Raw genomic sequence first — 60,948 nt, forward strand, 5'->3', positions numbered from 1 at the left:
TATGAGTTAACATTGTACTGCAGCTGCCCAAAATGCCAATGCAGTTCTAGGCTGCATCAACAGAAGGATAGCATCAAAGGAAATGATAGTACCTCTTTATAGTTCACTAGTGAGATCACGGCTGGAATACTGTTCTGGTCACCACGATTCAAAAAAGATGCTGAGCCCTAGCAAGTGCAAAGAAAAGCAACAAACATGATAAAAGAGTCTATAGGCTAAATCACATGATAAACGACTAAAGGAACTAGATATGCTTAGCCTAATGAAGAGAAAGCTTAGGGGACACATGATAGCAATCTTCTAATACTTGAAGGGCTGTTATAGGGAAGAGGCCATTGATTTATTCTCCAGGACAAGAAGGAATGGAATCTCTCATCAGAGATTCAATAAATAAAGAGGAATTTTCTGACAGTAAAACAATCAGTGGAATGGCTTGCCCCCAGAATTGTATCATTGTTAGTTTTCAAGAAAAGTTTGGATAACCACTTGTCTGGTATGGTATAAGGACTTCTGTCTTGGGAGGGGGCTGCACTAAAATACCTCAAAGGTCCTTTCCAGTCTCATAATTTTATAATTATGAGCAGGGATGGTAGGAATCAAGACATCCTTCCACTTTTGTACTTAGAGCAGTGGTGGCGAACTTATGGCACAGGTGCCAGAGGCGGCACTCATAGCCCTCCCTGTGGGCACCCGCACCATGCCTCGGAGGTGGCAACTGTCCCTCTTCAACCAGCTGCCCCCTGCAGGTGTCCCTGCCCATGAGTGACATTGAGGTGACCACACCCACCTTGTCCACACCCACCCAATCTTCCATGACCACCACAGCCACAGCCACACCCACCCACACCCACCCACGCCCACCTGGCACCTAGTGATAAATAAGTGGGCTTTGGGTTGCAGTTTGGGCACTCAGTCTCTAAAAGGTTCACCGTCACTGACCTAGAGCAATCTTGCTGCCGTCACCCTATATAAAATCAGAGTTCCAATTTTTTTTCCCAGTTCTCTTTCCATTAAGCCCAGAAGGAAAGTTTCTGGTTTAATCTTTATGTTCACTTTAAGATTTTTCTCCATTAATATATGAATCCTACTCCAGTATTTCTTTGCTTTATCCCATGTCTACCATAAATGATACAAAGTCCCTTCTTTACATTTACATTTCCAACATTCATTTGAAATACTTTTATACATTCTAGAATCTAGATAACTTATCTGGTGTTAGATACCAGAGATACATCATTTTGTAAAAATTTTCTTTTAGGTTATAATTTAATGAGAATTTTAAGCCTTTTATCCATATATTCTCCCATTGTTCAAACATCACATTATACCCAAAATTCCTTATCCACTAGATCATACAGTGTTTTTCATGTTCATTTTCCAAATTCAATTTTAATAACATTTTATAGACTTTGGCAATTATATGATCATCACTACCAATTCATTTTACAAAACTTATGAAAGCAGTCTGTGAAGCTATCTGGAGGATCTCAACTTAAAATATTCCAGAAAAAGAACTTTTAATTATTTCTGACCTCAAATTACAAGAGATGTCTCTCATAATACTCCTCAGAAGCTTTTAAATATTCTTTCACTGATTTAGGAACAGATATTATTCTGAAACCAAAAAAGTGACACAGAAATAAAATAAAAATACAGCCATTACACAGGAATCCTTGATATATGTAACCTTTTAGAAAACACGCTATACCTGTCTGTACAACATTAATTTCACTATCTCCAATATATATTTAGTCTCAATTTTAATTATTTTTCTTTCTAATACCCAATAACTTTGTTTGTAAAGCAATTTCTAGAATTAGATGTCTTGGAAGACAGAAACTGCTTTCTGAACAAACAAATGAACAATACTGCCATATCACTGAAGAGAGATTTATTATATTAGTAACATTCCTGAAAACCAGCACACTCTCAATTTTTTCAGCACACATTCTACTTTATTTCTACCCTAAATCCAGTTTATAGTAAACATATTTGACTGCAAGTTAAACCCAGTTTTGGAGATTTAAATATCAGCCCCAATGTAAATTTGGCAGGTTTGTTGTATTTAGCCCCAAATTAAAAAAACCTCTGATGTGAACCATGTTTCAAAGCTACTTCAAACAAGGAAGAATCAAAGAGCAATACAGGTAAACCTTGAGTTATGAATGTAATGATGCCTGCCCATTCCATTCATATTCAAGGACTCATAGGAGTGAATCTCACACCTTGAACATGATCACTCCCTTTTGCCCATGCATTTGCTAATTAAATGTGTGGCTCGTTAAGTGTATATGAGATATCTCAAGGTGGGGAAGCCATGGGAGCCCTAGTGATGGAACAGGCCACCTGCTTCAGACCACCCAAGGCCTCCCCCAACACACTAAGATACCTCATTCTCCCCACAATTGCTTCCCCCCCTATCCTGTCATGCTGGGTCACTTATCTTGCAAAGATCTAGAGAGCTGTCTCCTCTCAAGCTGTCTCCTCTCCAGCCTCTCTGCTGCACAAGATCACAGTGCTGAGAAGCTTCAGCTTTTGGCACTCAAAGTATTTCCAAGCAGAGTGGACAATTTGAGGCAGTGAAATTATTGTGTAGTGGGTTCTGGACCACATGGCAGACAGCAGGCAGATGAGTACAGCATCAGCTCTTTATTGTGGGTAGTACTGAACTGAACAAAGGGGGTTACCTGTACCCCTTATTTACCTTGCCAGGTACACTCTCGGCCAATCTGTTCATCCGAATCTCCCACCGAAAGCTAACCAGCCAATACGGTAACGGTACAGCACCACCTGGTGGTATTTGCCGAGCTGTAGCTTAAACCCCATACATAACACCCCTTCCCCCTTAAAAGAACAAACAATATATCTAATTCAAAACATCATGCATAATATTTTCCTGTAGTTACAAACAAAGGTTAATGGCACCCCTGACTTGACTCTAGGCCTGTCCCCCATCAAGATTGAACATAATCTGTGAGATAAGCAGGTGGTCTGTGAGCTCTGGAAGACCGCCTCAGAGTTTGCCCTTCATCTGGGAAAGCAGAGTCAATGGTTGAGTCCTGGCTCAGAGTTCCTGGTTGACCCATTCCAGGGTCCGTCCTTGCAGCCATGCTGTCATGATAGTCCAGGGCCTGTTGTTGTAAGGACCGGCTCTCCTCCCATCCTGTTGTTATCAGTTGTTGGGGTTGATCGAACTGTGACTTTTCAGGAACTTGCTTTCTGATTTGATCTATGTGTAGGACAAGGGCCCAGTCCTGTCAACCACCACCCCTGGAATCCATGCATGTCCCGGTCCATAGTTCCATGCCCAAACCAGGTCATTGGTGAGAAGTTCTCTAGAGAGCTTGGGTTGCTCAGTCTCCGCCACCACTCTGTCGGGGTGTAACCTGTCCAATTTGGTGATGAGGCGCCGGCCCCAATGAAGTTCCGCTGGGCTCTTCCCCATGGCCGTGCAAGGTGTGGTGTGTTGTACTAACAGGAATTGTGCCAACCTTTGATGCCAGTCGCCACTGATGATGCGCCTCAATGCATCCTTGTTTGTTCATACCATGCGTTCTGCTACGGATGTTGGTCGACGGGTGGAAGGGCGCAGCTGTGACATGCCTAATCAAGTTGGCTCTGGTGAATGCCTGGAATTCAGCAGAGGTGAATTGAGGCCCATTGTCTGAGACCAATACGTCAGGGAGGCCATGTGTGGCAAAGAGCCCCCTGAGCACTTGGATAGTTTTCGCCGTAGTCATGCTATTGACTGGTATCACCTCTAGCCATTTGGAATGGCTGTCTACCACCACTAGGAACAGCTGGCCTTGGAAAGGACCAGCGTAATCAATGTGGACTCTGGACCAAGGGGTGTGTTCGGTCCTGTGGATGCTGCTTCGATAGAAGGGAATTGGAGGAAGATGCTCTTCTCCTCCTTCCCTAGTGACTTCAGCTAGTGATTTCAGCTAGTGATTTCAGCTCTGAGTGAAGCAGCATCCCACCTTCATCGCCACTATTGTGTAGTGGGTTCTGGACCGCATGGCAGACAGCAGGCAGATGAGTACAGCATCAGCTCTTTATTGTGGGTAGTACTGAACTGAACAAAGGGGGTTATCTGTACCCCTTATATACCTTGCCAGGTACGCTCTCAGCCAATCCGTTCATCCGAATCTCCCTCTGAAAGCTAACCAGCCAGTACGGTAGCGGTACAGCGCCACCTGGTGGTATTTGCCGAGCTGTAGCTTAAATCCCCCCCTTCATGGATTACTGCCTTGTCGTGGCGAAGGGGCTTGCGTAATTCAATGAAGCTATGAGCTATGCCGTGCAGGGCCACCCAAGACGGAAAGGTCATAGCAGAGAGTTCTGACAAAACGTGATCCACTGGAGAAGGAAATGGCAAACCACTCCAGTATCTTTGCCATGAAAACCCTATGGACAGTACCAAAAGGCAAAACGATATGACGCTGGAAGATGAGCCCCTCAGGTCGGAAGGCGTCCAATATGCTACTGGGGAAGAGCAGAGGGCTAGTACTAGTAGCGCCAGAAAGAATGAAGCGACTGGGCCAAAGCCGAAAGGACGCTCAGCTGTGGATATGTCTGGTGGTGAAAGGAAAGTCCGATGCTGTAAAGATTCTTTCTCCATAGGAACCTGGAATGTAAGATCCATGAATCAAGGAAAGCTGGACGTGGTCAAACAAGAGATGACAAGACTAGACATCGACATCTTAGGTATCAGCGAACTAAAATGGACAGGAATGGGTGAATTTAATTCAGAGGACCATCAGGTATACTACTGCGGGCAAGAATCCCTCAGAAGAAATAGAGTAGCCTTCATAGTCAATAAAAAAGTAGGAAAAGCAATACTGGGATATAACCCTCAAAATGACAGAATGATCTCAGTTCGAATCCAAGGCAAACCATTCAATATCACAGTAGTCCAAGTCTATGCCCCAACCACCAGTGCTGAAGAGGATGAAATTGACCGGTTCTATGAAGCCCTACAGCACCTTATAGAACTAACACCCAAAAATGATGTCCTTATCATCATGGGAGATTGGAATGCTAAAGTAGGAAGCCAAAAGATAACTGGAATAACAGGCAAGTTTGGCCTTGGAGTACAAAATGAAGCAGGGCACAGGCTGATAGAATTTTGTCAAGAGAATACGATGGTCATAGCAAACACTCTTTTCCAACAACCCAAGAGACGGCTTTACACATGGACATCACCAGACGGTCAACACAGAAATCAGATTGACTATATGCTCTGCAGCCAAAGATGGAGAAGCTCTATACAGTCAGTAAAAACAAGACCAGGAGCTGACTGTGGCTCAGACCATGAGCTTCTTGTTGCAAAGTTTAGGCTTAAATTAAAGAAAGTAGGGAAAAGCGCTAGGCCAGTCAGGTATGAATTAAATCATATCCCTGTTGAATATACAGTAGAGGTGACAAATAGATTTAAAGAATTAGATCTAATAGACAGAGTGCCTGAAGAACTATGGACAGAGGTTCGCAACATTGTACAACAGGTAGCAACCAAAACCATCCCAAAGAAAAAGAAATGCAAGAAAGCAAAATGGCTGTCTGAGGAAGCTTTGCAAATAGCTGAGGAAAGGAGGGAAGTGAAAGGCAAGGGAGAAAAAGAAAGATACGCCCAGTTAAATGCAGAATTCCAAAGAATAGCTAGAAGAGATAAGAATGCCTTCTTAAATGAACAATGCAAAGAAATAGAAGAAAACAATAGAATAGGGAGGACCAGAGATCTTTTCAAGAAAATTGGAGAGATGAAGGGAACGTTTCATGCAAAAATGGGCATGATAAAGGACCAAAATGGCAGGGACCTAACAGAGGCAGAAGAGATTAAGAAGAGGTGGCAAAATTACACAGAAGAACTATACAAGAATGAGCTTAATGTCCCTGATAATCACAGTGAGGTGGTCACTGACCTCGAGCCAGACATCCTAGAATGTGAAGTGAAGTGGGCCTTAGAAAAGCTGAGCAACAACAAAGCTAGTGGAGGTGACAGTATTCCAGCTGAGCTATTCAAAATCTTAAAAGACGATGCAGTAAAAGTGCTACACTCAATTTGCCAGCAAATTTGGAAAACTCAACAGTGGCCACAGGATTGGAAAAGATCAGTTTACATTCCAATTCCAAAGAAAGGCAGTGCCAAAGAATGTTCAAACTATCGCACCATTGCACTCATTTCTCATGCTAGTAAAGTTATGCTTAAAATTCTACAAGCTAGACTCCAGCAGTATGTGGATCGAGAATTACCAGAAGTACAGGCAGGATTTCGAAGAGGCAGAGGAACTAGAGATCAAATTGCTAACATACGCTGGATCATGGAGAAAGCTAGAGAGTTCCAGAAAAACATTTACTTCTGCTTCATTGACTATGCTAAAGCCTTTGATTGTGTAGATCATAACAAACTGTGGCAAGTCCTTAAAGAGATGGGTATACCAGACCATCTTATTTGTCTCTTGAGAAACCTATATGTGGGCCAAGAAGCAACAGTGAGAACTGGACACGGAACCACTGATTGGTTCAAAATTGGGAAAGGAGTCCGGCAAGGCTGTATACTGTCGCCTTGCCTATTTAACTTATATGCAGAGCACATCATGAGAAAGGCAGGGCTAGATGAATCAAAAGTTGGAATTAAGATTGCCGGAAGAAACATCAACAACCTAAGATATGCAGATGATACCACTCTAATGGCAGAAAGTGAAGAGGAACTAAAGAGCCTCTTGTTGCGAGTGAAGAAGGAGAGTGCAAAACTTGGGTTGAAACTAAACATTAAGAAAACCAAGATCATGGCATCTGGCCCTCTCAATTCCTGGCAAATAGATGGGGAAGAAATGGAGGTAGTGACAGATTTTTATTTTCCTGGGCTCCAAGATCACTGCAGATGGGGACTGTAGCCAAGAAATTAAAAGACGCTTGCTCCTGGGGAGGAAAGCCATGGCAAATCTAGACAGCACACTAAAAAGCAGAGACATCACCCTGTCAACAAAAGTGCGTATAGTCAAGGCTATGGTCTTCCCAGTTGCAATGTATGGCAGTGAAAGCTGGACCATAAGAAAGGCTGAGCGCCAAAGAATTGATGCCTTTGAACTATGGTGCTGGAGAAGACTCCTGCGAGTCCCTTGGACTGCAAGGCGATCAAACCGGTCAGTCCTAGAGGAGATCAACCCTGACTGCTCTTTAGAAGGCCAGATCCTGAAGCTAAAACTCAAATACTTTGGCCACCTAATGAGAAGGAAGGACTCACTGGAGAAGAGCCTAATGCTGGGAAAGATTGAGGGCAATAGAAGAAGGGGACGACAGAGAATGAGGTGGCTGGATGGAGTCACTGAAGCATTAGGCATGAGCTTAAATGGACTCCAGAAGATGGTAGAGGACAGGAAGGCCTGGAGGAACATTGTCCATAGGGTCGCGATGGGTCGGACACGACTTCGCAACTAACAACAACAACAAGCTTAAATCCCATACATAACAGAAATCACTGCTGCAAAGTATTCACTCAGCTTGCAAATACTTTGGGCGCTGAAATTGGAAGCTTCTCAGCGTTGAATATTGCATGACTTCAGTTGCAAGATTACAGTGCTGAGAAGCTTCCAGTCTCCATGCGTCTCCCCCCCGCCTCCATTTTCAACAGCAAAGGCCTTGACAAAAAGCCTTTGCAGCCGAAAACAGATCTCGGCACTGATGCGGATGTTGCTCCTGGCCTCCATTTTGGGAAGCAAATGCTTGTCCTCAAGGCCTTTGCAGCTGAAAAAGGAGCTTGCATTGACATGCACCTTGTCCCTGATCTCCTTTTTACTGGCAGAGGCCTTTCCTGAAGTCCTCTGCTGCCAAGAACGGAGCCCTAGGGTAATACGCGTGTTGCCCCCTGCCTCTTTTTCACCAGCAGAGGCCTTTCCTGAAGTCCTCTGCTGCCAAGAACGGAGCCCTAGGGTAATACGCGTGTTGCCCCCTGCCTCTTTTTCACCAGCAGAGGCCTTTTCTGAAGTCCTCTGCCGGCAAAAATGGAGGCTGGGGTGATGCACGTGTCAACCTGTGACTTTGTTCTCGGCGGCAGAGGCTTTTTAGGAAAGACGGCAAAAGGCTTTGCAAACAGAGGGAAGGCTTCGATGTTTCAGGCCTTCTCTCCATTTGCAAAGCTTTTTGCTGCAGATCTTGTCCAGGCCTCCCATTTGCAAACAACAGAGACCTAAAGTACCATGGGATCATGCAAGATCTCGCACTACTGATCTTGCATGATCTTGTGGTACTTTAGGCCTCCATTCTCTGTGAACACACCAAAAGCTGGAAGCAGTGAAACAGATCAAGAAAGCGAAAGCTCTCTAGATCTTCGCAAAGTGAGTATCCATAGGCCTAGTGCCTATGGAGACCTGGCACGGGGGGGAGGGAATAGCCAGGGTGAACATTGCAGTGCCTTTGCAGTCGTTTGTAAGGATTAATGACTGCTGTGCTCCTACAACATTTGCAATTTTGGAACTTTTTCGTAAACACTAGGGGGTGCCTAACTTCGAATGTTCACTAAGGGAACATTCGTAACTCAGGGATTACCAGCACTGAGATAAATGCTTGACTGTATCAAGACATTTACCTCTGGCAAGTTGAAATTCACACACTCCTTGTAAACTAGGAGTCTCAGACAGGAATTTGGGTGACAACCCTTGTTTATTAACTGCTTTCAGAAGTTTGTAGGCAAAGGGAAGCATTAATTAAATCTTGGAATCACATCTTACACAAAGTCATGGATTGTTGAGAAGACATAGAGGTATGATTTGTAAACTCCAACAGCTGAATTTGCAGATAATGTTAAATGTAAAACAAAGCAAATCACGTAATGTCTTTGCATAATGTGGGAAGCCAGCAACGTTTGCCATTTTATAATGTTGTCTCTGAATATCTACAAGGTGTGATCAGTTCTCACATAGAAAAAGTTTAGGGGATCTAAGGAACCATTTAATCTGCTTCTAGTATAGTATGCACAACCTGAACAACATGACAGGACTTAATATGTTGCTTGACTCTTTGATATAAATGAAAATAATGTGTGACTGAAAAGAAATTAGCCTTTCAATCTCATTCCTCCATTTTCTGTGAAATAAATCCTTTATTTAAGTACTTTTAACTCTATTCTATGGCATTTAAAGAAATTTATTCGGGGAAATGGGAATGTGTATTAAATGACCTACATCACAAAATTATTGTGTCCATGACTGAGTTGCACTTTGCAGAGTTTCAGACAAAAAATGCTACTTTGCAAATATTCAGCATTTCAACACCTTCAATAAAGCCAGATGCTTAAGAGTACACACATTCATGCCAATTTGGAAAAAATAATAATAAATGAATAGGAATGAGTGAGATTAGCATTCTAGACTTAGAACTGTCTAATATTTGCCCTGTTACCTAGAGTCTGGAACCAATTTGTTAGGTAACCAAGAAGTCAAAGTCAGTTTTGATACTGGGTACTAAGGAGAAAGCTGCTAAGTATCACTTTTCAAGGCACACTTTACTAAGAATGGTAATTTTATTTCATAATTAGCTGGTGACAAACATCACAAAATCCATCAGAGCAGAAGACTTTTTTATACACAATATCTGTTTCAGTTAGCTAGAAATCATTAAGTATCCTCATTGTCTTCTTTCACCAGCAGACATGTTTTATTTGACTTTTTTCTACCAACTGCTACAAAAACATTTGACAGATCATACAATGCATCTAAAATTAAGTATTGATCCCAGATTTCTGCTGCTGCAGGGTTTTATAATATTAAAGTCACTGGCACAGCTTCTACAGATTCCAATAGTAATATATCTTAACTAACATTTGCAGGCTACTATTCAAGCAAAAAAATGCAAGTAGAAAAATAGGGACCACTATGGTGGGAAGGTAACAGTGTTCCATGCGCCTTTGGCGTCTAGTCATGCTGGCCACATGAACATGGAGACATCCTTGGACAAGCGCTGGCTCTTCGGCTTTGAAACAGAGATGAGCACCGGCCCCTAGAGTTGGAAACGACTAGCACACATGTGCGGGGGAAACTTTACCTTTACTTTATTCAAGCAATATGGTTCATAAACCTAAACTGCCAAATCTTATTAGCATATACTACAGCAGGAGTATCAAACTGCCGGCCCACGGGCTGGACGTGTCATCTGGAAGCTGCGCTCACTCCATTGTTAGCAATGGCAAAACCGTCCTGATACGTTGCGCGACGTTATGTGATGTCGCAAGTTTGACATGTCTGTACTACAGCAATCTACAATCATAACTTAACATTGAAGCAAATACATACATGTTGAATACATGTAAATTCAGCCACATTAAATCCAACGTAAGCAATAAACAGTAAAATGATCGGTCTTCTCTATTCTAATGATAAATTCCCAATTTACTTTTTTTATTACAAGAAAAGGAGACCCAGTTAATAAAAATGCATTATAAATTAATTTAGAAACCTAAAATATTATTGAATATAACACTGTCTACCAAAACTAGGAACAAATGTTAATAGTTATGCTTCTTACAGAAATTAATTATACACTCTTGTAAAATGTAACTAACATGAAGCAAAGTAAGTGGCAAATACTAGGTGCGCAACCTGGAATGCATTAAGCCAGGGCTTTTCAATTAGTGGTACGTGTACCCTGGTGGTAGGTACTTCAGCACCTGGCAGGTGGTACGTGTACAACAGGTTGAAAAGCACTGTAAAAAAAAGTGTGAAAAAGGTGTAAAAGTCGATGCGCTGAAGTGGCAGCAGCACTACAGAGGCCTGGGGGAGAGTCAGCCAGAGCTGTGGTTTTGCCAGGGCTCTGCAAGGAGTCCAGGATCTGTACGTGCGGCTCCAGCTGATCGGCGCTTCCTGCAGCCTGAGAGGGTGGCTGGCAGCCACACGCGGTCTTCAGGTAGAGAATCAGCTGGAGCTGCAGTGTTGCTGGGGCTCTCCTGAGAGTCCAGGATTGGCATACTCAGCTCCAGCTGATCGGTGTGGGGAGGAGTGGGGAGAGAGGAGAGGGTATAAAAGGAGGAAGGGGGAAGAGAAGACAGGTTATAAAAGAAGGAGGGAGGAGAGGATATAAAAGGAGGAGAGGGAGAGGAGAGAATATAAAAGGAGTAAAATTGGTACTTTTTTCCTTTTTTACGGTTTGTAACATTTTATTAGATTATAGAAAAAAAATATAAAAATACAAAAGCAAATAGTAGGGCAGTGGGGAGGACAAAGGGAAAGAGAAGTAAGGTGGAGAAGGGAAAAAGAAAAGGCATTGACTTCTGACTTCCTCTGTTGCAGTAGAAGGAAGCATTAACATTGAAACTCAACTTTTTACTTTTCCATCATATAAACTAGCCATTTCTATAACAACAAATCAATCTAATCAGTAAAACCCAAAATTCTCCTGCCCTTTTTTTTTAGTCATCAAGTTTTTGACACCTTGCTACTCGAATATTGTCATGTCCTAAAAGTGGTACAATCTGTGAAAAGGTTGAAAAGCCCTGCATTAAGGCATAACAATACTTTTTGTAGTTTACTCCAACATTTTGGGTACCCTTTCTTTAACCTGCATATGTTTATTTCAGTGCTATTTGGATGTTTCCTGACACAAGTTTAAATACCAGTCATGTTTAAACTACTCAGATGAAACAGTTCAATTCTGGCATTATGCAATCATTTATGCCTTAAGAAGACAATCTAGTGATGCACTAGTTATCACCTACAAGGTAAAACGGCATGCTTTTACTGAAATATTAGTCACTTTGGCAGCATGTAATATTTTACTCAGTCATTTAGTATGCTTACAGGGGTTAAAAATGTAGGCCACTTAAGCATCTTTGTTGCCAACCATATATCAGTCTATAAAATCTTTATTTAGAAATATTACAAAAAAGCAAAGCATGCCTTACAGATACCAAGGAATATTAATCAGTGCTCCTAATGCAGTCTTTAGTGACTATGTTTTCTATTTTTTTCTTCAGTTGTTTCAAAGAATTTATGGGGGCAGAAATCTCACATAAATCAGTTACAATGAAGGCAAGGTTGACCCATTTCTCTACTGAACTCCAAAAATAAAGGTTTGCTCTTTATACAAAAAAAGAACAGGGAATTGGCAATAAAACAGCAAAGATGTAACAAAAAGTACTGTTTGCAGGAAATACACATATATCTTACACATTCCCTTTGTCTAAATATACAGACACAATTTTAACTTCATTCTAGGTTTATGTTCAAATATATATACATGCATACACCCCCACAAAAACATATACCCACACACAAACACAAGCACTATATATAGAGCAAAGAAGAGTTGGTTAAGCATAAAATTAAACTTTCGAGCCAGCCACTCTGCTGCATTTTAATTTTATTGCATAATGACTAAGGAATTAAATTCAGAACACAAGATGAAATAGTCAGTTCCACAAATTATCTAGCACAAGATGGGGGAAAAAGGTGTTTCTCACACAGAACTCTTCCAAATCTGCCTGATCCTTATAATCGCCCCTCTCTTTAAGTAGCAGAACTCTTTGTTTCAGAAAAAGAAAATAAGATGATGAGGACGCTTCTATAAAAAGAGAGAGACAGAGGAGGAAGAAGACAATTTCATGCAGCATACACTATATTATCCGGGGGGGCCAAAATCGAGAGCGCGAGATAAATTCTGCAGTCTTCCACTTCTCTACCACACCAGATTAATAATTAATTAATCAATCAATCTTTCATTCTCCATCCAGATTATTCCTCTCTTCTCTCTCTCTCTCTTTTCCCAGTCTCCCCCACCCTACCGCCACGATCCTCCCAGTTTCTTGAAAGCGGCTCCACCTTTCTTTGCGTAAACGACTTCCGGCCTAGAAGGGGACTTGTAATCTACCTTTTTGTCTTCCGTCTCGTCGCTTTTCCTTTTCTCTGGCTGTTGGGCACTGCCGCCGGCGCTTTCCCTCGCCTGCCCATCCTGCGGCGTCGGCGGTTGGCAGCCTCCTGACCCGACTCGCGCTTGAGGGATGGGCTCTGACGAACATGGAGAAACTCCTTTCACTTCCATCTCCTAACCCGTCGGGCGTCCAAACCAAGCAAGTAAAAAGACTTCACGCCACGCGTTTGCCTTATGAGTCCTTAATTCCCGCCTTAAAAAGAAAAGACACGACCGGCTCACATGTTTCTTTGCGCTGAGGGGACGGGGGCGGGCTGCCACTTCACGCGTTCATCCCCGCCCTCCAATCCTCAAGACTCCAGCGCGTGTAAAGCTCCTACTGAGCGAATGCTACTCAGTTCTGGACGCTGGAGATGCGCCTTGTCTTGGCAACCAGTTCTCTTCTTTCCCCTGCTTTCGCGGGGTGATGATTATGCGGGAGTCTCAAGTTTAGATAACCTTGACCATCTATGTTAATGCTTCTTCCGTGACTGCCGGCGCCTCCTTTAATATAGTTCAACTGGAACTGCCGGAACGGATTGCCACCCCGAGAATGCCAAGAAGTTAAGCCATAACCACCCCTGGATTTCCTAAGGATGTAGATACGACCTAGGGTACGTGGCAACGAAGCGGAGCAAAAGATTCTTGACCCGACCTGGCCTGCAGAAAAGAATCCGAAGCGATCGCCCGCGCCTTCTAGATACTACTCAACCCGCGTTCTGACTTGTGTGCGCGGGCGTTCTTTTTCTCTTCCTCTGCGCGACTGGAGCTCCCTCTCCAGACAATCATGGCGCGGGCAAAACCGGAGGGAAAGCGAGAGAGTGAAAGATTGGGTGCAGGAAAAAAAAAACACCTCGATACATTTAATAAGAAATCAGATCCTCCTTGGAACTTCAGATTAGTTGTTGAATTCTTGGGGACTGGCTTTAAATAGCAGGTTTCAACTCTGCAATGTGAAGTCAGGACTTTTTCTTTTGGATAAGTACAGAAAGTGTAACTAGTCTGGCCCTACCTATATAAGGAACTGAGTTTTCCCAAACCTATTGCCTCTTCAGCAAAGGTTGTGAGGAGGCTTGGAAAGAAGAAGCAGCTTTGGGAAGAAGCTGAAATTATAAGAAGGATAATTGTGAATGAAGAAAAATATAATTGTAATAATAATTTATGAAATCTATCATTTGAAGCAGGAGAAAATGATGATGTTGGTGAACAAATCTTTTATAATAAGGAGGTCTTTCTTCCTTACCCATGAAAATGTATATACATGTCCTGTGTACATTTTAAACAAAGAGCAAAAATTTTTCCTGGCAACTAACGAACCATATAACAAATAATATATTTAGTTCATCGTATACCTGAACTGAAACGTTTGGGAGGGTGACATGTTGTGAAATTCATAACATTTTAAAGCTTACTAAAAGTTATGTCCTTAATTGCATTACTGATTAGTATTACACTTTTTGCCTATAGTCACTAACCATTTGTTTACAAAGTTAATAAACAATCTAGCAGTTTGAAAACGTGAAAATGCAAGTAGATAAATAACTACTACTTTGGTGGGAAGGTAGCAGCATTCCTTGTGCCTTGGCATATAATCATGCCATCCACTTGATCATGGAAGAGTCTTCAGACTATGCTAGTTCCCTCAGGTAAGAAACAGAGATGAGCACTGTCCACTAGAGTTGAACATGACTGGACAGGGGAAATCTTTACCTTTCTACATTGGGTTTTAATGGGTAACAATGGGCCTAATCGCAAAATGATAAGGAATGGAATGGACCTGGAAGGGACCTTGGAGGTCTTCTAGTCCAACTCCCTGCTCGAGCAGGCAAACCTATACTATTTCAGACAAGCGATGGTCTAATCCAGTGGTGGCGAACCTTTTAGAGACCGAGTGCCCAAACTGCAACCCAAAGCCCACATTTATCGCTGGGTTCCAGGTGGGCGTGGCCCACTTGATGGGTGTGGCTGTGGTGGTCATGGAAGATTGAGTGGGCGTGGCCAAGGTGGGTGTGGTCACCTCAATGTTGCTTATGGTGAGGGACACCTGTGGGGGGGTGAGCAGGGTTGGGGGAGCTCCAGGAGGTCTCTGGCAGGTGGGGCGGTAGGCAGGAGACTCATCCTGTGGGGTGAGGCGAGGCAGGGTGGGGTGCCATTGCCATGTGGCAAGGCAAGGGCTGGATCAGCTGCTGCCTGACACCATCAGCCCTTGCACACAGAGGCCAACGAGCACACGGGGGCCAATGGTGTCCGTCAGTAGCCACAGCCTGCTGGCACCTCAACAGGTGCACTCTGGGGCTCTGCAGCCCGTCGCCAGCAGTTCAAAGAAGCCGCCTCCGAGATGGATGGATGGCTAACAGCTGAGGAGGTGATGCAGTGGGTCGTGCCTGGGAAAAGGAGAGCATGTGAGGCCAGGAGGGATGGGATGGGGGGGAGGGAAACCAGCTGTGCCGGGATGCATTCAGCCACGTGGGACCCCGGCAAATTAGCAGGTGGCTGGTTGAAGCGGAACAGTTGCCACCTCCGGGGCATGGCGTGGGTGCCCACAGAGAGGGCTCTGAGTGCCACCTCTGGCACCCGTGCCATAGGTTCGCCACCACTGGTCTAATCTCTTCTTAAAGACCTCCAGTGATGGAGCACCCATGATTTTTGAAGGAAGCTGTTCCATTGCTTAATTGTCCTCACTGTTAGGAAGTTTCTCCTTAATTCTTTTTTATCAGTTTCCAAACATTGTTTCTTGTCCTGCCATCTAGTGCTTTGGAGAATAATTTGACCCCCTCTTCTTTGTGGCAGCCCCTCAAATGCTTTGATGCCTTGCTAAATATATAAAAATCAGACCAAAATCTCTTACTACCTTAAATTAAAACACATCTGATCTTGGAGGTTGAAAACTTCATAGAATAAAAACCCTGATAAGGGACATATTCCATGGTATTTGAAGACAGCAGTGCAGCTTCTAGCTCTTCAGTGTCTGCTACTTGAGGCAATGACTCCCTCCATCATAGTAAAAAAAACACAGAGAGCCCATAAGATCAGAGAGGGGCAATTAATTTTCCCAACAGGCCACATGAGAAACTGGGACTATTTTGGAGGGCCACCCCCCCCACTCTACCTCCCCTGCCACCACCCCCTGCTACCACAAGTTGGATAAGTAAAGGTAAAGGTAAAGGTTCCCCCGCACATGCGTGCTAGTCGTTACCGACTCTAGGGGCCGGTGCTCATCTCCATTTCAAAGCCAAAGAGCCAGCGCTTGTCCGAGGACGTCTCCGTGGTCATGTGGCCGGCATGACTAGACGCCAAAGGCGCACGGAATGCTGTTACCTTCCCACCGGAGTGGTCCCTATTTTTCTACTTGCATTTTTACATGCTTTCGAACTGCTAGTTTGGCAGAAGCTGGGACGAGTAACAGGCGCTCACTCTGCTACACGGCACTCGAGATTCGACCCGCCAAACTGCCGACCTTCTGATCGACAAGCTCAGCGTCCTAACCCACTGAGCCAATTTGAAGACAGCAGTGCAGCTTCTAGCTCTTCAGTGTCTGCTACTTGAGGCAATGACTCCCTCCATCATAGTAAAAAAACACAGAGAGCCCATGAGATCAGAGAGGGGCAATTAATTTTCCCAACAGGCCACATGAGAAACTGGGACTATTGTGGAGGGCCACCCCCCCCCACTCTACCTCCCCTGCCACCACCCCCTGCTACCACAAGTTGGATAGGGACACTCAAAGGGCTGGATATTGCCCAAAGGCCAATAAATGCCCAGGTATGTACAAAACCAAAATATTTTCACTTTGAGGAAGTTGAAAAAACTGAGAATGATTCTAACAAGATCATCCAATATCATTAACAGTTCAGGGGAATTTGAAGTTGAATGTTTAACTCTTAGTCAAATGTGTGACCTAGGAGAAACAAGCTGGAAGACTTTTCTTTGTACTGGTCCAAACATTTGTGATTGCAAGAGCATGCAAGTGTTTTGTTTGGAGAAACCTCCTCAAGAGCCAAAGAGTACAACAGCAAACTAGCAATATTTTCCCCTGTTTGAAACCTATTTAATTCATGAATATTTAAGCCACTATTTTTTTGTCCTAGAAAAAGAAAGATGCAAAGATAGAACAGTTCCTTTAGAAAGTAATTTCCAAAAAAAGGTAGCTAAAATGACTGTTATCAGTTAAGCTTGAATAATTAAAATGTAATGAACTTCTAAGGGACATGGTGGCTCAGTGGGTTAGGACGCTGAGCTTGTCGATCAGATGGTCAGCAGTTTGGCGGGTCGAATCCCGAGTGCCGTGTAGCAGAGTGAGCGCCTGTTACTCGTCCCAGCTTCTGCCAACCTAGCAGTTCGAAAGCACGTAAAAAATGCAAGTAGAAAAATAGGGACCACTACGGCGGGAAGGTAACAGTGTTCCGTGCGCCTTTGGCGTCTAGGCATGCCAGCCACATGACCACGGAGACGTCCTCGGACAAATGCTGGCTCTTCGGCTTTGAAACGGAGATGAGCACTGGCCCCTAGAGTCGGAAACGACTAGCACACATGTGCGGGGGAACCTTTACCTTTACCTTTACCTTTAATGAACTTCTACCATACAAAATATAATTTTCCTACCCCTCAAAAAAGATAAAGCAGAGGATTATTATTTCATCAGATTTGGACAAATTCAGAAATGAATCTGGAAGTTTTAGATAAATTTAATACATACTCAATGTAGTATTCCTCTAAAGTGAACAAGTTTCAATTTTTAATTTGAACTCTTCTAAAGCACTATTAGATTTTTGGAAATTCACAGGCTCAGAAATACATGCAAGAAATTCTGAAAAACTGATATGTTTTCCCCAGATTTATTCAAAAGGGAAATAATAGAGAAATGTAATGTGTAAATCTACTGTTGATGAATAATTTTAATAGAACCTCAATCATATTTATTCCCTGAGGAATCTATAGTAATATATTGCATAATTATTCTAAAATTTAGTGTTTCTTCCCTCCCCCCCCCCCAGGGGCTGGTCCTTTGGCAGATAAAAAGAAGCACACAAATGATTTTCACAAATAAATGAGACAAAAAAAAACAATATAGTCTTTCTCAGCCTTTACCAAACTGGTGCTTTCCTGATTTATTGTTCTACAACTTTCATCCTCTTCAAACAGCATAGCCATTCCTGGACCAAGCTATCTTTCATATTTAAGAGAAACATTTTCTTAGAAGCCATGCTCAAGTTTAAAACTAAGCACATGAATTTATGACCTAAAAGAGAGCCAACATTTATCCAAGAAATCAGTGTCAACTTTTATATTGTGTCAAAGAATGTAGAAGCCTATTTTGACCTTTTACCACCCTTCGAACAATATAAATCAATGTATCTTTCTTACAGAGTCAAACTCCTTGGGGCCTAAATCAACATCATGGCTGTAAAATTCTGGAATAGCACTGCAAACAGATGGCTTTCTTGTGCACATTCTGATGTTACTGATAATTTCCTCTGTACTATCTATTTTAAAGCAGATGACACTGATATACTTTGGAAATTCCTCATCCGTCGATTTCTGCTTCTCCAAGGGACTTTGCACAAAAACACAAATATCTGGCAGTCTAGAGTTATCATCATGTTCAAACTCTTAGGCATACAGGCCTTTTGAGATTTTGATATCAGTTTGAAACATGTTTGCAAAGCCTCCACTACATTTTTAATAGTTATGATCTAAAACATTTCTATTGTACTATGCTTTTATATAGCCACAATTTTAACACAATAGTTCAAAGCCATAATTACATTACAGAGGCAGCTTAGCTAGCTCCACTCCTCTAGTTTAATGCTGTCAACAGATTAAAAAGTAGCAGCTGCTAATTCATCTGTTTCTAAATAAAAAAAAGGGATATCTTGCAGTTCCAGTACCTTGTGTGGTTCCCCAAGTCATTTCATTGATCTGCTCTTTGCTCTTTCCCCACTTGCCTGACCCTTCCTGACTTACTGCCAATTTCCTGAAAGGACCCAATCCTGAGGTCCAAATAATTCTATAGATGTCTCAGGAGCAAAGGCCCCTTCTTATGTAAAAGATGCCATTCACTCTAAGTGCGTTTGATGTACAGACAAACCCTTGGTGAGGGAGGGTGGTTCAAAGGCTTGGACTTTTCCTGACTGAATGGCACCACTTTGTTTTGTGCCCAAGAAAATAAATGGAGATATGGAGGAAGGTGGCAAGTGGCAGGCAAGGGAGAGATGTCTACCTGAAGCAACAGCTGCTGACATGTGAACAGTAAGACGTGTAATAGCCCTTATGCTCCATTCTCTCAGAAAAATCAGGTTCTTGAAGAAAAAAAAGCTTGTGTTACAGTAACTTCTATTGAAAGTGATATGTGTTTCTTTTTAAAAAGCTGATCACCTGCTGGCCTTCATTTACCCTTGTATGGTCTATCCATCCACTCCTGTCCATTTTGCTTGGCCTGTAGCTTCCTCACTGTGAAAAGAAAAGATCATGATCACACGCTCTTGCAGAAATAGGACCTTTCAAAACAACAACAACAACAACACCAAACCTGGCAGTAATCACAACAAGAGCCTTGTTAGAGCCTTGGTGGAGCAGTGGGCTAATGCCTCCTTAAGTAACACCAGCTGCCTGCAATTAGTGCAGGTTCGCATCCCACCAGGCTCAAGGTTGACTCAGCCTTCCATCCTTCCGAGGTAGGTAAAATGAGGACCCAGATTGTTGGGGGCAATAAGCTGACTTTGTAATAATGCCGCATGGGGGGTGTATGAAAGCCCTAATAAGCAGGCATATACATAGAATGAAGGCTACTGCTAAGCTTGTAAGCCGCCCTGAGTCTTCGGAGAAGGGCGGGATATAAATGGAATAAAAAATAAAAAAATAAAAAAATAAACAAGAGGGAATCAGGAAAGTCCAAGTGGGGGGGGGAGAGCAGGGGATTATAGATACCCACAGAGATTCATGGCGAATGGTGAAAGAAACAATATCACTATGCATTTTTATCCCCAATGCAACCCTCAGCATCGTTAGGCCAAATGTGTTTGTTCATGTCAATTCAAGGTACACTGATTTTCTGTCAAAATGTGTGGCAATATTTTTCAGTGTGTCATTTCCCTGCCTGTCTCTCTATCTATTTGTATCTCGCCTTTATTATTTTTACAAATAACTCAAGATGGCAAACATATCGAACGCACCTTCTTTTCTCCCATTTTCCCCTCAACAATAACCCTGAGGGATGACTTCAACTGAGAGAGTAACTGGCCCAAGGTGATCCAGCTGGCTTTAATGGCTAAGGCATGACTAGAAGTCATTGTTTCCTGCTCTCTAGCCTGGTGCCTTAACCAGTAGACCAAACTGACTCTAACTTTTTGAGGCTGAAAATCACATGTGGCTCTATATGAAACCCCAAGGACTGCACTGCAGTAAAGGAAGGGAACACTATAAAACTCTCTAAATTAAAGAATGTGTAAATTACTTCTGTGCAATTGAAATTTCACACGTTTTATTCACATAGGTGTGGCTGTTGTAGCATCCCTTCAGTCATATGATTTCTGATCCTCCCTGCCAGTTTTCACAAGCAAAATCAATGGGGAAGCTGTTAAGGAGTCATCAGTCGCTCCTGGTCCCAGTGCTTTTTTGTCTACCTATGGTCATTCTGTTTATCTTTTTGGGTAAATAGATGTTGACTTAGAATTGAAGTTCATTTTCCACATAATTATCTCCCATAAAGGGAGATTATAAGAATAATGAACAGAATTTTAAAGATTTTCTCGGACAGAAAATATATACCAAACAGAAACTACCAATAGCATTTATATTTATTTATTAATTTTATTATACCACCCATCTTACTGATATAGTGATTCTGAGTTATTTATGTGTGAATTTATTTATTTTTATTTTATTTTAATTCCATTTATATCCCGCCCTTCTCCGAAGACTCAGGGCGGCTTACAAGCTTAGCAGTAGCCTTCATTCTATGTATATGCCTGCTTATTAGGGCTTTCACGCACACCCCAAGCGGCATTATTACAAAGTCAGCTTAATTGCCCCCAACAATCTGGCTCCTCATTTGATGAAATAGCAATGCATTTTTCCCCAGCATTATAGCATTGGTTTGTAGCAGATCTCATAAACAACAAGCAGATCCTGTTTTCAGTCAGAATGAGAATATCTGTTCACATATTATTTAAAATTGCAAATAACAATAAGTATATTTAGGAACAAGCTATATTGAATTTAGTGGGGGGTTTCTCCCTAGGTAAGTACTCTTACTAACCAAAAAGCATAAAGTACTTTATCACAGGTACCAATTCCCCCCCCCCCTCAAGTGGGCACATACTACAATGTCACCTAAATAATAAAAGGTGAAATCTCTCTTGAGAGAAATTCAATACCTGATAAGTATGTGGCTCATCCCATATCATTTTCTTGGCAATAATATGGAAATACTTTGCCATTCTCTTCTTTAGGTTTCCTGGTCTGATCCTGCCTAGCTTTTCCAAGATCAATGGAAAACATCAGCTAGATGTTGTCACCCGCTGTGACATAGTGTTTGAATGGCATGCAAATTGTATATTCTGTATATTGTATATCTGTATTGTATATACTCAGTGATGGGATTCAAATATATGAACAACCGATTCTCTTCTGCTTCCGGAAGTCCATTCTGGGCCTGGGCAACAAAAAATTAGCTACTGGTTCTGCTGAACTGGTGCGAACTGGCTGAATCCCACCACTCTATATACTGTAATGTGTGTGTGTGTGTGTGTGTGTGTTTTTCCGCCCCTCTGTCATATACGGTACTCTATATATTGGGCTCTCTCTCCCTCTTTATGCATACACAAAAGGGACGTGGTTCTGAATATAAGCCGCCCTGCTGTACAGATGAAGTTTAAATGAAAAAAAAAACACCTAATTTACCACCATTCCCATAAGCAAATGTAAAAACATTCTTCTACTATAAAAGTGAAGTGTTTGGGAGTTAAACAACTTTTTCCTTTTAAGTAAATATATTCTGCCAGTTTCTAGGCATGATTCCAAATTACAGATACTTTAGGAACAGACAATGTGCAGCTACAACAAAGAATAGGAGACTGTCGCCATTATCAGTAGCAGTATGTGGGAATCACCTTGAGGGACAGGAGGAAGAGCCACAAAGTAGTCAGTAGTTAGACAAGACAGTTGAATCGGCAAAAGGAATGGGATTATAGCAAACATTTCAGGATGGGGACTCACTGATTGGTTCCATCACAATAGTGAGGAACATGTGATATTTCTGAAACACTGTTCCCACAGCTTCATGCAACAGGCCAACAATAATGAAGTACTGAGGATTTTTGTTTAGTAATATCTGCAAAACCATTAGTTCCTACCCTATTCTATTATACTTCATGCTGAGACCTTTGTGAATCAGCTTTAATTCGCTAGCTGATATACTCACACACATATATAATTCTTCTCTGAGGTAAGTATAGACAACCTGACCCATGTGACATTTTAAAAACCTGTTGTGGGCGCTCATGGAATGTCTTTCCATTTGGTACAAGATTTTTAATTAAAATGGTTAGTTAAATTTTTTTTTAAGCAATAGGAATTAGGGTTTGGGGCCCGAGACGTTTCTGTAGTCAGATTATTGGCTATGAATTCTCTTATTCTAAGAGGTAAGTAGCTTAAATGATAATTTATGAATAGCATCACAATGTCTTATGACTAATCCCAGTACAATAATTTTCAGGTATCCGATTTGGCATGCTACCTGCTTAATATTCAGCAGAAATACTTTAGAATTCTATGTTACTTGGAAACCTTTCCTTCAGTATTCACCATCTATTCTGCATATTGTCTTGATCAGATGCCTCTATCAAAAGCATCTCAGTTAGTAACTATCACTTATTGCATGAAATAGCAACACAGTCCAATCATTGTCTTCAAAGAGAATTGGTGAGGAAAACTATAGGCATTCATTTCTAACCAGAAAGATGCCAAAATGATGATGTGTTATGACATCATAGTGCAAGCTCCACACTTTTGAGCTTGTGTTATAACATTGCACATTAAGTACATAAAGGATGGTATTTCATTTTTCTCCCATTTGCCCCTGCCCCATTGATGTCTGAGTGAAACAATAAGAAATGAGAACAGAGAAACTTGATTATAATTCTGACTAATCTTCTTGTTCTATCTGAGAGAACTAATTTTCTCTACAGAAACCATTGCATTGTAATTATTTACATTTTATACAACTCCCAAATGGGACAGAGAAAAATATAGATACTGAACTATATTAAACAACAAAGAGGATTTTCTCTCTTGGAAACCTTTCCTTCAGTATTCACCATCTATTCTGCATATTGTCTTGATCAGATGCCTCTATCAAAAGCATCTCAGTTAGTAACTATCACTTATTGCATGAAATAGCAACACAGTCCAATCATTGTCTTCAAAGAGAATTGGTGAGGAAAACTATAGGCATTCATTTCTAACCAGAAAGATGCCAAAATGATGATGTGTTATGACATCATAGTGCAAGCTCCACACTTTTGAGCTTGTGTTATAACATTGCACATTAAGTACATAAAGGATGGTATTTCATTTTTCTCCCATTTGCCCCTGCCCCATTGATGTCTGAGTGAAACAATAAGAAATGAGAACAGAGAAACTTGATTATAATTCTGACTAATCTTCTTGTTCTATCTGAGAGAACTAATTTTCTCTACAGAAACCATTGCATTGTAATTATTTACATTTTATACAACTCCCAAATGGGACAGAGAAAAATATAGATACTGAACTATATTAAACAACAAAGAGGATTTTCTCTCTTGCTGAGTTTGACCTGCAATCCATTTCTCCTTCCCTCAGCAGAAAAAAACATCTGCCATGAACATTGCTGTCTCTATTATGGATCCCTATTTTGCTCTTCTATGTGATGGAGCTGCTGTGTATTAGTAATAGCTTTTGACCCATTACAGGTCATAAAGTTAAAAAAGCTGTAATTCTTGGTACAGTTTGCTAGTAGTTTTAATCATCTGTCCATAAAGAATTATTGTGTTTAAGCTTGTATGTGTAATTTTCTACTAACAGAGCACCTTATCTCTATTGCTTTTGTTTCAAATAACTGCAGTCACTTGAGTAATAGCTGACAATTTCATAAACAAGTGAGGCTGCACTTGGAGGAGGATGTTGTAGGGAGAGCAAGAAGGCATACTACTTTCAAATATGCCTTCTATAGCTAAAGGTGGGAACACCTGAAAGACCAGGTTAGGAACAAATCATCTTGGAGAAAATATATCTATGTAGTTGCATAATCAATATTAAAGTGATGGCACCTAATCAAGCAAATCAAGCTAAAACTTGTGTGAGTCACAAGTTGGGGACAAGATTAAATCAAACCTTTTCCAGGTTGAAAGGATTAGTTGGTGACATCAGTGTTGCCTGGGGGACACTTGTCCCCATTAATGTGCCCACTGAAGTGGTACCCATCTATCTACTTGCAAGCAATCACTTTCAAACTGCTAGGCAGGCAGTGTTATGTATTGAATATATATAAAGTTGTGTTAATTCCTGCTAAAGTGAAACTAACTTAACTCCAACTACTTGTGAAACTAAAATGAAACTAACCTTTAGACGACCTTGACTGTTAACTCCAACTGTTTTGGAGGGAAACTTTGAACATTCATATTTGGGTGCATTTTTCAAGTATTGTGATTGGTTAAGGCCCTTTGGGCTCAAAGTATAAATTACAGGCAACTGCCTGCAGTTCTCCAGTTCTAGTTTGAGTCAATAAATAATGTTGTAACTATGCTGGTCTGCTCCTTGCCTACTGAAGCCCACTACTCAATAGGCAGGAGCTGGAGCAAATGACAAGAGCTCACCCTGCCAACATAAGCTTGCTAATTGTCAACCCTGCATCCTAACCATGTGAATCACCACACTCCTCAGGGAACACAAGTGAAAAACAAGGTTTGATCACCCAGGATAAGTTTCTGCTATGATTACAAATGAGAAAGCTTAGAGGCTTCCTTAACATGATGTTTAGTTACTAATTGCTACCATGGAGTTTTTTGTGATGAAAATCAAGACTACAAATTGTCCTTGACTTACAACCATAATTGGAACTAAGATTTCTACTGCTAAAGAAGGTGATTGTTAAGTGAATCGTACCCAATTTTACAATTTTTTAACCATAGTTAATCAAATCATTGCAATTCTTAAATAAATAATAACGACAACAACAACAATAATAATAATGTTGGAACCTTGGAGGTCTTCTAGTCCAAACCCCTGCTCAGGCAGAAAACTCTATACCATTTCAGACAAATGGCTGTCCAGTCTCTTCTTAAAAACTCCCTGTGTTGGAACATTCACAGCTTCTAGAGGCAGGTTGATTAATTGTTCTAACTGTCAGGAAATTTCTCCTTAGTTCTAGGTTGCTTCTTTCTTTGATTAGTTACCATGCATTGCATCTTGTCCTGCCTTAAGGTGCTTTGGAGAATAGCTTTACTCCCTCTTCTCTGTGGCATCCCCTGAGATATTGGAACACTGCCATCATGTCACCCCTCATCCTTCTCTTCATTAAACTAGACATACCCAATTCCAGCAACCATTCTTTGTATGTTTTAGCCTCCAGTCCCCTAATCATCTTTGTTGCTCTTCTCTGTATGCTTTCAAGAGTCTCAACATCTTTTTTATAATGTGGTGAAGTATTCCAAGTGTGGTCTTACCAAGGCATTGTAAAATGGAATTAAAACTTCATGTAATCTTGATTCTATTTCTCTGTTAATGCATCTTAATACTATGTTGGCTTTTTTGGCAAGTGCAGCACACTGCTGGCTCATATTTAAGTTATTGTCCCTCTAACAGTTACTACTATTAAGCAAGATACCACCTATACTTTACCTGTGCATTTGTTTTTTCTTGCCTAAATGTAGAGCCTACTTCTGAATGTAGAAGTGAATCAGCAGTCATTAAACTATCCTGACTTTGCTGTTGAAAGGTATCTGGGAAGCTTGCAAATTTCTAATTTCTTGTCTAATATAGACCATAACTTTGGTGCAAGGATGACAAATGTAATGTCATTTCTGTCCCAAGCCATCATAGGATTGTATATAGTTTGTTGACAAAGAAGTCAGAAGTTCTGGAAGAAATTAATTGCCATTGTGAATACACACATCATACAGAGTTGAAACTCATAGAAATACTTCTCAGCATTGAGTTTGATGTGTTATGCATTCACATGTGTAAATAAATGATTTATTTCTTTTGTAAAGAGATTTTTAATTCACATCTGCATCCATTACTGATAACAGATTGATATGGGTCCTTTGCAAAAACAACCATAGAAAGAGCTTTATATGCTGAGGAGAACTAGAGGCTTTATTACTTTTTTCTTCTTATGCCAAATGAGAAAAACAGCTCTTGTAGTTAATTTGAGTGTAATTCTTCCTTTTTTAGTATAGCCAGGCAGCTCATCTTCATGCATAATATTAATTGGAACTTAAATAGTAAAGATAGTCAATGGAATAGGTTGGACCAGACAACTTTTAAGCTTTCCAAATTTTATATATAAAATGTATGCTTTTTAAATCTATTTGTCTCATACAAATGATATAACTCTTACAAATATATTACAATATTGTACATCCCAGGCTTAGAAATAAAATGTTATAGCAGTAGTATTCACTCACATGTTAGAAATATGTTATAGAAAAAAGTGTGAAAATTAATTAAACAATTGAAGCATAGTACAATATCTAGATCTGGAACCTTGACTACTTCACTTAAAGTAAGAGAACTGCCTAGAAAGAGAGAAGAAAAAACACACACAAGAAATGGCATTTGGAGTTAACTGCAGGCTCCAGCATTAGCTAGAATATTAGTACAATGGAAAAAGTGCTCTGCTCTTAAAGCAAAGTATTGGAGATTACTGGCAATGTCTTACTGCTCTGCACTTTATTGATTTCTGACATGACCAGGTCAGTTTGTGCTTAAAAATAAGTAATTTCTTACAGTTCTTATGAAATCAAGTTGGTGGCTCCTTTCATTGTTCAGGTAAGGCACAGTCTAGTGCAGGGGTCAGCAACCTGAAACAGTGAAAGAGCCACTTGGAACCGGTTCCCTCACAAAAGGAAAAACTGGGAGCCGCAAAAAATGTGTGCACATGTGTGTACATGTGCACACACACAGAACAGGGTTTGACTGAAGAGTGGAGCCAAGGCGAGATATGCACCTACCCTGCATATTTGAATTGATTCGTTGAAATTTTTTTAGTCCCACTTTTTTTTTTTGGACTGCACATGGCAGAGGACTGGGAGCCGCAGGACACGGCTGAAAGAGCTACATGCGGCTCCAGAGCCACGGGTTGCAGACCTGTGGTTTAGTGGATATATTCATAGGGATGTCATAAAACTTCTCAAATGTGAATAGAGATCCTTTATTTCTTGAAGAATTTCTTTACAGTAAAATGAAAAAAAAAATCCTGTAAGGAAAAGAATGATCCTGAGATAGATTTCAGAACACTGATATCAATATCGCTGCCTTCATTACTGTCAAAATATCTTGGAAAGGCAACTCATGGAAAATCCTGACTTGCAGTAAATAAATGTTAAGAATATAGTTATTATGGGTATGTTGTTATCAATGTACATGTAATATACATTGCATGCAGGTAAGCATATGCAGCAATACATCCTTAAACTGTGATATCATTATGTTGAGCAATGATGCCTGTGATAAAAATTTAGCTGTAGGAAATGGGTTAGTCTTGTATTAACAAGCAATTTTCCCTAATCTTTGATTACCTTCTAAAAGCTCTTTCTCCCAGTGCTGGATTCAAAATACAGTGATGCCTTATCACTTCTCAGATAGTCCCCTTAAAAGGGTAAAGTTATGGGGCTACACAAATGGATCCTGACCTTGCCACTGATGCTCACAGTACTGTCATATCTGTACATTTTCACAAATTCGATAAAGATTTCTCTGCATGCAAATATCTATGAAAAGAAAATCCTGGACTAATTAGGTTCCCTCTGGAACGGAGGAGTCTCTTTCCTTTCATCAGGACGTTATGCAAGCCAGACAAAATGTATCAAAAATGAGTTCAAACATACTTTACCACATGAGGGCTCTTCTAAAAACCTGTTCATAAGAAGTGTTACCAAAGTTAGAGCAAATCAAAAATTTCCAGGAGCAAAAATTCAAAATAAAAACCAGAATACTTTGGAGAATACTAAGAGAAATTTATTTATGTATTTATATTTTGCTGTTGTAAGATTGTATATTACTGTGAATGATCTTAAAGATTTGAATGAATAATAAATAAGTGCCCTTGAGGACCACTCAGAGGCTTCAGCTGGTGCAGAATGCAACCGTGCAAGTTGTGATGGGGGTTTCCCGATACTCCCATGTAACACCTCTACTCCGTGAGCTGCATTGGCTCCCGGTTGCCCTCCGGGTGAGATTTAAGGTGCTGGTGATGACCTATAAATCCCTAAATGGCCTGGGTCCGGGATATCTGAGGGAACACCTGCTGCCAGCATCAAGTTCCCTTTGTCCAGTGCGCTCCCACAGGGAGCGTCTTCTCAGGGTTCCGCTGGTAAAAGATTGCGGATAACACCCAGGGGGAGGGCCTTCTCAGTGGGTGCACCTGCCCTCTGGAACCAGCTGCCCGTGGAGCTCAGGACTGCCCCCGACCTCTGTTCATTCTGCCGGGACCTGAAGACCTGGCTCTTCGAGCTCTCTGGCCCAGGCTGAGAATTTTAATTTTAATTTTAATTGGGGTTTTTACTTTTTTCAGGGATTGATGTAATTTTTTAATTGTTTTTAACTTTTGTATTTCTTGTTTTAAATACCCTGTAAACCGCCCTGAGTCCTTCGGGAAAGGGCGGTATATAAATCTAATAAAATAAATAAATAAATAAATAAATAAATAAATAAATAAATAAATAAATAAATAAATAAATAAAATGAAAAATAAGTAGGTAGTAATAATTTGTGGAAGTAGTTTTCACAGTTCAAATAACTTAGGCACCTCGTTACACTTTTCCTAGATAGTTTCCTCTGTAGTTGTATAAGAAAGAAGTTTAGAATATATGGGTGAAGTGATGAAAAAATATTTCTTACTTATTGAAACTTGCAGAAGGTGCACTTTCAACTATCTTAGGAATACAAACTTCCCTGCCAGCAAACTGCAGAAAGCTGATCTCCCTTCTCTATTCACAATACTTGTTATGTAAGATATATTTTACAAAGCATGTGAAAGGCCAAACTTGATATCATATTGGAATTCATAGCCAGATTGCTATGGAGATCCACCCAGTGATTCTACTCTATCAATTTCCCAGGCTGATTACCAGGTAGATTTTGTTTAAATAAATGAATGAATAAGTTATTGCAGAACACTGAATGTGTTCATATATGACATAAAAAGGAACAGAAAAATCTTAAAGTTGAATTCAGCTTCCATCAATTGCATCCTTGCAGGATTTGTTTCTTTTTGAAGTACTAAGAAATGATTCAAGGTTGTTTTTTTAATTCCCCAACCTAACCAGCATGTGATATATAATACTTAAATCAATACATCTGTCAATACATCTACATATGAGTAGATGTGTTCCTATGAAGGAAAAGTTTTGTTTTTCTTGTTTGCTTTTGATGCTTCAAATACTATTATCTGATTTATTTTCTGCTAATACTTCTTAAATAAAACTCTTGTAGACAACAATTTGTTTAATAGAATTCTTAATGTACTTCTGATTCATAAAATGGTATAATGTACTCATCTAACAGTATACAAATATGTCACAAGTGAAGAATATATACAATGTTACATGATTTGAACTCAAGAATATACTCATTTTATTTACCAACAAAATTCAAAATAACTAATTGTGGAAGAAACACATATGTATTTTGTACATGTGCTACAGATGGTATAGTTAAAATAAATGCCCAAAAGCATATTTCTTATTCTGTGCCCTAAATTTATGTTAAAAATGGAATTGAATGGAGGCAAGAATGGCAACTTTTCTAGATTGTTTAAATGAAGCATCAAAGTTGTAATCCTAATTATTAAAACAAAAATGTGATAATGCTGAATCATATGCAGACTTTTTGCTTTTTAATGATCTTTCTAAGTACACATTTTCCTAGTCAGATGTATGTGGAAGGCATATGAGACCAATTTCATGGCTCTTAGGAAATCACACTTGGATATCGTTTTTCTATTCTCTATGGTCATATGAGAAAATAGTTCCTGCTCTAGCTAGGAATAAACAGAGTTTACTGCAAATTGATGGCTCTATTGAAAACAGCCCAGTTGAAATTATATCTATGGATGTATGGTGTGATTTGTCAATGAATCTTAACAAAGAAATTCATATAATTATTTAAAATTGAGGCTTCCAATTACAACTCTTACAATATTGAATTTTCATAATGACTTCCTAAAAATTATATATAAACTGATTTGCTGGAAAGCTTCAGAAATTCAAAGTGATCTTAAAAACTCTCTAGACTGAAGTATGATTAATCTATTTTCAATAGAAAACAATATCTAAAAACATATGACACTGCTATTAACTTTCACTTGTAATATATACTGCTCAAAAAAAATAAAGGGAACACTTAAACAACACAATGTACTGTATTTAATAGTAGGATTTCTTATCTTGTATTCCCTTTATTTTTTTGAGCAGTATATATTTATACAGTAATATGGACCACATGGGATGTCAGTTTTAGCAACAAATTGTTGACCCCTTGTTAAAGTAAATCTAACTCCATGTAATATATATTATTACGTATATTAATAATTATATATATTATATATTATTGAACTGCTTTTAACACTCTTCCACTATATGTGAAAAAAGATGTCTTCTAAAGTTATAAACAGTATAACAGATTCTGTCTTATCAGTGCTACAAGCTGCCTTGGAAGTCAGCCATTAAATAATCTATTTCTTTAAATTGTTCTGTTATGCTCTCTATGCATTCTCCAGCCATGAAAGCTTTCCCATCAATTATAATACAGTCTTCTTCAGTGCTGATTTCCATTGGTCTTCTTTCTTCACTAGCTTCTAAAGAGTAGTTAAACACCTAGAGCCAAAAAAAAGACTTCATTCATATTGTGACTATATTATGTAACTTTGCAACTGTTTTCATGAAGTTAGAAAGACACACTAATTCCTACAATCAGGGCTTTTTTTCTCATCGAACGCTCAGAACGGAGTTCCGGCACCTTTTTTTGATGGAACCTTGTAGGATAGGCAAGGCGGGTTGTGTGACATGTGTGAGTTCCGGCACCTTTTTCTTTCACAAAAAAAGCACTGCCTACAATGGAAGAATTGGTGGTAAAGTTGATAAAGCTAGCATAGATGGTGAAATTGTTTCAATTAAAGAATTTATCTAGTTATGTTTCTAACTGGAAACTGCTTCTGAATTTTTTTCTAGAAACTGACAGAAAATGAAATTTTTGCTTTAGGTTTTAAGTATTAGAGTGGTTTTGTAATTATAGAAATCATTTGACATGTTGTGAAACATAAAGCAATATATTGATCTATTTTTTTCATTATTTACTGCACCAAGAACTATCGGAAGTCATTAATTTTTTCTTCTCTATATACTTTTTGCTTTTTTTATTTTTCTAATTTTAGCTTCATTTATATATTTATCTTATAATAAAAGTTAATAAAATGTATTAGTGCCGCAACACCATGTACTTGATTCAGCAAGAGATAACTCATTATATTTGTGCAGCTAATGATTTGGTTCACACTTCCTGCTAACCTATAATGTGGTTTGTCTTATTTTTTGCTAAACACCTTGCAAGATTCAGTGCATTGCAGTCTGGAAACAAGATTTAATCTAGCTAAATCTCATAGATAACAAACCATTATTTAAAAATAATTGTACTGTGAGAATATAAATGTAAATGTGAATAAAAAAACCCACAGTACAATATTCATTTGCTGAATAATCTAGCTATTTCTCGATGGAAATATGATCTTTCAACTGGAAATTCTGCATTGATCCAGATCTATTGAGATATCCAAATGAAATAAATAGGACTAATCTAAAATCATCAGTTTTAATATACTGGATAGATTGTCAAGTTTATCGTTGAAGCTCATTTTTTAATTGTTTCTTTTGCTGTTCACTTGGTCTATTATAGACACAGTCTTGTGGATTATGATCCAACTAGAATTTGTTGGAAAATAGTATAGCCGATGCAATTAATATATAAATGAACACATAAATGTATATTCATATAGCACTCTCTTTCTTTATAAATCCAGATTTGCACTGTCACATATTCCTTCTGTCCATTTAAAAACATATAAAGGTGGAAGAATAGAATTAAAATGACAGTTGTTTTTTGATTTGGCCAAAATAAAAAGAAGCTCATTTATTAGTATAATGGTATTCTACTGATAAATATTTTATTTATTCACTAAAATATATTTATTTGAAGGATACGTACTTTTATTTCTCAAATTAACAGTGAAATTATTCCTTTTCATGTGAACACTTTTTGCAAATGCATTCTAAAATCAGCCTAGCCCCATATATGCTTATTCAAACTATGTCTCATTGATTTAAATGGAATTTATTCTTAGATAAGCATGTATAGGATTTTAGCTCTATCCCCCACCGTCCCATTAGTAGCAGTTTCTGGACTTCCAATTAATAAGTCATACCTCTTCTCTTTCATTATTCTCCTCTTCATTCTCAGATGACTCCAAAGAAGGCTTGGAGGTGACTAACACTTGACTGAGAATTTGGTCCAAATCTTTCAGTATAATTTCTGTCTCTGTTACAACTAATAACATACAATAATATTTTTACTAAAAATTATATTACCAAAATTGTTTAATTTAATTCAATTACAGGCATTAACTGGAAATAGCAATCATTACAATTTTTTATGTTTCATATATTAACTTATCAATAAATTCATTTTAAAATGCATTTTAAAATTTATTCTATTAATAATACTGTGTAATTTGAAATGAATCCTAAATCCTAATTCCTATTGGGGGATAGTTTCCAAGTTTAATTGAGTGGGAACATACATTCTGTCAATAACATATTTACAGAAAAGGTTTAAAATATGGCTATTTTTAGAGACCCATAATTATTAAGGAAGAATAATTTGTCAATAATAAGCAATAAATGGGCACATATCCTTTGATCCTTTGGCAGTTTGAAATAGTCTTATTGTGGAACTTATTTACTTTCAATTCCCTGGAACTGACTTAAAATGGAAAGAGATGAAGACTCCTGAAGAAGAGAAAGGTTACCATTCAGTGAGCCAGTCAAAAGTGTCTAACATGCCACTGTTTTTCTTCACTGTTTTGCTCTTTTCCCCACTGATTTCAAATGTATTTAGGACTAACAAGATGGGATCCAATTTTGTATGACTAATCTGCATGAAAAGTTTACTTATATTTTATTTATTCATTGTACCTTTTTACAAGAATTAAAAACAACTAACAAGAGACAAGGCTGTCAGACTCTGGATCTGTTAAGGAGAGAAACTTCTCGTTCTTCTGGCAGGGAAAACCATCAAATGACACTAGGGAATATGGGGTTGGCTTTGAAGTCAGAAACACCCTACCAGGAGTCATTACTCCACCTGCAGCAGGAAGTGAAAGAATTCTGTCCTTGCAGCTCCACTCATCAGCAGGGCTGGTTACTCTTATTAGCGCATATGCACCGACATTTTCATCTTCAGTAGAATCCAAAGACAAATTCTATGAGATCTGGCTGCTACTATCAAGAAAATCCCTGAGAAAGAACCACTGTTTATCCTTCACGATTTTAATGCCAGAGTTGGAGCTGATTATAGTTCTTGGCCCACTTGTTTAGGTCAGTTCGGCATTGGGAAGATGAACGAAAATGGCAAATGCTTGCTGGAGTTTTGCTGCTACTACAGTTTTTGTGTTAGCAATACATTCTTTAAACATAGCCTCAACACAGAGTCTCTTGGAGACATCCAAGATCGAAGCATTGGCACCAGCTCGACTTCATTCTTACCAGGCACTCCAACCTTCCCAGTATTACAATCACACGCAGCTATCAGGGTGCTGATTGCAATACAGATCACTCCTTGGTGTGCAGCACAATAAAACTGGAAACAAAGAGATTGCATCACTCGAAGAAGGAAGGAAAACCACGAATGGACATCAGCAAGACCTGTAATCAGGGCAAAGTGGAGGAATTTGCACAAGCACTCAAGGAAACTCTCCCAGGCCCGGCTGAAGCAAATGCATCTGAACGATGGGAATATTTCAAGAATGCTGTTTATGACACCGCCTGGTCAGTATTTGGTAAAGAAATCGGAATGACAGCAGATTGGTTTGAAGCCCATTCGGAGGAGCTGACACCAGACATTGAGGAAAAAAGGAGATCTCTAATGGCATATAAAGCCTGTTCCAGTGAGTGCAACCTACAGGTTCTGTGAGCTGCTCGTAGCAAAGTCCAAAAGATGTGCTACGAGGAGATGTGCTAATGATTATTGGCTGCAACTTTGCTCTAGGATCCAGATTGCAGCTGACACAGGCAACATCAAGGGAATGTATGATGGCATCAAGCAGGCCTTAGGTCCAACACAGAAGAAATCTGCCCCTCTGAGGCCTGCTACAGGCGAGGTTATTCAGGACCGAGCACAGCAGATGGCATGCTGGGTGCAGCATTACTCTGAGTTATATTCCAGAGAAAATGAGGTAACTGAAGAAGCATTAAATAACATTGAGTGCCTGCCTGTCTTGGAGGAGCTTGACAGTGAACCAACTTTAGAAGAACTAAACACGGCCCTGGATTCCCTTGCCTTTGGCAAGGCACCCGGGAAAGATAACATCCCTGCCAAAATTCTGAAGTGCTGCAAAGAGAACATCCCCACTGAACTGCATGAAATCTTCTGTCTTTGTTGGAGGGAAGGTGGAGTTCCACAGGACATGAAGGATGCAAATATTGTCACACTGTATAAGAACAAAGGCGACAGGGGTGATTGTAACAACTACAGTGGCATCTCTCTTCTCAGTGTTCTAGGGAAGCTGCTTGCCCGTGTCATACTGAAGAGGCTCCAGGTGCTTGCAGAGAGAGTCTATCCAGAATCACAGTGTGGATTCTGAGCCAACAGGTCCACTACTGACATGGTATTTTCCCTTAGACAGTTGCAGGAGAAATGCAGGGAACAAAGACAGCCACTTTTCATAGCCTTCATAGATCTTACGAAGGCTTTTGACTTGGTTAGTAGGGACGACCTTTATAAAATTCTCCCCAAGACTGGATGTCCACCTCAGCTCCTCAACATCATCAAGTCCTTTCATGAGGAAATGAAGGGCACTGTAGTTTTTGATGGCTTAACATCAGATTCCTTTGACATTCAATGTGGAGTGAAGCAGGGCTGTGTCCTCGCACCAACTTTATTCGGGATCTTTTTTGCTGTCATGCTGAAACATGCTTTTGGAACTGCAACAGAGGGTATCTATCTCCAGACTAGATCAGACGGAAAACTCGTTAATCTCTCTAGATTGAGAGCAAAGTCTAAAGTCCAGCTGAAATGCTTATGGGATTTCCTCTTCGCTGACAATGCTGCCATTACTCCTCACTCTGTCAAAGACCTTCAACAACTTATGGACTGTTTTAGCAAGGCCTGCCAAGACTTTGGACTAACAATCAGCCTGAAAAAAACACAAGTCATGGGTCAGGACGTGGATTCACCTCCCTGTATTGCAATTTCTGCACAAGAACTGGAGGTCGTCCAAGACTTTGTGTACCTCGGCTCAACTATCTCCAACATTCTCTCTTTAGATACTGAGCTGAATAAACATATTGGTAAAGTGGCCACCACATTTTCCAGACTTATAAAGAAAGTATGGCTTAATAAGAAGCTGACAGAACATACAAAGATCCAGGTCTATAGAGCCTGCGTCTTGAGCACACTCTTGTACTGCAGTGAGTCTTGGACCCTTTACGCATTCCAGGAGAGAAAGTTGAATACCTTTCATATGCGCTGTCTCCAATGTATTCTTGGCATCACCTTGCATGACAAAGTTCCAAATAGTGCAGTTGCTGGAATTTCTAGCATGTATACACTATTGAAACAGCGACGACTACGCTGGTTTGGGCATGTCGTGAGAATGGCTGATGGTTGGATTCTGAAAGATCTGTATGGAGAACTAGTGCAGGGAAAGTGCTCCAGAGGGAGACCAGAGCTGCGATATAAGGACATCTGCAAGAGGGATCTAAAGGCCTTGGGAATGGACATTAACAGCTGGGAAACCTTGACCTCTGATCATTCATCTTGGAGGCTAAAGACGCAGCATGGCCTTCTCCAATTCAAAGAGACACTTGTGTGGCAGGCTGAGGCAAAGAGGCAGTCCCGGAACCAGCGAAATCTGGGGGCTGGACAGGGGACAGATTGTATCTGCCCTCAGTGTGGAAGGGACTGCCACTCTCGAATTGGCCTTTTTAGCCACACCAGATGCTGCTTTAGGACCTCTTTCCAGAGCACGATACCATAGTCTCTTGAGACTGAAGGATGCCAATGAACATAAAATTCCCTTCTCAAATATTATTCCTGTTGTGTATTAAGGCTTAAATAAACACCTAAGCACTTGTATAACAGTCACTACGACTATGCATTTGAACTGTAACCGGTTTGGCGGGAGTCAATTATGGCGGGAGATTTAGGTTCAATCTGATTGGTTGTCTGTGTACTCAGAAAGGTATATAAAGAGTGCAAGTACCCCCTAACCCCTCAGTACAGTTATGGTCACCTAATAAAGAGCTGTTTGATTGTACTCATCTGCCTGGCATCATTCATACTATTAAGAACCCACTACACAACAGTGGCGATGAAGGTGGGATCCTGCTTCGCCTCAAAGAGCTGAATTCACGAGGGGTCGGCTTCGCGTGCTGGAGGAAAGAGGCATCTTCCCCCCCTCTACGGCTGGCTAGTCACCACGCTAGCGGCCACATACTCAGAATTTCACGTCTGAGTCTGCAGAGCAGGATCTAATCACACAAGAAAGAAGATGCCAAAGGTCGGCTAGCCCAGAGAATTCAACATCTGCCACCCCGAACAGTGGCCATCACACCTCGGGAAAATTGAAAACTACCTCCGGAAGAACCAGATTGCGGAGGATGGCCTAAAAGCGGCGACCTTGCTTTGCATAAGTGAGCCGGCAACATTCGATCTGGCTGAAAGCCTATTTGCCCCTACGCCGATAGAAACTGTCTCATTCACTAACCTCAAGCAGAAGCTAAATGGGCACTTCAAGCCTAGAATGTCCGAAATGGCCTGGCGATTCCGTTTCAACCAGAGGGTGCAGCGGCCGGGTGAAACCGCATCTGAATTTATCGCAGCCTTGCGACAGGCCGCCCGTCTCTGCAGATTTACCAACCTAGACAAGCGCCTACGAGACAGGCTTGTGTGCAGCCTCAGAGATAAGAGACTTCAACAGAAACATTTCACCATGCCCGACCTAACACTACAAGACGCACATGACGAAATCATGGCCTACGAGGCGGCCGGAGGCGCGGTGCAGGTGGTACAGACGCCAATACCCAGCAAATCAGAAGAATCAATTCATTACAAAGGCGCTAATTACAGCGAGATCGCAAAAGAAGAGGAAACTAAAGTCGACCAGATTCGGAAAAAACCAGAGCAAAGAGAGAGAGGATGTGAGAGCAGGGAGAACCAGCAGAAGGCAGCGCCTTTTCAAAAATGCGGAGGGTGCAGCGGCAACCACGCATGGGTGAACTGCAAATTCCGGTCGGCCACTGTCGGGCCTGTGGAAAATTAGGCCACATCGTGGTGGTCTGCCGTAGCCGGTTCTGAGAGGGCCTACACAAGCAACAGCCGGAGAATCCATCGAGGAGAGGTACCGGGGCCCAGAGCCCGATCAGTGTGGGGTTTTTCGAAAGCCAGAGGGCCATCTGCCGAACCAGGGCCCGCCGCCCACCTAAACCTAAGTTAAAAGTGGAAGTCCAATTACAAGGCATTCTTGTAAAATGGAGCTAGACTCCGGCTCTGCAGTCTCAATTATCTTGTACGAGACTTTTAAACATGTTTGCGGCCGAAGTAAGCAGTGGGTCAAATTGAGGCCCTCCAGTATTATTTTAACTGACTTCCAAAATGCCCAGGTAAAAATCAAGGGGGAGGCTACCCTTTCCGTATGGTTTAAAAGGTTTCAGGGGCACATGGACATCATTGTAGTTGAAGGTCGTAGGACCAGCTTAGTTGGGTTGGACTGGTTTGAGGCATTGGGCATTGTAATTTCAGGCATCCATAGAACACAGGGAAACAACATCGAATCTGCAAAGAGTTTGCAGACGTTTTCAATAATAAGCTTGAAAGGTATACAGGTCCCCCCATTTCATTTAAATTAAATCCCAGCATCTTACCCATTAGAATTAAACCCAGGAGAGTTCCCTTCGCACTCAAACATAAAATTGAAAGAGAACTAGACAAATTAGTTGAACAGGGGGTCCTGCAGCCGGTAGAAGGGGGGAGTGGGAGACCCAATTGTCGCCCCCCTCAAAGCTAACGGGGAAATCTGTATCTGCGTGGATTATAAGTGCACCCTAAATAAGGCCTTCAGCCAGCATGCTTACCCGGTCCCCACGGTCAGCCACATTCTCGCTTCCCTCCAAGGCGGCGCCATCTTTGCTAAACTAGACCTCGCGCAGGCGTATCAGCAGCTGCTGGTTACTATGGATACAGCAGCAGCCCAAACAATTGTAACTCATAGGGGAGCCTTCAGAGTCAACCGCCTGCAATTCAGCGTAAGTGTGGCACCTGGGATTTTTCAGGAAGTAATGGAGCGAACACTTAAAGGCATCCAAGGGGTTTGCTTGATGATGTCCTCATTGCAGAGGAAACAGAGGAAGTGCTAGCAGACAGACTTAGGGCAGTTTTAAATAGGCTTCGTGCTGCAGGTTGAATGAATGAACCTTTATTGTTAAAGTACAACCGTGTATACATTGAGATTAGCTGAGCCTCCCTTCTCAAGCTAAAAAGGGACAAATGCAGTATAGGGGTTGCATCTACAGAATTTTTGGGGTTCAGAATCGATGCCAGTGGGATTCACCCCGTGGAATCAAAACTGAAGGCAATTAAGATGGCCCCCACTCCCAAAAACAAAGGTGAACTGCAAGCTTTTCTGGGATTATTAAATTTCTACCATTCGTTACTACCTCACAAAGCTGCCATAGCTGAACCCTTGCATAGGCTTCTTGATAAAAAAGCCGCTTGGAAATGGACCAATGTCCATGAAAAAAGCTTCCAGGACCTTAAGGCCCTATTATCTAACAAATCCACAGTTACCCATTATATTGAAACGAAGCCCATCTGCATTGCTTGCGATGCTTCACCCTATGGAGTGGGAGCAGTGTTAAGCCATCTGGAGGAATCCTCCCTACCAGAGCCACCAATAAACAACAGAGTTCGCGTCTGAGGAGGACCACAATGACACAAAACTGCAGCAGGAGACTCCTGATCATTCGGATCAACAACCCTTCAATGACCGCTGTGCTAACTCTGCCACAGGGTCTGACTCTGGGGTGGGCCTACCAGAAACGGTCAGCCAGAGCTTCCCTACTGACTCTCCAGTTCAGGAGAGCTTGGACTTCCAGGGCACGCCTAGCAAATTGTTAAACCAACAGGGGAGAGAACCCATAAGGCATTCATCTCGACCTCATAGGCCACCCGCTTACCTCGCTGACTATGTGGTCAACTAAGAGGAAGAAGTTGTCATGGTCTTCATGGGGCACGCCTTTTGTTATTGTAATTTCTGTAAAATTGGGTCCGCCTAATATATATCTGGGGGTCAGTGTGTACCATTAATGGTACATTGCAACTGACATCGACATTGGGTTGCAAGGGTCATTATGAGCAACTCTCACCTTGTTTAGAAGTACTACCTGGAGTGGGGTCAATCACTCACGCTACCTTGAGTTGGGTCAATCACTCATAAACAAATAGTGGTGGTTGGAGTGAGAAAATCCTTACATAAGGGTTTGCAGTACATAACCTTGAGGGGGGTCAATCCTTCACATTTAGTCCAGAATGTGGAAGTGGAAATGTAAATATGTTTGGCATAAGTTATATTGTTTAATCCTTAAAAGTGGAAGGGGTGTTGTGTATTAAGGCTTAAAGAAACACCTAAGCACTTGTATAACAGTCACTACCACTATGCATTTGAACTGTAACCGTTTTGGCGGGAGTCAATTATGGTGGGAGATTTAGGTTCAATCTGATTGGTTGGCTGTGTACTCAGAAAGGTATATAAAGAGTGCAAGTACCCCCTAACCCCTCAGTATAGTTATGGTCACCTAATAAAGAGCTGTTTGATTGTACTCATCTGCCTGGCATCATTCATACTCTTGAGAACCCACTACACAACAATTTCCATAACAACTTTACAGATTTTTTTTTGGACAAGACATTGTGACTAGTCCAGTCCTTACTTTTCCAATGCTATTCTCATTTTCTTTCTGTTGGTTTATATGTTTTATGCTTGTGCATTTAAATGACAATATTTTAATATAAAAATAGGAATAGCAACTTCATTCACTATATTTTTATTTATTTTTCTTTCAGGGACTAATTTAAACTTCTCCTGCTCTAATCTGAATATCTGTTCACTATAAACAACCTTTTCATTCATTTTTGTTATATTATTAGCTTTATATATGTTTAGAAGGAAACTGTATTTGAAGATTTTTTTAAAAAATCGGAATTTTAATCATGTGACCATGGGGATGCTGCAATGGTTATAAGTGTGAAAAATGGTCATAAGTCACTTTTTCAGTACCATACTAACTTGAACGGTCATTTAACGAATGGTTGTAAGTCAAGAACTATATGTTGCATGAGGAGAGGCTGGTGCATGATTTGGGGCTTTTGAATATTGATGGTGGGTCCAGAGTTGCCACAAGGAGAATTTGTTCATACTGACTCGCACTTTTGGATCTGAGCCAGCATTAGGGCATGGCCATTGGCAAAAAGCAAGTCTCTCAGAACAGTTTCCTTCACTTTGGTAATTAGGCTATTACCAAATTTGTATTAATTCATTTGCACGTCTGTACATAACTAGATTTATGTTTTATACTATGTATATCAAACCAACCTTTTTCTAAGCAGATAGTCATGAGGCAATCATGTTTTTTATTTATTATGGGTCTCTTGAAGGCTGAATATCTTTTCTTTGTATTCTCTTATGAATCAGTTCAAGTCACATTATAAAATAACTTTTTCCTAAATCTTGCATTTATAGGGAATGTTATACACTTTTTCTAAGATTAGGAAATGGCTCTTCATTATTTATTACTATTGATGCTATATTATTAACATCTGAGTACCTATTTTCATACACACCCATATATAAGCTAGATTACACCAGTTCATATTTGACATACTTTTTTCTAGCTTTTATAATTAAACCTTTGCCTCCACAGACAATAAGGAAAGTGCAAATATGTTTTACATCAAACATATTTACATATTCTATTTGTGTTAGGATCTCTAATCTAAATACTAACTTGCAAGTCAATTTTTTTTGCCACCAGCTGGAAATTACATGCAATGGTACTGCATACAGTACTCAGGTAACAAAATACAATAATAATTTTATATAAAATGTTAGAATTTCATAATGTTAAAAAATGCTTCCTAAGTTTTAAACTAAATCTCTTTCTAAACTCTTTCAGACCAAAGAAATGCATCTGCTTTAACCATTCTATAAAACATTGATATTTTAATTATCTGTGTGATGCATTGCTTTATTTTAAGATAAAAATAAAAATACCGTAATTAAATCATTTGTGATTAGCTTCTTTTGTAACTTTACTATTTACCATGCAATAAATTTGGGAAATCTATCAGTTTGTCATATTTATAGCTTTTTACTTACAAATGCTGCAATATCCCTATGGTCACGTGATCAAAATTCATGGGGTCAAGTGATCACCTTTTGTAATCTTCTGACAAACAAAGTCAATGGGAAAGCCAGAGTCACTTTACAACCATATTATTAACTTAACATCTACAATGGCTCACTTAACAACTGTGGCAAGAAAGAATGTAAAATGGGGCAAACCCCCCATAACAAATGTCTCATTTAACAACACAAATGTTGGGCTCAGTTGTGGTCATAGGCAGGGCTTTTTTCTCATAGAACGTTCCGGCACCTTTTTTGGATGGAACCTTGTAGGGTAGGCAAGGCGGGTTGTATGATGTGTGTGAGTTCCGGCACCTTTTTCTTTTACAAAAAAAGCACTGGTCATAGGTTAAAGAATATATAGATATTATATGTGTTTGTATGTATGTGTTTCTTCTGCCAACCTAGCAGTTCGAAAGCACGTAAAAATGCAAGTAGAAAAATAGGGACCACTACGGTGGGAAGGTAACAGCGTTCCGTGCGCCTTTGGCGTCAAGTCATGCCGGCCACATGACCACGGAGACGTCCTGGGACAAGCGCTGGCTCTTCGGCTTTGAAACGGAGATGAGCACCGGCCCCTAGAGTTGGAAACGACTAGCACGCATGTGCGGGGGAACCTTTACCTTTTTATGTATGTGTTTGTGTATGTATGTGTATACACACATACATACACACACGTTTATACATACAAACACACACACACCCCTTTTTCATTTTCAGAAATAAAGATCATATCACCTGAGAACTTTGATATTTCATAACTCCTCCAAATTAACCTCTGTTAATTTATGGGACAATGTAATCCTAAAAAACAATTATTCTAACATTGAAAGTAGAAATAAATAAAAGATGCTAAATCAGAGGAATTTGCAGAAAATATACTTTCACATACTAAGTATCTTATATATAATTGTTCATGCTGCTAAATTGGATGTGTCAAATAAATTATTCAAATATTGTTACAAGCTATTTTATCATAAATATGCCACTGGTCTCATTAAATTTCAAGGATCTTTTGTTAAAAAAAATAATGTTTTCTATAAGTTACCTTAAAATATTGATTTTAAGGAATGTTTGATATAAGCTTAAAAGTGGTTTTCTCAAAATGGCAACTTTAAAAATAGAAATTTCAATCCCAAAATTTCCCAGCGGCTACTTTAGAGTTTTAAAGAAATGTTGTTTTAGAACAGACATTTCATATGTATTTGCTTCAATGTTAAGTTATGATTGTAGATTGTTGTAGTACAGACATGTCAAACTCGCGACATCACATGATGTCGCACAATGTATCTGGACGGTTTTGCTATTGCCGGCAATGGGGTGGGCACGGCTTCTGGATGACGCATCCAGCCTGCGGGCTGGCAGTTTGACACCTCTGCTTTAGAGCTTAAAATAGTTCCTTGGATCTCATTCATTTTATAGTAATATTCTATCTATACCACAATCTGATTCATATCTATTCAGAAGCAAATATAACCAGATTCTGAGCTGTTTACACATGTTTTAGGTTAAAGCCCAATACTCAGATATTTTAGAATCTTGGTAAGATATGCATACATTTTATACTTACCTTCTTTTTTCAGAATAGCCCGACAAACATAATAAACAATAGTTTTCTTCAGAATCAAGTTCTGCTTTCTATATCAAAAAAGCACATAGTTCTGTACTTGTATATATGAACACTAACCTAAGCTTTGTCTTGACAGGATATCTTCTGACCTTGTTATTTTGCAAGGATATGTTAACGTTCTTTGCCTGAAAATTGAGAAAGTTATGAGTATTTGTTGTGAATCAACAATTAAGAATAGATAGAAAAAGCCAACAACATAAATGGTTAAGATACAGACTTAGTTAAATTAGGACTAGATCCACTGAAAACAGTAAGGTATAACCTATGAATGAGTTTGGATTGCTACCTATGTTTTATATAATAAAAATATTGATAACTATTTGTGAATAGTACCATTTCATTAAAACATTAAAAGTTCTTTCAAGCATACCTTATAATGATACATGCATTGAAGGTATATTATAAATAATATTGTTTATTTAAATTGAATTAGATTTTTGTCATTGACATTTTCAACAAATCCTGAAATTTAGCTGCCAGTCTACCAATCAAGCTGAAGAGTCTACCTTGTATATAAATGTTTAAAATGACTTAAGGTAGCAGCATAATGAACTCTTGAAAGTCAACTTGAAAATTATCTATTTTATATAATTTTGAAAGGTAAACTGCTATGAATATATGAACTGACCTCAGACTATGCATATTTTAGATATAGGTTTCTTCAGCTTTAAGTTAAAGGTTTCTTTCAAATAAAGTCTCCTTTTAAGCCTTAAGAAACAGTTCATCATTTTGGAAACAAAATACAGATTGCATTGGAATGTACATTATTTGTTTATTAGAATATTTCTATTTTTCCCTACGCTCAAACATTTCTGAAATTGCTAATAAAACTTTTAAGTTGATTAGCATAATGTGATGAATACAGATTTAGTAACATAAATAATAAACCCACTGAAATCTATTACTAATTTAGAGCACAATCCTACAGTAGACAAGAGTGGTAACTATGGAGTAAGAATCAAACTCAAAAAATATTTTTTCCTCCCAAGCAAGCTTGGAAATTAGTATTTTGCTAATATATGAAATCATGCCAAGAACAAAAATGGGGGGAGGGGGCTAGAGAAGAACCTGCTACATTAAAAGTCATTGCAAGCGAAGACATCCCCAAAATAACCTTTATCCCAATTAGGAGTTTTAGTGGATTATTTCTCTTACACTGATTATAGTAAGAGAGAACTCAGAAAAGGGAAGAAGGAAGGAAGAAATGTACATCCCTCACGTCTCTCCTGTCAGCAATTGGGCATGGGTTTTAAGCTTTATCAAGCAAAATTATTCTGCTAAGAATTTTCAGTGGCACTACTTGATCCAATGCAGGCCTTGTGCAGAGCTTTCCCAAGCTTAAGCTGTCCTTTCCCAACGCAGAATGCACTAGTCTAGGGGTCCCCAATCCCCATTACTGTGGCCTATTTGGAACTGGACCATGTGATTCTGGGCTGGTGTGCATGCGCACAGCTGGACTTGTATAAGCAGTAGGCCAGCATGCACTCATGCACATACATGCATGCAGCTCAACTTGTGCAAGTCGAGCTGCACATGCATGCACACTAAACTTTTGCTCATGCAAGTCGAGCTGCACGCATGAGCCAGTCTGCCACTTGAGTGGCCTGGTTCCCCTTCTCCCCCAGCTGGGCAACCAAGCCACAATGGTTGGGGACTGCTGCACTAGTCTTATTAAGTGTTAATATAGTACACCTCTTTGTTAAAACTAACTGATTGTTCAGCTGCAAAGACCAGAATGTGGTGTCAATTATGCTAACATCCTTAATTGTATTATTATCTTCTGTACAGCAATTCTTAATTGAATGTTTGCCTTCACTCTGGGCAACCAGGAGGTGATTCATTAATACATCCACATGACATGAATAGCAGGCACAATCATTGCCCAGCAATATAGTAAGCCAAAGAAACATTTGAAAGTTATAGAACTAAGACTTGGGAGTTAAATTCCTGGCATCCTGCAAAATCCATTTGAAGGATGGAATGTGATACAGGATGGAACAGTATGATATATACTGGATGTAAATATTTTATCATTCTTATTGTACTTTTGAAATAAAGTAGATGAAATCTAGAGATAAGGGTTTTTAGCTATTGACCATGAATTTAATATATCTATTAAACTAGGAGCCATATGAAAATAGGTTTCTTATGGGTTTTAACAGTTTTTGGTGGTTGATCTGATTTGCTGATACTGAAATACACTGCTGATTTATTTAATCACTTCATTGTAACTTTTTAAATATGCTGTATATGTATATATATATATATATATATATATATATATATATATATATATATATATATATATATATATATATACATATATATATATATATATATGCTGTATATATATGTATGATCTCCAGTCCTTTCGCCGCGGCCTCAAAACACTCCTTTTCCACCTGGCTGACCTAGACTGACAGGGATTTTAATTATATTTACAATTCTAACTCTATTCTTTAATTTATTTTACTTTATTTCAAATTTTATTTTTAATTTACTGTACAGAGACCTTTAAGTTTTGTTGTTGTTAGCCGCCCTGAGTCCCTCGGGAGATAGGGCGGGATATAAATCCCATTAATAAATAAATAAATAAATAAATAAATAAATAAATAAATAAATATCACTTTAAGTTTTTTTAATCACAAGGCAGGCTAAGTACAAATAAATAAAAGACATATGTATACTTCTTATATCCTGGAAAAATTAAGATACATGAATTTGCTATCCATATTCTTTTATTTTTCCTTGTCTAGTGAAAATCACAATATTTTAAGACTATCAGGGGATAACCAGACTTACTTTCTTCCATTTCTGCAACTAGTTTCCTTCCCACATTTTTTTGTACAACTTTTAATCTGAGAAAAAGATGGATTATTTTTGAATACACAGTATATTTAATGGCAGTTAACAGCTGTTTCAAAAGTATATAGTTACCTTTTAACTTCAACAGCTCTTCCCTCATAGATGTTATTTTGATCACTTGTAAATAAGATTTAATGGGTAGGTTCACCCATTTAATTAAATTATATATTTGTTGCAATATATTTCAGCCTTGTATTTTTCCTTTATCTGTATTATAGAATACGATGTTGGAAGAGTTTTTTCTTTTCTCATGGTTAGATTATCACAATTTCTTGTGTATCCAAACCACAACTTTGGTTAATTATAGTTAACATCTGATTAAGTCATAATTGAATAGGCATGTTAAATTAATTAAAAATTAACTATAATTTATCACTTCATAAGAATGATAAAATGATAAATTATGCAATAGAAGTTTCTGAGACTCTCTTGGTTATCTGTCTGTCTGTCTGTCTGTCTGTCTTCCTCCTTCTCCTTCTCCTCCATCATCATCATCATCATCATCATCATCATCATCATCATCATCATCATCAAAATCATCATTTTAGCCATTGTCTATGCACTACTCTTCTGCATGTTTCCAACCAATACGGTCCTGAGCCTCTTTTATCAATTGGGCCCACAATACTTGCTGATGTCGTCAATCAATCTTGCTTTAGGTCTCTTTCATGGACCCTTTTTATCATGTGGGATCCATTCTATGACTGCCTTGATCCACCTCCCATCAATTCTTGCTATGTGACCATCTTATTATGTATCTGAATATGAGATTAAATGAGCCTGAAGCTTCCGGCATCTTGTGGTGGCACAGTGGTTAGAATGCAGCACTGCAGACTAATTCTGCTGACTGCCAACTGCCACAGTTTGACAGTTCAATTCTCACTGGCTCAAGGTTGACTCAGCCTTCCATCTTTCCAAGGTCAGTAAAATGAGGATTCAGATTGTTGGTGGCAATATACTGACTCTGTAAACTGCTTAGAGAAGGCTGTAAAGCACTATGAAACAGTATATACCGGAAGTCTAAAGTGCTATTGCTATTATCAATATCACACAAAAAATATTGGAAATGATGTTCAAAGTATAGTTAGTATACTTAGTACTAATATAGTTACTATATTAACTATAGTATTTTTCAGGTATTTATTCCTCACACAAAATCAAACATGTTTTATTTAAATTATTGTGAAGCACAGAATAATAAAATTAATTAATTATATCCATTTTCATTCTAATATAAAATGCTTATAAAATTAGTAACTTACTAATTTGTTCAAGTTGGAAAAACAAACACATTTCATATCAATAAACATTGTGATAGGAAATAATATTGCTGTTTAGAAAGAACAGCTGAAAGCAAATATTGCAAAGCAATGTTGTCCAATAATTAAAATTGTAAGAATTTATATTTAAATCTTACCATTTTTCTACATTCTATTTTATCAGTTTTTCTTTTGGCTTCTTTGTCATTTACTGTATCTAAAATCATTATGAGAATAATTAAGGAACAATTGAATCACAATGACTAACAAATTTAAGATTTTATATGATTGTTTTTGATCTGTGCTCAATTCTTATGTTATAAATATTACAATATTATGGAAAACTACTACAAGAAAACTACTCAAGACTACATGGCTGTAATACCATGTTTTCTGGAGGAACATGGTCCAATTCAGAACTTGGTTAATCTTACATGATAAATTGATACCTATAAAAAGATATTTTATAGAGTACATTGATCATAGCAGAAATGCAGCTGCAGGAACTAGTATTTGATTAAAGGTTATATCCATCACATAAAATGTAAGTGAATAACACAGATTATTCTGAGCTGGGTATTTATTTATTTTTTTATTTATGAAACTTCTCTTGATTTGATGCAGGAATCATTAGTATCTAGCAGTATTAGTATTCAGTACAGATACTAACATTAATTCACACCACAATTACTGGGAAAAATATTTGCAGAGATAAAAATGCAAATGTTTGTATATAATAACAACTAAGAGGTCATATAACTGTACCCTTTTTTGATAGGTAGCATACGTCGAGCCTTTGCTGAGTAGAATATGCAAGCAATTTGTTTGCCTCTTCCAATGCACTGTCATACCAGGCTTTTTTCTTCTTACATACATCTGCCTAAGAAATACACATACAAATATATATCCAGCTATGTTACTAATTTATATTAGGTACATTGTTATTTTTCTAAAGTTCTCATTATAAAATGTAAAAAAATATTTTTTACAATACATTTAATTAATATAAATAGCTGCAGAAACATTGAACATGCAATTTAATTCAAACTTGAAATTATTTTAATTTTAGAAAAAGGCATTATTTTATATTGGGAAATTTTAGAAAAGGAGGAGGAAAGCAGAAGCAGAGACAGACACAGAAAAAGAGAGTTTGTGTAGCAAAGTTTAGGTGCTATTAAAGAAAAGCCCTTTTTTCTTTTTAAAATAAAGGAAACGATATTTGCTTTTTTGGGTCAAACATAAAACTTACAGTCTTTCTTGTAGGATTTTGAAAGTAACCCTAGATCTCTTGAAGCAGGACTATGGAAACAATATGACTTTGTACATGGTCTTATAACTGTTTCTGCTATATAATTTGTTTCAGTTATTATTCTACCTTTCTTACAATTTCCTATTGTCCTATTGAAACCTCGGGGGGAAAAATATTATAAATGCAGTATTGCACATCAAAAGATGGACTCCAACATGTAGTATATCCAAAATAAAATGTATGTCCTTAAGCTGATTGTAAATGATCAAGTTCATAACATATACTACAAAGCTATTTAAGATCAGAGCATTACCTTTATGTTTTGGTATTAAATAAATCTAACAGAAATGTCTTTAGCTTGTTGTTAGGCATTAAGAACTGAACTCAGTATTGAACCACTACTTTGCAGAAACCACAAATTATAATGCTCTTAATACTAAAGTTAATGGGTTAGAAGATATTAATACTTTTTATTTTTACCATCCTGTTATCAACAGACTCTGGGCTAAAGTATAAGAGTTTCAGTTAGATATTTTCCCTGTGAAAAGATATGGGGCATATTAGCCTAGCCTGTATGGAAAAAAAGATAGCATCCACAGTTTTAAATATTTATTCTGAGAAACACAGAAAACAGAAGGTCAGTTTAGCGTGTATGTTTTGACAACTGTTCCAGTTTTGAACTAATTATACACTCACATTCTTTAATTACTACCCACCCAATTATTGGTTATCTGTCAAAAGTACATATGATTTAAATAAGTTCAATACTTATTGTGTCATCAAATATTTCTAATACAAATTATTTTATTTTTCTGACAAGCCATAGTCAGATGAATATTGTCTTGTTTCACTCATTTATTCTCAGTGAAATCTTCACAATTACTTCTATTCGTAATTATAGCACTCATAAACTCCTAAAGATTCCAGATATTTTTTTAAAAAATAGAGGAAATTAGCTAGTATATTTGCTATGCAATAAATCAAACTAAATGTAAAACAAGAACAGAAAAATCATGTTTGTAATCTTTCAACTAAAAAAAATCAAGTGAAATTATAATAAATTGGAATGCTTTGTTAGATTTCTGTACTTGGTTCTATTTACACAAATGTATCTTGTTTTCTAAATAATTTTAAAACAAATATAGTTGCTTTAATTTCCTTGATTTTTGAAATAAATACGTCCAATGGAAACACATTTACTCTTTGAATTCTTGCAAATGAAGTATTATATCAATAGCCTTTTTTTGTTCTTCAGCAATATCTGATATCGTAACATCTTGCTCAGTGAAGAAGCTTAGAAATCATATATATATTGTCACATTAAAGTAAGGGTAGGCAACCTTGGCTCTTTTATGACTCATGGACTTCAACTCCCAGAATTCCTGAACCAGCCATGCTGACTCAGGAATTCTGGGAGTTGAAGTCCACGAGTCATAAAAGAGCCAAGGTTGCCTACCTTGCATTAAAGTTATCTAATAAATCAAGATAAGATTATAAAAAGATATTTATATACATATATTTAAATATTTTTACTTTGTGTAAGTAATATTGTACACTTTTCTCCTCATTACAACAATAACTGCCTCACCATTCTGGCATCTGACATACTCCCCAGTTTTGTCTTAACCTTAACCTGTTTAACTTTAAATCTCTTTTACATTGGCATCATTTTCCTCCGTCAACAACTTTAAGGAAATAACATATTAAACTATAAACCTGTGTGTTATATGCATTCATCCAAAAGGCTTAATATATGATTCACTGTGTCGCACAAATGAAAAAGATTGGGTTAATACAATAAGCCATGATTCACTTAGCTATAGCCAGGTGTCCTATACAAATTGTTGTTGTTGTTAGTTGCGAAGTCATGTCCGACCCATCACGACCCTATGGACAACGTTCCTCCAGGCCTTCCTGTCCTCTACCATCTGCTGGAGTCCATTTAAGCTCACGCCTACTGCTTCAGTGACTCCAACCAGCCACCTCATTCTCTGTCGTCCCCTTCTTCTATTGCCCTCAATCTTTCCCAGCATTAGGCTCTTCTCCAGTGAGTCCTTCCTTCTCATTAGGTGGCCAAAGTATTTGAGTTTTAGCTTCAGGATCTGGCCTTCTAAAGAGCAGTCAGGGTTGATCTCCTCTAGGACTGACTGGTTTGATCACCTTGCAGTCCAAGGGACTCGCAGGAGTCTTCTCCAGCACCAGAGTTCAAAGGCCTCAATTCTTTGGCGCTCAGCCTTTTTTATGGTCCAACTTTCACTGCCATACATTGCAACTGGGAAGACCATAGCCTTGACTATACGCACTTTTGTTGACAGGGTGATATCTCTGCTTTTTAGTGTGCTGTCTAGATTTGCCATGGCTTTCCTCTACAGGAGCAAGCATATTTTAATTTCTTGGCTGCAGTCCCCATCTGCAGTGATCTTGGCGCCCAGGAAAATAAAATCTGTCACTACCTCCATTTCTTCCCCATCTATTTGCCAGGAATTGAGAGGGCTGGATGCCATGATCTTGATTTTCTTAATGTTTAAACCCAAGTTTTGCACTCTCCTTCTTCACCTGCAACACGAGGCTCTTTAGTTCTTCTTCACTTTCTGCCATTAGAGTGGTATCATCTGCATATCTTAGGTTGTTGATATTTCTTCCTGCAATCTTAATTCCAACTTTTGATTCATCTAGCCCTGCCTTTCTCATGATGTGCTCTGCATATAAGTTAAATAGGCAAGGCGACAGTATACAGCCTTGCCGGACTCCTTTCCTAATTTTGAACCAATCAGTGGTTCTGTGTCCAGTTCTCACTGTTGCTTCTTGGCCCGCATATAGGTTTCTCAAGAGACAAATAAGATGGTCTGGTACTCCCATCTCTTTAAGAACTTGCCACAGTTTGTTATGATCCACACAATCAAAGGCTTTAGCATAGTCAATGAAGCAGAAGTAGATGTTTTTCTGGAACTCCCTAGCTTTCTCCATGATCCAGCGTATGTTGGCAATTTGATCTCTAGTTCCTCTGCCTCTTCGAAATCCTGCCTGTACTTCTGGTAGTTCTCGATCCACATACTGATGGAGTCTAGCTTGTAGGATTTTAAGCATAAGTTTACTAGCATGAGAAATGAGTGCAATGGTGCGATAGTTTGAACATTCTTTGGCACTGCCTTTATTTGGAATTGGAATGTAAACTGATCCTTTCCAATCCTGTGGCCACTGTTGAGTTTTCCAAATTTGCTGGCAAATTGAGTGTAGCACTTTTACTGCATCACCTATACAAATAGTTTTGATAATTAGGATGAGTTGTCAGATTTTATGTCTAATTATCAGTGTGTACTACAGCATTGCTTCTGTGAATAAAATTTTTAAAAAACTTGCACAGAAATTCCAAGATGTGTGACTTTACATAATACCTATTTTATAATTATACTTTTTTGTAGCATGTTATCTACTATTAAGTAATAAAAGCATAGATCAATATTTTTCAGAGTTCTCAAGTATCAGCATTTCATGTGTTGCTGATATTTGAAAAAAGCACTAGCCGAGGGATTCCTAATACCTAATTATCAGGGAAGGTCATTTACATTATCCCAATTATTAAGGAATGAATAAATAATAATTCACTTAAAACATACCAGCATTGGTTAGTGCTATGCTATCATAAGGAGGGAGGCAAACTACTATTTTGAATCATTGGGAAGATATGCTGTCCAAAGAAAAACCAGAGATGACAATTATTCTTTTTTTTCTGGTGATTTTGTAAAAATGTTGATTTTTGTAAAAATATTTACAAAAATGTACAAAATTTTATCAACATGGGTGGAATGAACTATGCCAAGTAGCAGCTGGCTTGAGGATCTTGGTCTGGTGGGGGAAAAGTTGCTTTCCAAAGAGAGCTCTAGTGCACATTACATTTCCTTTTTCTTTCTTCAAAGTTCTTACAATTTTCTATGGGATGTAACTGAAGCCTTTGGGGAGACATTACTGCTTGAATGACTTCACAATAACTCTGTACGTGATGCATATTTTAAAGTTATGATACAGTGCTACATTTTTGCAGAGATGAAATCATTTTCAATATAATACCAGCATACAGTAAATTTCTAATAAACTGAGAAATAATATGGAAGCTAGCTAAATAGAAATTCAATTTATTAATCGATGTGTGCCACCTTGTGGTGGAACTTTTTATTATTCTGATGATGTTATACTAGTTTGGCTAATGAAATGTCTGCAAGAAAACAACCAAGCTCAGAGACCACCAAGGACCCCTTTATGTTATTCTAAAATAATATAACTAGAACAGAATAAAATATAAATTATTTGGTTGAAATAGATTAAGAGGGGAAATATAGAGTTGTTGGAAAAACATTTTGTGCCATCAAAATTTTCACTTACCATAAAATGGCACTTTCCATAAATATCCATTAATTTCAGTTAAATTAAACATGAGTTATCTTCTATTGCATTTTGCATAATTTCTTGGGTATTTTTCTTAGTGTTATTTTGAATTTAAATTGAAGATGCATCACTACAATGGATTAATATATTCATCAATATCAATTATGTAATTCCTACTCCACTAGTCACTTAAAAATAATTGAATGAAAATTATTATAAACATCCATATAACATCCAAATGTATTTGGAGATCATTAGCCACTTCTATATTTGTGAAAAGGGACGCGGTGGCTCAGTGGGTTAGGACGCTGAGCTTGTCGATCAGAAGGTCGGCAGTTTGGCGGGTTGAATCCCGAGTGCCACATAACAGAGTGAGCGCCTGTTACTCGTCCCAGCTTCTGCCAACCTAGCAGTTCGAAAGCACGTAAAAAATGCAAGTAGAAAAATAGGAACCACTCTGGTGGGAAGGTAACAGCGTTCCGTGCGCCTTTGGCGTCTAGTCATGCCGGCCACATGACCACGGAGACGTCCTCGGACAAACGCTGGCTCTTCGGCTTTGAAACGGAGATGAGCACCGGCCCCTAGAGTCGGAAACGACTAGCACGCATGTGCGGGGGAACCTTTACCTTTACCTTTTATATTTGTGAAAATAATTTAAAAATCCTGCAAAGGTCTGAAATACAGCTAGCATCATAAGAATGTTATATGTATTTATGAAAAACTGCATCTGTATTAATCTACGTTTCCTAAATTTCTATTACTGCATGTACATTTTGTTGATGTTATTAATGGTATGAATATATAGATATTCAAATTGAAACTAATGTTTTAATAGTTTTTAGTAAACTGGGATTGAACTCAAGCATGGGCTTCAAGCCTATACAGACTTCATTAGAAGCAGGTACCTTTCTGTTCTATGAGATTTATCAGAGAAAGCACTTGAAGGTCTCTTCCCAAAGACTCCTACTGATAAGGTAGGTATCAGCTGGAATTTGAACCCCAGTCTCTCAAATCAAAGGCAGTTTTCTAACCACTATGGTATCTAGCTGCTACAACTATATATATATATATGGGACGCAGTGGCTCAGTGGGTTAGGACGCTGAGCTTGTCGATCAGAAGGTCGGCAGTTTGGCGGGTCGAATCCCGAGTGCCGCGTAGCAGAGTGAGCGCCTGTTACTCGTCCCAGCTTCTGCCAACCTAGCAGTTCGAAAGCACGTAAAAATGCAAGTAGAAAAATAGGGACCACTCCGGTGGGAAGGTAACAGCATTCCGTGCGCCTTTGGCGTCTAGTCATGCCGGCCACATGACCATGGAGACGTCCTTGGACAAGCGCTGGCTCTTCGGCTTTGAAACGGAGATGAGCACCGGCCCCCAGAGTCGGAAACGACTAGCACGCATGTGCGGGGGAACCTTTACCTTTACCATATATATATATATATATATATATATATATATATATATATATATATATATATATATATATATATATATATATATATATATGTGTGTGTGTGTGTGTGTGTGTGTGTGTGTGTGGGTGTGTGTGTGTGTGTGTGTAAAAATTTTTTGAATTGGTAACAAAGAATTAAAGGGAGACTGATATGCATTTCAAACTTATTTGTTCTCATTGAAATGCATATCAGTCTCCCTTTAATTCTTTGTTAGCAATTCAAAAAAATTTCACACACACACACACACACACACACACACACACACACACACACAAATATGAGCTGTCACTATTGTGACCACTCCCTGTGGATGGCCCTGGGTTGGGCTGAAACAGGAAATAAGATTTGTCCCATGTTTGGGGCCTAGCAAAGTAATCTGAATATTTAGCAGACATTTTATATATATATATATATATATATATATATATATATATATATATATATATATATATATATATATATGTATGTATGTATGTATGTATGTATGTATGTATGTATGTGTATGTGTATATATGATGTATATATGTATATATGTATATATGTATGTGTTTTTTGAGGTTTTCGCGGGTGTTTGTATGTGGATCTTTGGTCATTCGGGTTTTTTCCCACGTAGAATTGAAGGTGTAAGAGCAACGTTTCGACAAAATCTCATCCGTCATCCTCAGGCTGGTGGCTTCAGCTTCGTTCTTCTGGGAGAAGTGTGTGGTAGTGGCTGTTTGTTCCTCTTTTTTAAACTGCCAGAGGGGGTGTGTTCTGTGGGTGGAGGTGTGCTCTGATTGGGTGGGGGGTTAGCTGTGTTCTGATTGGGTGGGGGGTGTTTTGAATGGGGGCTGTGTTCTGATTGGGTGGGGGTGTGTTTTGAGTGGATGGGCTGGTCTCAGCTGCCAGCCTTAGACCTGAACTGGTGAGTTGTGCTGCTTTTGTTCGGCTCCGTGTTTGTGGTGGTGCCATGTTTTTATAGTGGGTGTCAGTTTGCTTATTGTGTGGTTTGGAAGGGTTTAAAGTGGCTGATGTTGCAGCTGTGGTTAGGTTTCTGTTTTGTGGTTGTGTGTCGTTATCGTTGTGGGTTCGGATTTGCTTTTTGAATGGTTGTGTGGTGGTGATGTCATGTGATGTTATCATGAGTTTGGGTCTGGTATCATTCTTGGTGGTTGGGACTCGTCTGTCAATCAAGGCGGGTTTCCAAATGGCTGGTAGGCGAGAGGTATCATATGTATGTATATATATTGTTAAGTTCTTAAATTTATTTAAAACTTCTTTTGCTAAAATTGAAGGAAAATCACCCACTATCTTTAATTAGACAATCAATTTGAATATTTTTCTGTATTTCCATTAATAAAATGGTAAGTGGCTGAGAAATCAATTCTATAACCTATAACAATTGATCTTGAATTTGGTAAATGCAATGTTACATAACAAGAAAATGGGACTAAGAAAAAAAGGAAAGAAAGAATAAAAGATGTTCAAAAGATCAGAGAACAGAAAACCATTATTGATAGGTAGACATTTCAAGTGGAAATGGCAGAAATAAGAGGAGATTTAAGGACACTTTATCAAATGACTAAGTGATTGGCAGGAGTTTTAGCTATAGAAAAGATAATCCAATAAAAGGAAAAACCTTTACTGAACTAAAGGGGGAAAAGCATTAAAGATTTGAGCAGCTTTTCTATTCCACCAAAACTATCACTCAATTTTGATAACTTAGAAAAGGTTATGGAACTTGACATTCACTCTTTAAAAACTGCTTCTGAATGCTGAATATTAAAGAGATGGAAGAGCATTACAGTTCAACTACTCAACATAAGTAGCATGCAACTAACTTCATACCACTACTCTGCTTTCTCAAAAGACATTGGAGAGAAGCTCTAGTCAAATGTTCTCAGAGTTCATGCAACTATCTATATAAATTAGGATTATGAAGGTTTAAATTCAAAAAAACATATACTTCAGAACCATATCGACTATGACATTCCATTTATGTAAGACTCCAAAGAACAAATTATAATTGATCTAGTCAAATATTACTAGATTAGCAGTTTTATTCAAATATTTATTTTAAATACTTTATTTACTTCAATTTATATGGCTTTCCATCTCAAATTTGGATGAGAAGGCTGACCTCTTTTCCATTTATCAAAAGCTGGTTGGGCACAGAACTGGGGGTGTGTGTGTCTCCACCTCTGAAATGTACCAGTCTTTTTAGGTATGGTACCAGTCATGACTTTAGAGCAAAAATATGGCTGTTGTTATCCATGAATTTCAACTGTGGAAAGTCCAGACAAGAAGCACATCCAGAAATACTTGCTCTAAATTTATTGTAAATTGACATTAACAGAATATTGCAAGTCAGAAAATACTCTTCACCTTTACAGTCCAAGAAACTAGGGAGGCCTCTTTTCAGATGTTTTTATCTCACATTCTCACTGCTGTCTGTCTGACTGTTGTTTAATCTGTGGTTCTTCCCTTGTAATTCTTACATGTAATTACAATGATTCTCTGGTGGCCTTTAGGGACATTGTGCAAGACATAGTGTAATTCATAAATGGATGTGAAATTCCCTTTGTGAGATTGGCCATGGGCCATAGTCTACAGTATGCTTACCTTCCTTTCTGTAGCATACAGCCATCCCTGCCAGAGTGGCCAATGTGACAATTGAACACTACCAAGAGTCCCTCTGTGAGGGAGATGGGCTGTTTAAAAATGTGATAGATAGATAGATAGATAGATAGATAGATAGATAGATAGATAGATAGATAGATAGATAGATAGATAGATAGATAAATTTGTTGATGGAGTTTCCCAGGCTTATGGTCCTGAGAGACTTCAAACTGGTTTCATTGAACCTGCGCTCAGAGGTGGCTTGAAATTTACGGCCACCATGGCAATTGTTGATCTCACCTAATTTATTAATGGTTCAACCTGCAATGGAAATCACTCACTAAATCTGTTTTTTGTCCTGGGGCAATGACATAGTGGTTTGGCTTTGGAGGAAGTTAACATCATTCCTATGGTGGTTTGTAGTCTGGATTCTCAGGAGGAAGGGGCTGAAATCCAGAGGGCAAAAGGGCAGCAAAACTTGAATAGTTTGGTTGGGGGAAGGAGAGTTAAGAAGGATCCTCTGTAGCAGTTCCCAGATTATACCTAGAGTGATGCAAATAGTGGCTTTACTTTGGCAAAATTTCTGTCTACATATGAAGAACAGTAAAGGAAACTTTTCAGAAGTAATCCCATGTGTCTTTTATGGTTCTTGGGCGCAGTAATTTCCTTGCCATAATCAGACCACTACCATAACTTCCAATGGAGCTTCCTACTCAATATATATATTAAGCATATAAATTGAATAAGGAAAGAGTATATAATTTTGTCTCATACTTTTCCCAACGTGGAGGCAATCTATTTCATCATGTTCCTTACAACCTGTGGTTTCATATCCTGTGTATAAATTTTTCATAAGGACAATGAGATGTTCTGAGTTTCCTATTTTTCCTAAGCACATCACACTACTTCAGGGGTGTCAAACTCAATTTCATTGAGGGCTGCATCAACATTGCGGTTGCCCTCAGGGGGCCGGGTGGGTGTGGCCTGGGTGGGCATGGCCAACTCTACATCGTTCGCATCAAGGGGGCCTATGGGGGGGCCTGGGCAGGAGTGGGACAGATCTGAGGGTCTCTGGCAGAAGGAGGGTCTCTGGGCCAGGGTCAAGGCAGTGGGGGCCGTTCCCTCACTGTTTCCAGGATGCTTCGCGGGCCACATGAAACCACTTCGCGGGCCGGATCTGGCCCCCGGGCCTTGTGTTTGACATGTCTGCACTACTTGATAGTATAATTGAAGGCCTTTCCTTAATCAATAAAGCTCATATTGACTTCTTTTTAGTATCATTTTTAATTAACCAGCATGCATCAGTAATAATGCTATTTGGGCCTTTTCTAAAACCAGCCTAAATATATGCACAACTCTTTCATGTAGGACTCTAATCTGCATTGGATGATCCTAAGAATTATTCATCTAGCACATGAAGAATAGCTGTAATGTATTGGTCAGTCAAAATTCCTTGAGACTCAACTAACATTAATTTATTATCAGTTTTTAATAAATGACACACACACATACACACACACCAAACTGATGATTCATAGCTTGCTGGTACATCAATAGTGTGGCTTTAAAAAAATATCTATATTTTATCTGCAGATAAGTGACAGCCTATGAATTTAAATAATTTCATTTAATGTTTAATTAGAGGTTTTTTTAAAACCTACCTTAAATGAATTGGGATAAAGATCAATGTATTTTATGGCAGTCCAACTCCTGGAATGGGGATTCCCCAGAAACTCTACATGATGACTTTCAACATCTCCATTAAAATCATATTTCACATACTGTCCATCAACAGGATCAGGAGAAAGAATGCCAGGCCATCTTAAAATAAAATATTTTCAAAAATAAGTCCAGAGAAAAATTAAATGCATAGGTTTATACTGTATCTAGAAAGAGACATGTTTGGAGATATATCAGCAACAGACCTATTAAATATCCAGTAGAACGGTTGTAAGTGAGAGGAAGTAAGCAGTTAGAAGGTAATAGGAAATGAAAGATAAACCATCCTGTACTTATAAAACCTTGCTAAGAATGGGAGGTAGTTTTTCAGAATATAAAGTCATTGTTTCAAGCAAACATTTTCCTACTGAAACCAATTGTGAAGTCTAATTACTGGATTCAGTGGATCCACGGACACTCCAGCCCACTTCTTGTATCTTGTGCTCCACTTTCATGGGTTTCTCAAAGACTTCTGTAATGGACTCTCTGAATTACACCCACCTTATGAATCTGCATATTAAGACTGTGCTGTTAATTCGACCTCTTGACATAAATCCCACAATGCTATAAATATTTCCTATATTTCCCATGTTTTTTCCACAAATTAAAAAAAATTTCTTTTATTAATCACAATTCTTCATAAATATATTGTTCTGACATATTTATTACAATAGCAGTTAGTCTTATATACCACTTCATAGTGCTTTACAGCCCTCTCTAAGCAGTCTACAGAGTCAGCATATTGCCCCCAACAATTTGGGTCCTCATTTTACCGACCTTAGAAGGATGGAAGGCTGAGTCAACCTTGAACTGGTTAGAATCAAACTCCTAGCAGTGAGCAGTGAGTTAGTCTGCAATCTAATCACTGTGCCACCACAGTTTATACTTAGGAATTGTTGGAGAACTACAATGGAAGCTAAATAGAAAATCATTATGTCCCCTAAGGTTTAAGAACATCTGTAATCTTTATTACAACATTGTTTTTCAATGCTGCAATTAATCTAAATTATCCCTAATTAATGCTTAATTTCTTAGAACCTTACCTTGGCCATGTTTTCATTTTTGCCAGAACCAAGCTTCCTAATGGAAACTTTGAATAAATATATTTTAATCCATGTTTTTGAAATTGAGACTCCTTGGGAAAATATTCTTCAGCAACAGAACATTTATTAAACTGTGGATCAATATTCATATAGCAGTACCATGGTGTATTAGAATCAATATTTTCTATATCATCTTGCTGTAACAGTCTCCATTTTAAACAGCCCCTGTTCTCACATTGTATCCACCCTTTACCTATGTAAAAATTATTTTCTTTTACAGAATCCATATAACAGGTCTTCACTCTTCTAGTCTGTAGAATATTTGTTCCCTCTGAAAGATAAAAGAACTATATTAAACATAAATCATTCCCATTAAATTGCATTTCCATGAAAACTCTGTTAATAATAAAACTAATTACTCTCAAAATTAAGTGATAATTAACTTCTACAGCTTGGGTAGAAATTATACTTAACCAGTGGTGAGATTCAGCCGGTTCGCACGGGTTCGGGAGAACCAGTAGCTAAATTTACCTGAATTTGGAGAACTGGCTAGCTTCCAGAAGTCCAGTCTAGGCCTTGGAGGCCTGAAGGAGGCCTCCCAGGCATAGAACAGTCCACTGGAAGTGCATGGATACCACTTCCGAAAGTTCGTTCTAGGCCTTGGAGGCGGCATTGGAGGCATGGAGGAGGCCTCCTAGGCCTAGAATGGCCCATCGGAAGTGTGTGGATGCCACCTCCAGAAGTCCGCTCTAGGCATCGGAGGCCCAGGCCTGCATCAAATATGAGAACTGGTTGTTCAGGTATTAGAATCCCACCACTGTACTCAACTTATGAAAACATGTATATGTAGTTCTCAATTATAACTGAGCTATAGATAGTACAGGTAGTTCTCATACAGGTAATTCTCAACTATAACTTACAAC

General features: G+C 38.9%; 1 protein-coding gene across 1 annotated transcript; it reads right to left on the reverse strand.

The window, feature by feature from the left end:
• Positions 1 to 30,797: 30,797 nt before the first annotated feature.
• On the reverse strand, positions 30,798 to 60,312 carry ZCWPW2 (zinc finger CW-type and PWWP domain containing 2; the record flags this gene model as incomplete). Its single annotated transcript, XM_081346249.1, has 9 exons — positions 30,798 to 30,974; positions 32,576 to 32,697; positions 33,915 to 34,073; positions 43,398 to 43,465; positions 43,515 to 43,582; positions 47,740 to 47,798; positions 48,347 to 48,461; positions 58,925 to 59,084; positions 60,026 to 60,312. 9 exons carry the CDS (start codon positions 60,310 to 60,312, stop codon positions 30,798 to 30,800), a joined length of 1,215 nt encoding a protein of 404 aa, XP_081202375.1.
• Between the last annotated feature and the right edge of the window lie 636 nt (positions 60,313 to 60,948).

This window comes from Vipera berus (assembly GCF_964194415.1).
Source record: "Vipera berus genome assembly, chromosome: Z".
Taxonomy (NCBI): Eukaryota; Metazoa; Chordata; class Lepidosauria; order Squamata; family Viperidae; genus Vipera; species Vipera berus.